Source organism: Crinia signifera, chromosome 5, assembly GCF_055691185.1.
Source record: "Crinia signifera chromosome 5, ASM5569118v1, whole genome shotgun sequence".
Taxonomy (NCBI): domain Eukaryota; kingdom Metazoa; phylum Chordata; class Amphibia; order Anura; family Myobatrachidae; genus Crinia; species Crinia signifera.
Window position 1 is genome coordinate 310043049 of NC_139221.1, and position 72089 is coordinate 310115137.

Here is a 72089-nt window from a genome sequence, read left to right on the forward strand (position 1 = left end):
TTTTAAATGTACACTATACCCCTAGATGAATTCCCTGAGGGGTGTAGTTTGCAAAATGGGGTCACTTGTGGGGGGATTCCACTGTATTGGTGCTTCGGGGGTCTTGCTAATGCGACATAGCACCCACCATTCATTCCACCAGAATCTGTGCTGCAAAATCCAAATATCACTCCTTCCCTTCTGAGTCCTGCCATGCACCCAAATGGTATTTTTTGGTCACATATGAGGCATTGCCGTACTCTGGAGAAATTGCGGCACAGATTTTGGGGTGCTTTGTCTCCTTCATTCCTTGTGAAAATGAAAAATTTTGAGCCAGAACTGCATTTTTGTGTAAAAAATTTTAATTTTTCATTTTCACAGCCCAGTTGTACCAAAATTGGTGAAACCCCTGGGGGTTTGAAAAGTACACTATACCCCTAGATGAATTCCCTGAGGGGTGTAGTTTGCAAAATGGGGTCACTTGTGGGGGGGTTCCACTGTATTGGTGCTTCGGGGGTCTTGCTAATGCGACATAGCACCCACCATTCATTCCACCAGAATCTGTGCTGCAAAATCCAAATATCACTCCTTCCCTTCTGAGTCCTGCCATTTTTTGGTCACATATGAGGCATTGCCGTACTCGGGAGAAATTGCGGCACAGATTTTGGGGTGCTTTGTCTCCTTCATTCCTTGTGAAAATGAAAAATTTTGAGCCAGAACTGCATTTTTGTGTAAAAAAATGTAATTTTTTTATTTTCACAGCCCAGTTGTACCAAAATTGGTGAAACCCCTGGGGGTTTGAAATGTACACTATACCCCTAGATGAATTCCCTGAGGGGTGTAGTTTGCAAAATGGGGTCACTTGTGGGGGGGTTCCACTGTATTGGTGCTTCGGGGGTCTTGCTAATGCGACATAGCACCCATCAACATTCCACCAGAATCTGTGCTGCAAAATCCAAATATCACTCCTTCCCTTCTGAGTCCTGCCATGCACCCAAATGGTATTTTTTGGTCACATATGAGGCATTGCCGTACTCGGGAGAAATTGCGGCACAGATTTTGGGGTGCTTTGTCTCCTTCATTCCTTGTGAAAATGAAAAATTTTGAGCCAGAACTGCATTTTTGTGTAAAAAAATGTAATTTTTCATTTTCACAGCCCAGTTGTACCAAAATTGGTGAAACCCCTGGGGGTTTGAAATATACACTATACCCCTAAATGAATTCCCTGAGGGGTGTAGTTTGCAAAATGGGGTCACTTGTGGGGGGGTTCCTAACTTTTAGCATCTTATGGTGCCTAGAATCCTACATGATGCCTAAAAAATAATCTCATAAAAAGGAGGCTCCAAAATCAAGTAGGTGCTCCTTCTATTATGAAGCCTGTGGTTTGGTCAACGTGCACACTAGGGCCACATATAGGATATTTATTAAAACAAAAGAATTGGGGGAATCAATTTTTAGTCACATTTCTCTAGTAAAATCTACTGTGTTCCTTAGAAAAAATGTATTAAAATTGAAAAACTGCAAAAAAAATGAAATTTTGAAATTTCACCTACACTTTGTTTTAATTCCTGTGAAACACCTAAAGGGTTAACAAACTTCCAAAATGCTGTTTTGAATACTGTGAGGGGTGCAGTTTTTTAAATGGCATCATTTATGGGGGTGTCTCACATACAAGTCCCTCAAAGTCACATCAGAACTGAACTGGTCCCTAAAAAAATCAGTGTTTGAAATTTTCTTGAAAATTTGAGAATTTGCTATTCATATTTTAAGCCTCCTAGTGTCCAAAAAAATTAAAAGGAGGTTGAAATAATGATGGCAACATAAAGTAGACATATGGTCTTTGTTAGTTATTAACTATTTTGAGTGGTATGATTATTTGTCTCACAAGCAGAAAATTTAACATTTTGCAAATTGCAAAATTTTCAATTTTTTTACGACATTTTGGTATTTTTCACAAAAAAAAACAGACTGTATCGACCAAAATTTACCACTAACTTGAAGTACAATGTGTCACGAGAAAACAATCTCAAAATCACTGGGATAAGTAAAAGCAAAAAAAAGTTATCCCCACATAAAGTGATACATGTCAGATTTGAAAAAAAGGGCTCTGTCAGGAAGGCAAAAACAGGCTGCGTCGGTAAGGGGTTAAAGTGTATACAGCAAAATAGGACCAACGTTTCGGGGTCTTGGTCAACCCTTTGTCAAGGTGCAAGTGGAAATCAAAACCAGACAGTTTTGTCCAGCATTTTACCTTTGACTAGAAATAGAGCTGTTTATAGCTGATACACACACGTGCCATATCTACAACTTAACATTGGATACTGTGGATCAGACACTGTGGATCAGGCCAACAATACTGCACAGATTTTGCCGCCAGTTCTCTATTGATGGGATGGTCTCTTTAAATTAAAACACCATGCTTCTGCACCCTAAATAGGTGCACAAAGAAGGTTCACAAAGAAGGTTGTGGACACTCCGCACACTTGTATACCCAACATGGGGAAAATCTGATATCTGGAATCTGCCCTATTGAGGGGAAGGGTATTACAGCCTACAAACCTTGAAGGGGGTACACGCATATTTAAGCGTTTGAGATCCTAACTAGTGTAAAACTCCTGATGAAGTCTTTTTCAAGACGAAACGCGTCGAGTTACTGATATCGCATTTCCAAAATGGATACAATGTCCAGATGTGGTTCTTGAAACACAAATAAAGCACTCTGGTTTTAAGAATATACATTGTATTGTGTTACTGTACTGTTTATGAACTTAACAGATGGAAGTTCTATTAGGTGGTAAAAAGCGCTCTCTATACTTCTTGTTTCCATTTCCATTTTTGCCTCCCACTAACAGGGGGGGTTTTAGAGAAGCTGCTCACATCGAGAGGGAGCACGTGGGGTCACTTTTTGATATATATATATACGTCAGCACCTTATACTGCTGTGGTCTGCAGTCTCTTTTACTTAATTGAGAAGTCCCGTGAGTGCCGTCCCGGGTACCGCTGGTACTGAGGCTTATATATATATATATATATAGGAAAGCAGTTGCGGCCCGGCACTCCAACCAGCGGTACAATGGACCTCGTGCCTTCTGGATCAGGTTTGTAGAAATGATGAGACAGGCAGCGGCACTCGTAGGAAAATTTTCAAAGTGTATTCAAAAACGTAACCAAACCAACGTTTCGGGGACTAGCCCCTTTGTCAAGGTGTAGGTAGAACAGTGTGAAAACAATACAAACTGACTTAAATAGGTGAATAGGAACGGTCTTACCGAATCACGGAGCCCTGGGACGCCGGGAGCTGTCAGCCGGAAGTACGTCATACAGGAAATGACGTTATCAGTGACGCGTATGTGTTAGACGGCTGGAAGGAAGTTGAAGCGCAAGTTGGAACGCAAGCTTCCCCAGTTACTATGGTGAGCCTGCAGGCTGGCGCTTAACCCGGTTGGTCGCTGGGTCTCCGTTCATCGGGGACTGTAAAATGCATAGCAATACAACATTAGTGATCTGTACAAATTATACAGCGTGTCAATGGGTAAAGAAACATATTAAAAAAATAAAAATAAAAACAAAACATTATCTTTGATTTTTAAACAGAGCGTGATACTGTGGATGCTCCAGTATAAATGTGTGAATGGCCCTTTGTGTGTGATTATGAATTTATATAATTAAAATTACATGTATTAAAAAGACCATGCCACTACGTCGGCATCTATATAATCCCTATGTTTAGGGGAAGGTCACACCTGGTCTTGGTGTACATATGTGTGTCACCTTTCTGTTACCATACGGTATACTATTGGTGTGTCGGCATATGTGTCGGCATATTGGCAGCAATTAATTTTAAAACAGGCATGTAATGCTCTATGGAGTTGCGGGTGCATAAAACTCATCCATGCTGTGCATGTGTTATAATGTTGCATCTGAGTTCACTCTATGATCATCTCATATACATATTATTTACGCAAGAAGAAATCTAAAGGATAGAGAGAAAGATTAAGATGAAGAAAAAAGCAAACAACGATTGGCTTGGATTAGGTTCTTAAGCCTCCGTTTAGGCTGTTCTTCTTGAACAATCATATTATTTTTGTCAATGGTTTGTCTATTTTACCATTTAATGCTATCAATAAGCTGTGTCGACATTTAGGTGACACTAAAAATTGGACCTTTGTCTCAAATAGTATATCACCAGAAGAATAATAAAAAGGGATAGAAAGATGAGACGGAGAAGAAACTAAAGGGCCTCCTGGATGGTACCAGATACATATTATCAACAATAGAAGAATAATAACAGGATAGAGAGATAAGCTGGAGAAGAAACAAAAGCACACTCGCGATCGGCCTGAAAGGCTTCTTGGATAGTATCAGATACATATTATCAACATTAGAAGAATAATAAAAGGATAGAGAGATAAGCTGGAGAGGAAACAACAGCACACCACGATCGGCCTATTGGGCCTGGGAGTCATAGTTAGCATAACACTGGAAGAAAATCGTAAGGATAGAAAGAGAAGATGGAGAGGAAGCTAAAGCACACCAAAATGAGCCTGTATGGGCTGAAGTTTGTTGCATGTTAATCACAAGGGAAGAATACTGAAAGGATAGAAAGATAAGAAGGAGAGGAAAACTATAGCACACTAATAAGCCTACTGAGACTCATGTATAACGTTGAACTATTAATAATGATCAAAGTCCATCTTGATGCGGCACTGACTCCATGTGTGATAGTCCATCAGTGAATGTTCAATGGTTGACGGATGGCTTTTATCTTGGAGCTTGTTAGATCCTATCCTGTAGAGACAGTTGTTGGTCCAAAGGGTTCTATAGAAAGACACTGAGAGGTAGTTTGTCATTCAGGCCTGATGGTTTGGTGCTGTTCAACTGGTGTATCCACCTTGCCTCTCTCTTTAGAAGGTTTCCATCTCTGTCTCCTCTTCTAAGGGTCTCAGGGATGTGGTCTACTATTGTATGTTTCAGGTCTGATAGCTTGTGTGACTTGGCTGCAAAATGCTTGGCGACAGGCTGTTCGTTTTCTTTGCCTGCCAACGCCTTACCTATCGCTGACCTGTGTAGTGCCATTCTTGTCCTCAATGTTCTCACCGTCTTTCCTACATATAGGAGATTACACGGACACTGGATAACATATATCACGTGTGTTGAGGTGCAAGTCAGCACATGTCTGATCGGAAACGTTCTGCCATCTCTGGGATGTACAAATGTAGGGCCTGTTAACATGTGTTGGCATGTCGTACACCCTATACATTTGTAACACCCGTTGTTTTATTTTAGAAAGTGTCAAGTGGGGATATCAGGGTTTTTGGCAAACCCCGTGATGTCATTATGGACTATGATATCCTTGATGTTCCTCCCACGTGTGTGGCAAATCAAAGGTGTCTTTTCTTTCAGAGATGGTAGGTTAGAATCAGTTTTTATAATGGGCCACAGAGCCCTTGCCGCCCTTGGTAGGACAAAGCTGGATGTACTGTATCTGGAGACGAATGGTAGAGCAGTCTTAGACTTTAGCATCTCTGTGGGAGAACGTTTTTTAGGAGCCAATAAGGTGTTTCTTGATAATGCCAGAGTCACTTCCTTCTGTTTTTCTAGAAGTTTTTTGTCATAGCCCCTTTGGAGGAATCTGTCGACCATTCCATTGAGCACTGTGGGTAACTTTTCCCTGTCACTGACGATCCTAGCAGCCCTTATCATCTGTGATTTGGGCAATGCTTTTTTTAAAGTCACCGGATGGAAACTGCTCGCCCTCAGTACATTATTTTTATCGGTGGGCTTTGTATATAGATTGGTGACAATGTTTCCATCTATTAACTCGACACTTACATCTAAGTAGTTGATTAACTGTTCAGAGGCCTGGTAGTTGAATTTGATAGGTGAGTTTCTGTTGTTGATGTCCACCATAAGGCATTCGAATTCACTCATGGTGCCTCCCAAGACCATGAACAGGTCGTCAATGTAACGGGTAAATTTGATGATCTTACCCTGTGCAGACACATTGTCGAAGAACATGGACTTTTCTTCCCTAAACATGTATACGTTGGCGAAAGACGGCGAAACATTGCTGCCCATTGAGCATCCTGATAGTTGCTTGAAGAATTTTCCGTTAAATAGGAAGTAATTTTTAGTGAGGGTCATGCGTAATAAACTTACGAAGAGCTCCACATCTAGTGTCTGCAAATCATTCTGAATCAGAAACTCTCTCATTACTTGCAGGCCTTCTTCATGGGGGATGCTTGTGTACAGGCTGGTTACGTCCATGACACACAGCACTGTACCTGGGGGAACATTAGGCGTCTCTTTCAAGATGTTAAGAAAGTCCGTCGTGTTTTTGATGTAAGTTGGTTGAGTGCGGATGATTGGCTGTAGGATGCTGTCTAAAAACTGGGAAACAGGTTGAAAAATGGAGTTCTGAGCAGAGATGATTGGGCGTCCAGGGGGGTGGGTGATGTTTTTGTGGATTTTTGGCAATGTGAAGAAAATGGGGACGGATGGATTATCTTGTGTTAGAGCCTGTTGTAATTGCTCAGTGATGTGTCCATCTTTAGTTGCCTGCTTCAATAAAGTATCAAGCTCTCGTTTGAATTCCACCGTCGGGTCCCTATTGAGATGCTCATAAATCTTCACATCTGCCAACTGGCGGTTGCCAAGCCAATCGTTGTTTGCTTTTTTCTTCTTCTTAATCTTTCTCTCTATCCTTTAGATTTCTTCTTGCGTAAATAATATGTATATGAGATGATCATAGAGTGAACTCAGATGCAACATTATAACACATGCACAGCATGGATGAGTTTTATGCACCCGCAACTCCATAGAGCATTACATGCCTGTTTTAAAATTAATTGCTGCCAATATGCCGACACATATGCTGACACACCAATAGTATACCGTATGGTAACAGAAAGGTGACACACATATGTACACCAAGACCAGGTGTGACCTTCCCCTAAACATAGGGATGATATAGATGCCGACGTAGTGGCATGGTCTTTTTAATACATGTAATTTTATATAGCTGAATATACACTCATATTTTTCTAACTGGCACCAGTGAATTCATAATCACACACAAAGGGCCATTCACACATTTATACTGGAGCATCCACAGTATCACGCTCTGTTTAAAAATCAAAGATAATGTTTTGTTTTTATTTTTATTTTTTTAATATGTTTCTTTACCCATTGACACGCTGTATAATTTGTACAGATCACTAATGTTGTATTGCTATGCATTTTACAGTCCCCGATGAACGGAGACCCAGCGACCAACCGGGTTAAGCGCCAGCCTGCAGGCTCACCATAGTAACTGGGGAAGCTTGCGTTCCAACTTGCGCTTCAACTTCCTTCCAGCCGTCTAACACATACGCGTCACTGATAACGTCATTTCCTGTATGACGTACTTCCGGCTGACAGCTCCCGGCGTCCCAGGGCTCCGTGATTCGGTAAGACCGTTCCTATTCACCTATTTAAGTCAGTTTGTATTGTTTTCACACTGTTCTACCTACACCTTGACAAAGGGGCTAGTCCCCGAAACGTTGGTTTGGTCACGTTTTTGAATACACTTTGAAAATTTTCCTACGAGTGCCGCTGCCTGTCTCATCATTTCTACAAACCTGATCCAGAAGGCACCGAGGTCCATTGTACCGCTGGTTGGAGTGCCGGGCCGCAACTGCTTTCCTAAACTATTGGGTGTTGCTTGCACCCCCCGGAGTCAAGGCACCCCGAATCGTATTCCTGCATACTAACTTTTAAAGGTGGAATCTTTTAACGCACAGACCTTGCATCATTACAGAAGCCAATACCATTTATTGGACATTTGTTTCCGGCTCACCTGAGCTTGAGTGTCGACCTGCATTCAAGTGTCTACATGGCGAAATCAGCAGCAAAGAGTAACCCACTGAGGGGGGAGATCGAGGACCCCGCAAGGGAAACACCAGGCTTCCATGGCATGACGGTGGATAGGGGTGAGCACTATAGCTTTTCGGAGGATGATTCGGAAAGGCTACTGTTTAAACAAAGACTGCATCTGATGGACGAACAACCAAATCTAGATGTCCTGTACAAACAGTGGTACCGCCTGAGAAAAAGGGAGGTTGACTACCTACTCCATGGGGTGTCTCTCTCTGAGTACCACCGGGAGAAAATGATACCACGTGGCTTCAGAGTCAGGAATACTCCGACCATCGGTCGGCATAATCCCAACTTTTGCCGCCGATGGATCGGGATCCTAAATAAATGTAGCCACGATCTAATTCTCCTAGTAATAGAAAAAGCGGGACACGAACTAAGAGCTGCCAAGGAAGCGGTTGCAGATTTTGAGAAAAAGCACAAGACAGATTTTTCACAGGACCCTTCTCATGACTGGTTACAAAAAATGCAAGTTCAGGTTGACAACTATCAGAAGGATCTTCTGAAGTTTAAAAGAAATAAATATTATGCTGTGAAGGAGGACTATGATGGTAACAGGGTCTACAGGTGGTTGACAGGCGGAAATGGGGAAGGATATCCCCGCAGCCACCCCCAAAGGCAAAGACCCTTTAGACGGGCACCGAGCAACACCCCCAGAAGAACCCAAGCGTCATCTAACAGTGACAGCGAATTTAATGTGGACTCTGACACTCCTGACCAGCTGGCCCCTTTAGGGACACCCAGGGAGGACGACACTCCCACTACGACAAAGAAAAGAGGAGGCGGTCGACCACCCGCAGGGGGGGCCAGAGCGCGCGGATCAAAGAAAACCGCAGACCAGTAGAATCCCTTGTCTACAACCTGTCCAAGCGTACCTTTAACCCAGTCGAATTGAAGGTGTTGGAGAATGGTCTTTCATTTGTTCCCACTACCCCACACGACGAATTGACATGGAAGGTAGACCTATACAGGCACAATAGAAATTTACGACTAAAGGAATACTTTCAGCACCGTCCAATGCCCATCATCGAAGTCCCACATCAGGATTTCATTAAATCCAAAAAGAAATCCATGTTTGATCCACAGTCCCAGAACGCGGCAATACCCACCTATACCAGACTCTTGGATGAATCCATATCCAGATTCTCCAAGGCTCCTCATCCAACTCATACCAATCTGAGCAGATCTGAGCAAAAGGCCCTTACCCAGATGAGTAAATACCGGGATGTGGTCTTCAGGGCTGCTGACAAGGGCGGTGGCCTCGTTATCCAGGATCTATCCACCTATGTGGATGAGTGCAACCGCCAGTTGGCAGATGTGAAGATTTATGAGCATCTCAATAGGGACCCGACGGTGGAATTCAAACGAGAGCTTGATACTTTATTGAAGCAGGCAACTAAAGATGGACACATCACTGAGCAATTACAACAGGCTCTAACACAAGATAGTCCATCCGTCCCCATTTTCTTCACATTGCCAAAAATCCACAAAAACATCACCCACCCCCCTGGATGCCCAATCATCTCTGCTCAGAACTCCATTTTTCAACCTGTTTCCCAGTTTTTAGACAGCATCCTACAGCCAATCATCCGCACTCAACCAACTTACATCAAAAACACGACGGACTTTCTTAACATCTTGAAAGAGACGCCTAATGTTCCCCCAGGTACAGTGCTGTGTGTCATGGACGTAACCAGCCTGTACACAAGCATCCCCCATGAAGAAGGCCTGCAAGTAATGAGAGAGTTTCTGATTCAGAATGATTTGCAGACACTAGATGTGGAGCTCTTCGTAAGTTTATTACGCATGACCCTCACTAAAAATTACTTCCTATTTAACGGAAAATTCTTCAAGCAACTATCAGGATGCTCAATGGGCAGCAATGTTTCGCCGTCTTTCGCCAACGTATACATGTTTAGGGAAGAAAAGTCCATGTTCTTCAACAATGTGTTGGCACAGGGTAAGATCATCAAATTTACCCGTTACATTGACGACCTGTTCATGGTCTGGGGAGGCACCATGAGTGAATTCGAATGCCTTATGGTGGACATCAACAACAGAAACTCACCTATCAAATTCACCTACCAGGCCTCTGAACAGTTAATCAACTACTTAGATGTAAGTGTCGAGTTAATAGATGGAAACATTGTCACCAATCTATATACGAAGCCCACCGATAAAAATAATGTACTGAGGGCGAGCAGTTTCCATCCGGTGACTTTAAAAAAAGCATTGCCCAAATCACAGATGATAAGGGCTGCTAGGATCGTCAGTGACAGGGAAAAGTTACCCACAGTGCTCAATGGAATGGTCGACAGATTCCTCCAAAGGGGCTATGACAAAAAACTTCTAGAAAAACAGAAGGAAGAGACTCTGGCATTATCAAGAAACACCTTATTGGCTCCTAAAAAACGTTCTCCCACAGAGATGCTAAAGTCTAAGACTGCTCTACCATTCGTCTCCAGATACAGTACATCCAGCTTTGTCCTACCAAGGGCGGCAAGGGCTCTGTGGCCCATTATAAAAACTGATTCTAACCTACCATCTCTGAAAGAAAAGACACCTTTGATTTGCCACACACGTGGGAGGAACATCAAGGATATCATAGTCCATAATGACATCACGGGGTTTGCCAAAAACCCTGATATCCCCACTGGACACTTTCTAAAAAAAACCAACGGGTGTTACAAATGTATAGGGTGTACATCATGCCAACACATGTTAACAGGCCCTACATTTGTACATCCCAGAGATGGCAGAACGTTTCCGATCAGACATGTGCTGACTTGCACCTCAACACACGTGATATATGTTATCCAGTGTCCGTGTAATCTCCTATATGTAGGAAAGACGGTGAGAACATTGAGGACAAGAATGGCACTACACAGGTCAGCGATAGGTAAGGCATTGGCAGGCAAAGAAAACGAACAGCCTGTCGCCAAGCATTTTGCAGCCAAGTCACACAAGCTATCAGACCTGAAACATACAATAGTAGACCACATCCCTGAGACCCTTAGAAGAGGAGACAGAGATGGAAACCTTCTAAAGAGAGAGGCAAGGTGGATACACCAGTTGAACAGCACCAAACCATCAGGCCTGAATGACAAACTACCTCTCAGTGTCTTTCTATAGAACCCTTTGGACCAACAACTGTCTCTACAGGATAGGATCTAACAAGCTCCAAGATAAAAGCCATCCGTCAACCATTGAACATTCACTGATGGACTATCACACATGGAGTCGGTGCCGCATCAAGATGGACTTTGATCATTATTAATAGTTCAACGTTATACATGAGTCTCAGTAGGCTTATTAGTGTGCTATAGTTTTCCTCTCCTTCTTATCTTTCTATCCTTTCAGTATTCTTCCCTTGTGATTAACATGCAACAAACTTCAGCCCATACAGGCTCATTTTGGTGTGCTTTAGCTTCCTCTCCATCTTCTCTTTCTATCCTTACGATTTTCTTCCAGTGTAATGCTAACTATGACTCCCAGGCCCAATAGGCCGATCGCGGTGTGCTGTTGTTTCCTCTCCAGCTTATCTCTCTATCCTTTTATTATTCTTCTAATGTTGATAATATGTATCTGATACTATCCAAGAAGCCTTTCAGGCCGATCGCGAGTGTGCTTTTGTTTCTTCTCCAGCTTATCTCTCTATCCTGTTATTCTTCTTCTATTGTTGATAATATGTATCTGGTACCATCCAGGAGGCCTTTTAGGCCGATCGCGAGTGTGCTTTAGTTTCTTCTCCGTCTCATCTTTCTATCCCTTTTTATTATTCTTCTGGTGATATACTATTTGAGACAAAGGTCCAATTTTTAGTGTCACCTAAATGTCGACACAGCTTATTGATAGCATTAAATGGTAAAATAGACAAACCATTGACAAAAATAATATGATTGTTCAAGAAGAACAGCCTAAACGGAGGCTTAAGAACCTAATCCAAGCCAATCGTTGTTTGCTTTTTTCTTCATCTTAATCTTTCTCTCTATCCTTTAGATTTCTTCTTGCGTAAATAATATGTATATGAGATGATCATAGAGTGAACTCAGATGCAACATTATAACACATGCACAGCATAAATGAGTTTTATGCACCCGCAACTCCATAGAGCATTACATGCCTGTTTTAAAATTAATTGCTGCCAATATGCCGACACATATGCCGACACACCAATAGTATACCGTATGGTAACAGAAAGGTGACACACATATGTACACCAAGACCAGGTGTGACCTTCCCCTAAACATAGGGATTATATAGATGCCGACGTAGTGGCATGGTCTTTTTAATACATGTAATTTTATATAGCTGAATATACACTCATATTTTTCTAACTGGCACCAGTGAATTCATAATCACACACAAAGGGCCATTCACACATTTATACTGGAGCATCCACAGTATCACACTCTGTTTAAAAATCAAAGATAATGTTTTGTTTTTATTTTTATTTTTTTAATATGTTTCTTTACCCATTCACACGCTGTATAATTTGTACAGATCACTAATGTTGTATTGCTATGCATTTTACAGTCCCCGATGAACGGAGACCCAGCGACCAACCGGGTTAAGCGCCAGCCTGCAGGCTCACCATAGTAACTGGGGAAGCTTGCGTTCCAACTTGCGCTTCAACTTCCTTCCAGCCGTCTAACACATACGCGTCACTGATAACGTCATTTCCTGTATGACGTACTTCCGGCTGACAGCTCCCGGCGTCCCAGGGCTCCGTGATTCGGTAAGACCGTTCCTATTCACCTGTTTAAGTCAGTTTGTATTGTTTTCACACTGTTCTACCTACACCTTGACAAAGGGGCTAGTCCCCGAAACGTTGGTTTGGTCACGTTTTTGAATACACTTTGAAAATTTTCCTACGAGTGCCGCTGCCTGTCTCATCATTTCTATATATATATATATATATATATATATATATATATATATATATATATATATATATATATGAGTTCGTTTGGATGCCGGCACTCCGTTGCTGACAAACAGTGAACGTCCGGTGCCCTCCTCGGTAATTACCCACAGTGTAGTGGGCTTGATACAAGGTGACCAGGGTGGAGGCACTCACGGACGGATGAAGAAACGACACAGAGTCGAAATAGTGATCAACGTTTCAAAGCTTCAATGGCTTTTTCGTCAGGATAAATGTGCAATGCAAAAAAACATACCTTATATACTGTGCATCACCCTTGTGCTTGAATGGAGGACGTCGCTGCAGACGTGGAGACGTCTCAGGTAGTGACGTCATGTGAACGTACCCATCACCATAGTGACAATGTATAAACAACGGAATCTTGAAAAAGGATATCGCATATTATCCGAAACGCGTTGATCAAGCCGTTCACCCCCATCATCCCACGAGGCAGAAGCAGTGGAATCTATCTGCACGGCGTCTTCTACCATCCCTGGACCTCCGACTCGGTTTGTCTGCAGCTAACCGCATCAGACGGAGTAAGCCGCCGGCATTTCTTCCACTTGCACCGTCCGTGCTGGGACCTTTTCCTTTCCTGTATTTGTCAATGTACGCTGTGGATCCTTGAACCTGTGAATAAATCTACTCTGTTACCCGTTCCTGGTTGTCCGCAGTAACCTGATTAAAGCAAAGATACCCTGATGTGCACACGAGACTGAAATCACATGTAAGTCAACTCCGTGTCGTCTGTTCAGCGTGTCGACTGTTATGTCCATATGAAGGTTACATAAAGAAACTGTTACGGGCAGGCGTGAGTTGAATTAAATTGTAAGTTCATTACCCATTGGCACCAGGAAGATTTATTGTTGCGGAGAATAAAAACACACTCCAGGAAAGATAAACTTTATTGATTATCTGTAATCAGCGCTGGTCACTTGTCCTTTTCTCCTCTTGTTTATAAACAACGGAAGCCTGGAGGTAAAATATTAGGAATAATAAAGGTACTTATGTAGTATCTGGGCTGCCGATTTTTTGATTGTATGCCTTAAGTTAAGGCATACAATCAGATGCGATGCGATGCGATATCGCATCGCATCGCATCCGATATCGGATGCGATATCGGATGCGATGACCCGATTTTTCCATAGGAATCAATGTTAAAATGATTCCTATGGAAAAATGGGTCCTTTTCATACCCCTACTATCCAAGTGGGCATGGAGTTGGATATAAACCTGTGGCGAGCGTAGCGAGCCACCGAGCCCGAAGCGTGGCGAGCGAAGCGAGCCCCGCGAGGGGACGGTATTCGTCCCCTCGCGGGGCTCGCTTCGCTCGCCACGCTTCGGGCTCGGTGGCTCGCTACGCTCGCCACAGGTTTATATCCGACTCCATGCCCACTTGGATAGTAGGGGTATGAAAAGGACCCATTTTTCCCATTGAATTCCATGTTAAAATGGACTCAGTCCATTTTAACATTGATTCCTATGGAAAAATCGGGTCATCGCATCGCATCGCATCGAATCGCATGGTCGCATGCGATGCGATGCGATCTCCCGATCCGACCCGATTTAGAAATCGGCAGCCCAGTTACTACATAAGTACCATAATAAATATAAATATATGCAATTACAATTTCGTGCAAAATGTAAATAATGTGCAATCAAGTGTATTAAAAAGACAATTATAAAAAGACAATTATTAAAAAGGGGGAGCAATGGATAGAAGTACATCGGGGAGGTTTCTGTGTTTTGTACTGTAGACGTATCTCTCTTTAGAGGGGAACGTCTTTTGCTTGTGCATTATGCTACTATGTTAATTTTTGTTTTTACAGTGTAGCAAACATTAATGCAAGATGTTACAGAAAGCTATACAGTCCCGCGTGCTCATTAAGGCCGTTAGGAGACAGAGTGCCGAGTCTGTGAATCCAACGTGATTCAGCTTGTAGCAATCTACGGCCTCTGTTACCGCCCCTTCGTAGTGGTGGAATTTGATCTATGATGCGGTAAGACAGGGATGCTAGGTTATGTTTATGGGAAAGAAAATGTTTTGATACTGGCTGGTCAGCTTTACCATTAGCTAGGGCTGCTCTGATTGTGCTCCTATGTCCTGCGATACGTTCTTTAAACATGCATTCTGTTTTTCCCACATATCCTTTCCCACACGGACAAGTTATAAGGTATATAACATATTTAGAGGTACATGTTAAGCGATGTTTTATGGGGATTCTTATACCTGTTAATGGGTGGGGGAATGAGTCGCCCATAACCATGGATCGACACGTAGTGCAGTTGGCACATCGGAAGCAGCCCTTTTTGTTGTACACAATTCCTTTTGTTTTTTGAGATGAAACATCTGTTTTTACTAGGAGGTCTCTAAGATTAGGACCCCTCTTGTGGCAATGCATGATGTTACTAGTTTTAAACATAGGTAGATCTTTATCTGTGTTGACAATTGGCCACAGATTTTTAGAGTGTTTTTTTACAATGTCACTCTTGGAATTGTAACAAGTGACCCAAGGTATTTTATTGGGATTTTGTGTTTTGTCTTTGGAATTGTGCAATAGCTGTGTTCTCGTTAGTTTTAATGCTTTGGTGCGCTGTTGTCTGAGAGAATCTATTTTATATCCTCTGTTCAAGAATTTTTTTGTGAGCTCTTCTAACTGTAGGTCACGTTGTTCTTCGTTATTATTAATCCGACAGCAGCGCAAAAATTGAGAATAAGGGAGACTAAGGACCAACGGTTTTGGGTGAAAGCTAGATGCCAACAGCATATTATTGCGATCTGTAGGTTTTACATACATGGTGGTCATTAATTTGTTATTCGATTTAGTAATTAGAACATCGAGATAGTGTATTTCATTTTGACTACTTTCAAATGTAAATTTCACAGGATGTGTACTGCTGTTGTGTTTTTCTAGCAACTCGATGAGAATCTCCAAAGGACCTGACCAAAAAATTAGGAGGTCATCTATATATCTCTGAAATAAAAATAGATGCTTGGAGATCTCCGGGTCACTGTAAAAAAGTTCCCTTTCAACTGAAAACATGTAGCTATTTGCTAGCGATGGTGCGACAGCAGATCCCATCGCACACCAGCCAGTATTCATTGTTAAAGTAAAAGTAATTTTTGGTTAATGTCAACTCTAGTAATGTGATGAAGAGATTGATATCTGGACCTGTGTAAGCACTGTTATTGACTAATAACTGTCTTACCGCCTGCATACCTGCCCCATGTGGGATGCAGGTATATAGGCTTTTGACATCCACTGTGACGAGCCATAGATCAGGCGGTAAAGTGGGTAAAGTGTTGAGGAGTTGTAACAAAGTAGTGGTGTCCTTTAAAAAAGATTTTTCTTTTTGTACACAGGGCTGTAAAAAACTATCTAAATAGATAGCTACCGGTTGGTATAACGACCCGCGGGCGGATATGATTGGCCGCCCCGGGGGTTTACTAGTAGACTTGTGTACTTTAGGTACTGTGTACAATAAAGGAGTGATGGGAAAGTCAACAGTTAATGCATTTTTAATTTCAATGGTGATAAGTCCAGCATCATGGGCCATAGATAACACTTTGTCCAGTTCTTTTTTGAAAAAGTCTATCGGGTCTCCTCGAAGTTTGACATATGTCGACATGTCCGCCAATTGTGAATAAATCTCTTCTTTATAATCCGCCATGTTCTGGATGGTGATTGAGCCACCTTTATCTGATGGGCGAATAACTATGCTGTCATCTTCACTTAGTGCTCGCAGTGCTTGTTTCTCTGCCACCCTGGTCACCTTGTATCAAGCCCACTACACTGTGGGTAATTCCCGAGGAGGGCACCGGACGTTCACTGTTTGTCAGCAACGGAGTGCCGGCATCCAAACGAACTCTTGCATTGGAAGTTACTGTTTTTGCACAGAACCAACTTCATCCAGCAAGGCACCCAGCGTCATTTCTGCACGCCCCTGAGAGCGGGTTACCGCCTAGGATTAAACCCCTCCACCACACCAAGCCGCACGCAGCACGATCATTCAGATCCACCACACGGCTGGTCACGTTTACACGGAGCTTTTCCCTTGCTCAGAATTTGATCTGCCAACAAGAGAGTCCCTCCACCGCCTGCACGCAATGGAACAGACCCAAGTAACATTGGAGCAAGGCTCTATGTTTAGCTACACACCTACCGAAGTGGCTAATATTCTCTATTCACAATGTTTAATCGACAGTGAAACAGCTGACACGGATGACCTGTTTAAAGAACTGCTGCACCTCAAAAAGAGAGAAACAGACTATCTGTACCACGCTATTACACTGTCGGACTACTATAAATCTAAGATGATTCCCAGAGGATTTCGTATTAAAAATATCCCGACGATTGGTCGACATGATGTCAACTTCTGCAAAAAATGGGTATCCATTTTAAACAAATGCAGCTTCGACCTCATTCTATTGGTCATAGAAGAGGCAACAAAAGAACTTAATACAACCAAGGATAAGATCAAAGAATTCGAAGTGACATACAAACCCAAGTTTGAAGCGGAACCTGATAAAAAATGGCCAGACAAATTGAAAAGCCAAATCGACCAATACACAGCGGAATTGATTAAATTAAAAAAAAAACAAATTGTCTAGAGTCAAGACCGATTACGAGAAACAACAAGTGTATGGATGGCTGACAGGCCAACAGTCTTACACACAAAACTGGAACAAGTCTAAGAGATATCGCAGATTTATGTCCAGATCAGACACATCAGCGGATAATGCCAGCAGTGCCAGCGATCAAGAACAGGCCAGTTCATCTACCTCAAAAAACTTCCCTTTAGGGGTGAAGACAAGAGGCCAAAAATTAAATCCAAACGGAACAGGACGAGGAGGGGGGGCCAAAACATCCGAAAAAACAAAAGCCAAAAAACCTCCGAGACAACCGAAGGCTTAATATTCAATCTTTCGGACAGAGTCTTAACAACCATGGAAGAAAAGCTATTAAACAAGGGATTATCGTTTATACCCACCAAGAAATTCGATTCTTTCGACTGGGAAGTGGAGACCTTTAAATTAGGGCGCTCCCTACGATTAAAGGAACATTTTTACAAAAATCCCACCCTTCCTCAGACAGCTAAGACTCCATTACCTCCAAAATTAAAGGCGATCCAACCAAACTCTAAATATGATCCTCCATCACATAACCCTTCCCTCAAAACCTTTTCCAGGATGTTAAAAAATAATGTCCTCAAAGACACTAAAGACTCTCCTCCATGTCGCTCCAATTTATCTCTGGCAGAGAAACAAGCACTGCGAGCACTAAGTGAAGATGACAGCATAGTTATTCGCCCATCAGATAAAGGTGGCTCAATCACCATCCAGAACATGGCGGATTATAAAGAAGAGATTTATTCACAATTGGCGGACATGTCGACATATGTCAAACTTCGAGGAGACCCGATAGACTTTTTCAAAAAAGAACTGGACAAAGTGTTATCTATGGCCCATGATGCTGGACTTATCACCATTGAAATTAAAAATGCATTAACTGTTGACTTTCCCATCACTCCTTTATTGTACACAGTACCTAAAGTACACAAGTCTACTAGTAAACCCCCGGGGCGGCCAATCATATCCGCCCGCGGGTCGTTATACCAACCGGTAGCTATCTATTTAGATAGTTTTTTACAGCCCTGTGTACAAAAAGAAAAATCTTTTTTAAAGGACACCACTACTTTGTTACAACTCCTCAACACTTTACCCACTTTACCGCCTGATCTATGGCTCGTCACAGTGGATGTCAAAAGCCTATATACCTGCATCCTACATGGGGCAGGTATGCAGGCGGTAAGACAGTTATTAGTCAATAACAGTGCTTACACAGGTCCAGATATCAATCTCTTCATCACATTACTAGAGTTGACATTAACCAAAAATTACTTTTACTTTAACAATGAATACTGGCTACAAACAGCGGGGTGTGCGATGGGATCTGCTGTCGCACCATCGCTAGCAAATAGCTACATGTTTTCAGTTGAAAGGGAACTTTTTTACAGTGACCCGGAGATCTCCAAGCATCTATTTTTATTTCAGAGATATATAGATGACCTCCTAATTTTTTGGTCAGGTCCTTTGGAGATTCTCATCGAGTTGCTAGAAAAACACAACAGCAGTACACATCCTGTGAAATTTACATTTGAAAGTAGTCAAAATGAAATACACTATCTCGATGTTCTAATTACTAAATCGAATAACAAATTAATGACCATCATGTATGTAAAACCTACAGCAATAATACGCAATAATATGCTGTTGGCATCTAGCTTTCACCCAAAACCGTTGGTCCTTAGTCTCCCTTATTCTCAATTTTTGCGCTGCTGTCGGATTAATAATAACGAAGAACAACGTGACCTACAGTTAGAAGAGCTCACAAAAAATTTCTTGAACAGAGGATATAAAATAGATTCTCTCAGACAACAGCGCACCAAAGCATTAAAACTAACGAGAACACAGCTATTGCACAATTCCAAAGACAAAACACAAAATCCCAATAAAATACCTTGGGTCACTTGTTACAATTCCAAGAGTGACATTGTAAAAAAACACTCTAAAAATCTGTGGCCAATTGTCAACACAGATAAAGATCTACCTATGTTTAAAACTAGTAACATCATGCATTGCCACAAGAGGGGTCCTAATCTTAGAGACCTCCTAGTAAAAACAGATGTTTCATCTCAAAAAACAAAAGGAATTGTGTACAACAAAAAGGGCTGCTTCCGATGTGCCAACTGCACTACGTGTCGATCCATGGTTATGGGCGACTCATTCCCCCACCCATTAACAGGTATAAGAATCCCCATAAAACATCGCTTAACATGTACCTCTAAATATGTTATATACCTTTTAACTTGTCCGTGTGGGAAAGGATATGTGGGAAAAACAGAATGCATGTTTAAAGAACGTATCGCAGGACATAGGAGCACAATCAGAGCAGCCCTAGCTAATGGTAAAGCTGACCAGCCAGTATCAAAACATTTTCTTTCCCATAAACATAACCTAGCATCCCTGTCTTACCGCATCATAGATCAAATTCCACCACTACGAAGGGGCGGTAACAGAGGCCGTAGATTGCTACAAGCTGAATCACGTTGGATTCACAGACTCGGCACTCTGTCTCCTAACGGCCTTAATGAGCACGCGGGACTGTATAGCTTTCTGTAACATCTTGCATTAATGTTTGCTACACTGTAAAAACAAAAATTAACACAGTAGCATAATGCACAAGCAAAAGACGTTCCCCTCTAAAGAGAGATACGTCTACAGTACAAAACACAGAAACCTCCCCGATGTACTTCTATCCATTGCTCCCCCTTTTTAATAATTGTCTTTTTATAATTGTCTTTTTAATACACTTGATTGCACATTATTTACATTTTGCACGAAATTGTAATTGCATATATTTATATTTATTATTCCTAATATTTTACCTCCAGGCTTCCGTTGTTTATACATTGTCACTATGGTGATGGGTACGTTCACATGACGTCACTACCTGAGACGTCTGCAGCGACGTCCTCCATTCGAGCACAAGGGTGATGCACAGTATATAAGGTATGTTTTTTTGCATTGCACATTTATCCTGACGAAAAAGCCATTGAAGCTTTGAAACGTTGATCACTATTTCGACTCTGTGTCGTTTCTTCATCCGTCCGTGAGTGCCGCCACCCTGGTCACCTTATATATATATATATATATATATATATATATATATATATATATATATATATATATATATACATACATACATACATATATATATATATATATATATATATATATATATATATAGTAGGTTGGTGCGCTCGGCACTCCGGACGATAGGTCAATTTACCTTGGTGCCTTCCCAATAATTTAGATATGTCCTGCAGATTCCTTTGGCTCTTGAATTTGAGCTTGAGGAAATAAGGCGGCACTCCAAGGGTTTAGGTAAAATGTCAAAAAAGTTTTATATAGACATAGTGATAATAAAGGACATCTACGACGTTTCAAGGCCCACTGGCCTTTTCATCAGGCTGCTGTCCAAAGTGCAATGTGTGCTGTGCAAAAACGAGTCTTTGCACAGCACACATTGCACTTTGGACAGCAGCCTGATGAAAAGGCCAGTGGGCCTTGAAACGTCGTAGATGTCCTTTATTATCACTATGTCTATATAAAACTTTTTTGACATTTTACCTAAACCCTTGGAGTGCCGCCTTATTTCCTCAAGCTCAAATTCAAGAGCCAAAGGAATCTGCAGGACATATATATATATATATATATATATATATATATATATATACATATATATATATATATATATATATATATATATATATATATATATATATACAGGGGCATCAAAAGCAGTGTAGACCCCTGGACATAGCAATGTATTGTGGCCCCTACCAATCCTCCAGTGGTAGGGGTGGGGGAAGCTTTGATGTCACGTGGGTGGTAGGGGGTATTATATCAACCGCTCTGCATGTAGGGCCTGGATCAGTAATTTCCACTAATTACCCCTTTACTGCACAGATGGTGGGAGATGGGGTGGGAGAAGGGGGCACTGGGCTGATTGAAGAGGCCCTGATACATAACTTCCAGGGTGGTAGAGGATGTTTAATATGCAGAGGAGGGGTGCATAGTGGAGTGGGCTTATTATTCATAATTTTCTGGTGGGAGGACAGCTTGCTTGACTGCAGATATCTCCAGTTCCCATAAATAGATTTCTTAGATTTTAATGGAATTAAAAACTAGAGAATCCCACCTACTATATGGTATTGGGGACTAGGGGATCAGAGTTCAGGAGGCAGAGCAATCTGCCAACGATAATATAAAACTACATACCAGGTGCGTGGAGATCAGAATCAGAATCAGAATCAACTTTATTGGCCAGGTGTGCTTGCGCACACTCGGAATTTGTTGTTGATATACAGTGCAGCATCAAGCAGGGATGAAGGGGGGGGGGGGGAGGCATTACATAGGTTACATTGACACATTTCATGCTGGCAACACATGCTCACCGAGTAGCACAGCTGTATAGCAGGGACAGTACAGTATCACACAGAGAATATGTACCCGCCAAGCTGCACAGCGCCTAGGCAGCCATCAGCGGCGCCACTGGTCGCTGCAGCAGCCAGGTAGGTGACAATATAAGCAGGGACAGTACAGTGTCACACAGAGAACATATACCCACCAGGCTGCACAGCGCCTAGGCAGCCATCAGCGGCGCCACTGGTCGCTGCGGCGCCAGGTAGGTGACAATATAAGCAGGGACAGTACAGTATCACACAGAGAACATATACCCGCCAGGCTGCACAGTGCCTAGGCAGCCATCAGCGGCGCCACTGGTCGCTGCGGCAGCCAGGTAGGTGACAATATAAGCAGGGACAGTACAGTATCACACAGAGAACATATACCCGCCAAGCTGCACAGCGCCTAGGCACCGCACAGCCAGGTAGGTGACAATATAAGCAGGGACATTACAGTATCACCCAGAACATATACCCGCCAAGCTGCACAGCGCCTAGGCAGCCATCAGCGGCGCCACTGGTCGCTGCAGCAGCTGGGTGGTGACAGTATGAGCAAAGATACCACAGTTATAGCAGGGATCTGCTAGGGACAGTACAGTTTTCACACAGGGGAAACACAGGGTACACAGGGGGTTACATATGCTGAGTGCACAGATCCTAGGCAGCCATTTGCGGCGCCAGCTTCCTGAAGGGGAACCAGCGTGAAGAGCCAGCAGGGGGGGGGGGGGGAAAGAGTCACTGGGGCCTGATGGAGTCAGTGGGGCCTAGGGCTGGAGTTGGGCCCTCCCTGGCTTGAGTTCCAATGGACCAGACGTACCTCCTCCCTGGTGGGGTGGTCGACGCCAGAGGCATAAAAAGGTCTTCTGCAGCCTCTGGTGCTGGGGATCAGCAGCTGGGGCCTGCGGCCTGGTCGCTTCTCATGTGTGGGTCAGCCGGGCGCCGGGGGGGGGGGTCCGCAGCCGGCTTCGAGATCATGCCGCCAGGTCCTCCCTCCTGAGCCCTAAACCACCAGCGTCTTCCCGGGGGCCAGCTCCGTGCCGCGGGTGTCTTCGGCGGCGGCGGTGGTATTATGGTCCGTCTGTGTTCGATTAGCTCTCCCTGGCGCTGTCCTCGCAGTAGAAGTCACGCTGCTGTGTATCGCTCGTGCCGGGCCATGGCGGTGCGGCCGGGAGGGTGGACACCGTGACCGTGCCGTCGGAAGCCGGGTAGCTGCCGGTAGCTGCCGCCAGGTCACCTTCCATCACCCCCTCCGTCCTCCCTCGTCTGCGTCTCCCCGCTGCTCTGGGGGCCGGGGATGTAAGCTCCGGTGGATGGGAGCTCGCGTGTGTGCGACCATCCCCGGCCCCGACCGGAAGTACGAACAGTAACCAGCTGCTGGAAGGCTGATATCTCTGGTTCTGGGATTAGTAGAGACAAGCTGCTAGTGTCCATCAAAGGGAGAGAGTCCCAGCTTTTGGAATACACCCTCATAAAAACTATAAGTCAGACAGAACCTGAAATATCTGACTGGGAAGAGCTATTAACAGGCTTGGATGGGGACCATTGATTTGAAGTCAGATATCTCTGGTTACCAAGGGCCGATTTTTAAAATTCTTGTACCCATGGAAAGAGGGGACCCTCAGCTTTCAGACTAGGGCTAGACTCCTGAGGGGTTTCTGGGTACTCAGAAACCGCCCCTGCGTGCGCCACTGCTGATGAATCCAGAACATCTCCCGTCTTGACAGAAAATTTTCCCTTTCCCCTCCCCTAGGGCCCAGAGTCACATGTTCCAAGACTTTAAATTTTAACTCTTTCACATTACCATTATGATGTTGCTTAAAATGTATTGGTACCGTGTGACATTCAATTTTAATTTTAATTCCTCTCACATGTTCTTGGATTCTTAACTTCAAATGACGTTTTATCTTACCAATGTACTTGAGGCCACATGTACATTCTAGCATGTAGACCACCCAGCCGGTATTACAGTTGACTAGACTCTTCATTTTATATGTTTTTTGATCCATTAAAATAGCTAAAACTTCTAAAATCTGAGTTTGCAAATCTGCAGATATTGCACTTATTACATTTAAAAAAAAACTTTTGCTTGGTCCCAGGGGTTACTTACTTTTGTTTTCTTTTGTGGAAGCATGCTGAGTGCTAGGGTGCACTTAAAGTTTCTGGCCTTTTTAAAAACGAAATCCGGTCTTGTTGGAAGAAGTTTACTTAAGACCTGATCTGTGTGTAAAATGCCCCAGTGTTTCACCCAAATTTTCCTAATTTTTTGTTCTTGAGAATTAAAAGTGGTGATAAATTTAACTCGATCCTCTCTTGCACTTTTACTTTTATATTTAAGGAGATCCTTTCTATCCATCCTCTTAGTTTTTTCCACAGCTTCCTTAAGAACATCTTCCGGATAGTCCCTCTCCATAAACCATTTTCTATACAGTTCCATTTGGTCCTCACAATCTGATGTCTCTGTACAGTTCCTCTTTTTGCTTGAGAACTGTGAGAGTGGGGTGTTCATCTTGGGTGTTTCCAATATAGTAATTCAAAAAGGCGAGAACCCTGTGGAGGATAGTGGATCTTCTCTAATGGCTAACAACAGAGAATAATAGATACTGTAGACCCAATCTTTTCCATCCTTATCTGCCACATTTTTAAGCATATTCTTCAGAGTTATATTAAATTGATCCAGTTTGAAGATTATACACAGAGGTTTTAATCTACGTAATCTTAACCCATTGCAGTCCAAAAAAATTTTTGGCAATTCAAACAGTCTGGTTTAAACTTTAAAATTGTCATTTTTTTTAAATTCAAAAATGGTCTACATTGAATGTTGAACGATGTTAATGTTCTTAATTTTAAAGTGGCTCACCATTGGATCTGCTACTAGCGCTAGGGCTGGTGAGCCTGACTAGACGTTGGACCTGAAAGGGTTAAACTGTTATATTATAAAGGGTTCACAATGTCTATATAGACAGACAATACCAGATGATCGATAATGTCAACATAGACAAAAGACAAAAAACAAATTGTCAACATGAAACTGTCACATGAAAAGATCCACATGAGGTTTATCATGTTTTTATGGCGTCAGTTTGTAGATTTTATCCCATAGACCACATATGATTGTACATGTACCCGTGCATGGCTTGCTTCACCCACCATACTTTGAGCAAGTTGTCCTGATGAGCTCAGAATACACCTTTACCAATCCTAATTGAAATCCATGTGGATGGTAAAGTATGAAAAACCTAAAAAAAAAAAAAAAATAAAACTCTTTTTCATGTGTTAGCAGCAATGCACTGTGCTGGTACCAACAGTGTGCTACTCAGATTTCTGTTTTCATTTATAATAATCCAGCGCATGACTAAGGCTTAGGTCATTATAGGACTTTTGTGGATCTCCTGACAGAAAAAGTACCCAAATTCCAGCATATTGAGCTTCAGGCCAGTGCTACCAATTGGCCGCTCTTTTAAACATTGCCAAAAAGGATTCCACATTATCATTTTAGTTCATCTTCTGGAAGAAGTGACTAATCTGTACAGGTAGTAAAATCTGTGGATCCATTATCAGACCAGGCTGTTAGAAGCACCACTGCTCTTAAGGCCTCTCAGGTTTTTGATGGCCACTTGCTACTGCTTCTCTTCATTGTATACATTGGCACTGGCATTTTGTGGGTACTATTTAATGAAGCTGCTAGTTGAAGACCTGTGAGGCGTCATTTTCTTAAACAAGAGACTCTAATGTATGTGTCTTCTTGCTCAGTTGTGCATGTGTTTTCCCACTATTTCTACTCTGGTTACAGGCTGTTTGTGCAGTTCTCTGAAGGGAGTAGTACACACCATTGTAGAGAATGTTCAGTCTCTTGGCAATTTCACACATGGAATAGCGTTAATTTCTAAGAACAAGAATAGACTGTCAACTTTCACATGAAAGTTATCTTTTTCTGGCCATATTGAGTGTATAATCGAACCCACACATGTGATGCTCCAGATACTCAACTAGCTTAAAGGAAGTCCAGTTTTATATCTTCTTTAACCCATTTTCAGCAGTGCTTACATAATTGCACAAGGGTTTTCAATTGTTTGCTAATCATCTGTTAGTCTTCTAAAACAATTAGCAAACACAATGTACCATTAGAATACTGGAGCGATGGTTGCTGGAAATTGGCCTCTATACACCTATGTAGATAATATATATATATATATATATATATATATATATATATATATATATATATATATATATATATATATATATATATATATATATATATATATATATATATATATATATATATATATATATATATAGTGGGAAATTTACTAAGACTGGAGAATATGGCCGATGCCGGGTGCGACTCAATACGACCAGCATCGGTCATATTTATGGATTCGTATTTGCCCAATGGCATAGGTGGGCGCATGCCACCATATTAATTTTTGGTGGCTGTACCAGTCTCCCCATGGCCATAACCAGTCTCAGATTCAAAAAGCCGGTATTGGTTTTAGAAATTCACGGGTTCAACTGAGATGGGCATATCTGGAGTTTTTCAAACCAGCACCAGGCTGGATGGCCGGTCCTGGTTGCCAAAATATGGGGAAAAATTAGTAGGGGTCCCCCCTATTTTGAAAACCAGCACAAAGCCCAACCAGCCAGCAGGGTAATGCCACATGCAGGGGAAAATATTTACAGTATATTAGTTCCCCCGTCTGAACCATTCACCCCCTGACTGGTCAGTCCACGCAGGGACCCCCAAGAAAGGTGTCCCCCCACCAGGATTAACCCTGCCCGGGCTGAAGCCTGGGGATGTCCCCAGTGCTCCAGGGTGATGGGTACATGGCTGATCACAAATGCTGATCGTAATGTTTACATTCAGCGCTTCTCACCCCGAAGTGCACTTTTGGCCACCTAGCAGCCAATCAGGAGCAGAGTTTCTGTCAAAGTTTTTAAATGTTTATTTTGAACCATTTTTTTTACACTGAAGACTGCACAGATCTGATTGATCTGTGCAGACTTCACCCAAATACGCCTGAAATATAACATATTCATGTTGTAAGTAGTTAAAACTAATTCATTGTTAGTCTCATTTTAGCCGTAATATTTTAAATAATCACTGTGACATCTAGTAATCATTAGTGTATCACACAGTGATCTTGCTAATTATTTACATGAGCTACATCTGTAAGGATTGATAGAGTGGGGAGTGGTTCATTATGTCGACAATGTCGGTTGACTATATAGGTACTTATGTATTATCTGGGCTCCCATGTTAAATGCACCCCATTTTTTCATACCTCTACTATCCAACTACGCATGGAGTTGATTTTATATAGTGTGGCGAGCGCAGCGAGCCACCGTGCCCGAAGCGTGGCGAGCGCAGCGAGCCCCGCGAGGGGCCACGGTCTCATAAGAAAAACGGGAGCCCAGATATTACATAAGTACCACTATATATACTGTAGGTCAACACCAAATGTTTGACATGAACAAGATGGACACTGGAAAAAGATTGCTACAGAAAAGGTTGACAAATGAAATGGTCGACACCTGAAAAGGTCACCATGAGCTTTTAACCATGTTATGGTTAAATGCTGACACCTGAGCATGGACACTCCCATGTGGAGGGTAATATATGAAAAAGGAAAGAAAAAAGTAATGAAAACTAGTGTCGATCTTTTCATGTATTGACCATTGCCATGCCGACCATTTGTTGATGTCAAACATATGTATGTTGACCATAGAGTGTCGACATATTCACTGTCAATCTAGACCATCTAGTTACCGAAAGAATGGCAGAAGTGTGAAGATGGCAATCACACCTATGCCAATTGGCAGTGGCATTACTATCCGGGTACTGGGGGTGCAGCTTGCACCCAGGTGATATCCAGGTGCTGGCTGCAGTGACAGAAGCTGGTGTGATTCTCTTTGCAGCACTCGGCTACCACAGATATATAGCCGGCACTGCAGACAGCCCCATCTCTGGGGGTGGTGGACATGCCCAAGTAGTGTTGACAATAGCCTCCACCCCAGTGAGGCCACACCCCATTCAATTAGTCCACACCTTCCAGCACTGCGGAGAGTGGGGTGTAACCACACCCAATGAAGCCTCTAATTGGTACTTACTAATTGGTACTACTTGCTGACGTAGTTGGCATCATTCGCGTATTCAGGGGGGCACCTGGGCACATGCCCCCCTGTCATTTCATTTTGTAGCTGAGGACCAGAGCTTTCCAACGAGCCCAGCCCTGTGTCACTAGCGCCCCGGGAACCGGAGATTTCGTCTGGCAAATCTGTAACGTTTTTCTACATAGGATAATATGTGACCCGGTAATTCCAACCCCCACCCGGTTCCGACGGCTGCCAGTTCCCCCCCTGGCATCACAGAAGCTTGTGATTGATCTCATTCAATTTCAATCGCTGGGCCTTCAATTTAATACCAGGCTGGTCCATATTGGTCAATCAGTTCCAGAGATATTGCGGGTAAACCGATTTTTTTATTTTTGAAATGTAATTTCGGTACTCTTTACCTAGCACGGCGCCCGCGATTACAATCGCGGGCGTCGGGGGTAAAAAATCGCGGGCATCGCGGGCATCGCGGGTAAATCAAAAACGGGTGCGACGCGATGCCCGCGATGCCCGCGATGCCCGCGATTTTCCCATAGGGATCAATGTTAAAAGTCAGATTGGTCGCGATTTTAGCGTTAATTGGCTCAATGCCCGCGATTTTTACATAGGAATCAATGTTAAATGGGCCACAGAGCCCTAATAGTCCCCCTGAAGTGTGAAATGGCCCCCACAATTTTTAACGCCACCCCACGATCAACGTGAACCCGAAGCGTGGCGAGCGCAGCGAGCCCGCGAGGGGCGGCGGTACGCGTCCTCCGACCTTTTCATACCCCCACTATCCACGTCGGCGTGGAGTTGAGAATAGAATAGTGTGGCGAGCGCAGCGAGCCACCGAGCCCGAAGCGTGGCGAGCGGACGCGGATACCTTCACAGTTATACGCGTCCCCTCACGGGCTTCACAGGTGTCCGTGGCGACGCGTTTACCTGTGAAGCCCGCGAGGGGACGCGTTTACCTGTGAAGGTATCCGCGTCCCCTCGCGGGGCGCGCTGCGCTCGCCACGCTTCGGGCTCGGTGGCTCGCTGCGCTCGCCACACTATTCTATTCTCAACTCCACGCCGACGTGGATAGTGGGGGTATGAAAAGGTCGGAGGACGCGTACCGCCGCCCCTCGCGGGCTCGCTGCGCTCGCCACGCTTCGGGTTCACGTTGATCGTGGGCTGGCGTTAAAAATTGTGGGGGCCATTTCACACTTCAGGGGGACTATTAGGGCTCTGTGGCCCATTTAACATTGATTCCTATGTAAAAATCGCGACCAATCTGACTTTTAACACTAAAATCGCGACCAATCTGATTTTTAACATTGGTCCCTATGGGAAATCGCGGCCATCGCGGGCATCGCATCGCACCCGTTTTTTAGTGCATGCGATGGTCGCGATGGTCGCGATGGGCGCCGTGCTAGGTAAAGAGTACCGTAATTTCCTAGCTGTTCATGTTCTTTGAGGGCAAATTACCCTGGAACCAAATGTTCCAGTTTCATTGGAACAAAATCATTCAAAGCCCACTCAAAAGTTCTTCAATATGATACTTGCCTCATGTAAATGGGTCAGTTGGTTCCTAAGATATAGCCGGACTAGGCTGGTGTAAAGGGGGCCAACCTGGGAATGCATTTTCTGGTGTGAAAGGGGTATTATTTCAAATAGCCGGGACCTGCAGTGCTCTGAATACAGACAGGCTATGCCACTGTCAGTGGCTATCACTTCTGCCTGGCGGCGGCTGTCCCCATTTACCGCGAGCATGTATTCCCCCTTGGCAATGAGCATGTAATCCCACATGGCAACGAGCATGGAACCTCTGGCAATGAGCATGGAACCCTTGGCAATGAGCATGTAGATAAGCAGCACTTATGTAGCATTATTTTTAATAGGCATTATGTTGTTTGACATAATGGACATAATGGCGTGTAACTTAACTTGTAAGAAAAGTTTTATTGTTCCTCAGTGAGAAAAACAAAAAAACAATCTAGCAAATATGATACCTTTTAATGGCTAACAAAAATAACCTTTTAGTTCCATGTGTGTGCGGTACATTCTGGTATCCTCCATTTAGTCAAAAGAAAAAAGTTTGGTACCGTGTTAGCCAGTTGATAAGAAAAGTTTTATTGTTCCTCAGTGAGAAAAACAAAATAGCAATCTAGAAAGGTATCATATTTGCTAGATTGCTATTTTGTTTTTCTCACTGAGGAACAATAAAACTTTTCTTATCAACTGGCTAACACGGTACCAAACTTTTTTCTTTTGACTTAACTTGTAACGGACATTATGGTGTAAATGTTTAATGCGCGCCCTCGGTGGACAATGTCCCTGTTCATGAAGCGTATTGTGAATTTTTGCTTAATCTGTGGGGCATTATGTGAATTCTGACTCAATCCGTTTGGCATTATGTGAATTTTGGCTCAATCGATGTGGCATTATGTGAATTTTGGCTCAATCCGTGTGGTATTATGTGAATTTTGGCTCAATCCGTGTGGCGTTATGTAAATTTTTGGCTCAATCCGTGAGGCATTATGTGAATTTTGGCTCAATCCGTGTCGCATTATGTGAATTTTGGCTCAATCTGTGTGGCATTATGTGAATTTTGGCTCAATCCATATGGCATTTTATGAATTTTGGCTTAATCCGTGTGGCATTATGTGAATTTTGACACAATCCATGTGGCATTATGGGAATTTTGGCTCATTCCATTTGGCATCATGTGTAATGGGCAAGTACAATGGGGTCTAGTATTTTGTTGCATAATGTGTAGAAGTTGTATATGGTGTGGTCACACACCCTTTTCCGGAGCGCGCCTTCGGTGCGCGCACAACTACATCCTTCACTTTTGTCGCCATGGTGGGCCTGCATACTTTAAATGCCAGGGCCTGTTTTTAATCCCATTGCCACCCTCTCTCTGTCGCTCTTTTAGCATGTACACTGGCACCACTAACACCCACCCCCCCACCCAAACCTCTTTTATCATGGTGCCCCCCCTGTCATTTTATCCTGGATCCGCCCCTGGTTGGCATCATGTTCACACCGACTTTTTGTTTTCTGGGAGAATGGCCTGCTTAATCCTGAAAGAGTCTCACTCCCCGTTCTGGAGTCTCCTAGAAATTCTATGAGAGTAGCTATGAGTAACTAGGAATTTAGGGGATTTCATTTATTTGGTATGTAGGTTGGGAAAAAAGAATCTAAGACTGTATTTATGTCCTTTTTTAATTGATTTCCATTTATGTCTAGATTGGGTATGATGATGAATCAGACTCTCTCAGGGTAACACTGTTGTCACAATTAAGCTTCCAACTTAGGTCTTGGACAATGCATTAATAGGCATACTTGGGCACAGTGTCTGATAATGGGGTTACCATGGGTAAATTGTAAGTAGTCACAATGCATTCATGGGTCAGGTGTTGGAGCGCTGTTATTTTATCTCTGAAGTATATAGGGGAAGTGGTTATCATCCCATAAGACATAACGCCAGAAGTCAGAATAATGATGCCAGCATCCCAACTAGCAAGACCTGAGCTGGAATTCTGGCATCAATGAGGACACCAATGCCAGAATCCTGACTGCTACATCAAGATTGTCAGTATGCTGGGCGGTCTAGCATTAGATCAGGGGAAGGGGGAAGTTAGGGTTATGCTTCGGGGGAGGAGAGAGGCTGCAGGGAGGATTAGGGGAGGGGAGGGAAAAGCTGACCCCCTTCATGATTCCCTGCAACCCTAGTGGGGTTGCCGGCATCGGTTTTCTGACTGCATGAACCCCACCACAGGTCACCCGGATGTATGTTCCGCAAAAAGAAGAGATGAGGGAGGGTTGAAAAAAATTAGACCTGAGAAAGCCTCCAAGTATAATTCAATATTGATAAGGTACACTTCTGTAGGGGTGTCACACAGTTCCAATATTGATACGGTATACTGCTGTAGGGGTGTCACACGGGCCCCATATGGTAAATAGAGTTGGTTATTTGGATTTAGCAAACAGGAATATTCTCTGGTGCAGCCCATCTCCTCTTATATAAACTGCAGAACTCCTGGGAGTGAGGTATACCACGCTTGGAGAGACCGCGCCTGCAGAATCTTCTATTACAGTAAGTAATCATCCTGCTCTGCAGCCTTCAGCAATGTCTTACTGTAGTTACATTTAGGGAGTGCACCGGCCACTTTTCGCTTTTTGGGTTCTAATTACCTTCAGGTTTTGGGTTCTAATGGGTTGGCAAAACACTCCCTCAAGGTTTTGGGTTCTGAATTTTTTTTAAAAAAGCATAAAAAACGTTAAAATCATAGAATTTAGTTTTTTTTTCTCCAACGCTATTATTAACCTCAATAGCATCCATATCCACTCATTTCCAGTCTATTCCAAACACCTCACAATATAGGACATGCACACTTTAACAAACCAATCATTTCAGTAACAGGGCCTACCAAACTACTGTGGCCGAAATGATTGGTTTGTTTGGACCCCCACACAAAAAAGCAATTCCTCTCTCCCTGTACAAATTGGCCAGGTTCCAAACTCTTTTGGAGTACACACTGGAGGGCATGGGCAGGCTGGGCCGGGGGACAGGGTGCCATGTGCCCCCCGGGCCGCTTACCTAGTTACTGGCTGCAGGCCGCGCTGCCCTGTCCACCACCTCCAGCGCTGGCCGTGGCTTCCAGATTCCAGAACACGGCCATGGCTACAGGAAAATGGCGAGGGGACCGGCGGCCATTTTCCTGTAGCCGCGGCCGTGTTCTGGAAGCCGCGGCCAGCGCAGGAGGGCTGTCTGTAGCAGGGATGTGTTGGGTGACTGGTTCCAGTGCAGGAGCCCTACACTGACATGACGCCAACTCCATCCACCCCTCTCTGACGCATGGGGATCAGTCAGGCGGGCAGAGATAAGCGGGAGCCGCAGCAAAGACCCGGAGGAGACAGGTGACACTCAGGGGGAAATTTACTAAAGGAAATTTGTAAAAAAAAATAGGTGTATTTGTATCCAGAAATACACTTATTTTTGACATTTACTATCCTGAAAATACGGCAATTCATATTTGAATTGATGTGCTATCAATACGAATACGAATTGCCGTATTTTTGGGATAGTAAATGTTAAAAATAAGTGTATTTCTGGATACAAATACACCTATTTTTTACAAATTTCCTTTAGTAAATTTCCCCCTCATTATCTAAATGAACAAATATATAAGATTTCTTCCATTTACATCCTGTGGTGTCCTGTTATTATGCAGGATGAGCAGCCTGTGTTGTCCTGTTATTATGCAGGGGGAGCAGCCTATGGTGTCCTATTATCATTATTATTTTTATACAGGGGGAGCGGGGAGTTTTCCCAGCCCTTAGCAGCGCCGCCTCCCTCACCTCTGATGGAGCAAATGTTTGAATTTAATTTTTTTTATCTGATCATGCATTTCGATCGTAGCTCCACCATCGCCCTCTTACTGAATTTTTCTCTGCCCACTTGTGGCAGTATTTTATTTTCCCCGGGGGAGGAGGGGGGGTGTTATTTTATGGGCCAGTGCTCTGCACTTGCCCCCTAGGCTAAAAGTTGCCTCCTGCGCTGGAGAAACTGCCTTTCTTGTACAGTACAGGTAAGGACTGTCTAAAATGTCTACTTGGATGCTGTCACCAAAGTAATCCTCCACCATTTTTTCAACAGTGACAGCATCCAATGCAGTGACAGTGGACATTAATATTATTATTATTATATTTATAGGGCGCCACAAGTGTTTCGCAGCGCAGTACACAGGAACAGTACAGGGAGACCAAACTTAACCTTACATTAAATAAATAACAAAATTAGAGTACAGGTAAAGAGCGCCACAGTTCAATACACATTACAGCTTAAATATAAGTAGTGAGGACTTGATCAACGAACTACTAGAGGCTTGTGGCCAATGATGGAGATGAGTATGCGGACAAAGATGGTTACTGAGTGTTTGAGTATGGGAGAGCTGTGAAAAGAAGAGGGGGTACTTGTGTATTTTAGCGGCGATCCGATGTTGGTCGCGCGATGTTTTAATCGCATTGCATCGCATGCCATGTACCACATTGCATGCGATGCGATGCGACGCGATTTTGGCCCCCTATACGATAAAAAATTGTATACGCACCCTAAAGGGTTCTTTTAAGCACCCAAATGGGTGCTTACGATGTTAAATGCAGCCCACGCCAACCCCCCCACTATAAACATGAACCCGAAGCGTGGCGAGCCCGCGAGGGGCGGCGGTACGCGTCCTACGACCTTTTCATACCCCCACTATCCATGTCGGCGTGGAGTTAAGAATAGAAAGTGTGGCGAGCGCAGCGAGCCACTGAGCCCGAAGTGTGGCGAGCGTAGCGAGCCCCGCGAGGGGACGCGGATACCTTCACAGGTATCCGCGTCCCCTCGCGGGCTTCACAGGTATCCGCGTCCCCTCGGTGGCTTGCTGCACTCGCCACACTTTCTATTCTCAACTCCACGCCGACGTGGATAGTGGGGGTATGAAAAGGTAGTAGGACGCGTACCGCCGCCCCTCGCAGCCTCGCTGCGCTCGCCACGCTTCGGGTTCACGTTTATAGTGGGGGGTGGCGTGGGGGTGCATTTAACATTGTAAGCACCTATTAGGGTGCTTATACAATTTTTAATCGCATCGCATTTTATGGCATTGTATGCCATATACAATGTCATACAATTTTAAAATTGTATGACTTTCTACAACATCGCACGATATCTCATTGCATCATATACCATCGCATGCCTTTTGGTATGCGATGCGATGGGCGCCGCTAAAATACACAAGTACCGAAGAGGGTTTTGACAACAGGAGGGAAGAGGCCCTGTGAAGAGAAGAGGACTATGACAACAAGTGGGAAGAGGGCCCTTTTCTGATGAGCTTACAATCTCGTAGGATGGGGAGACAGATTACATGAGGTGCACACAAGTGGGAGGTGGCTTGATTGCATGATGTAAGCAGGCAGGGGGTCGAAGAACCAGCCTCAGGACTAGTTTATGCAGGGTAGGGTACGCTTTGATGAATAGGTGATTTTTCAGTGCCCGTTTGAAGCTTTGCAAGGTCAGGGAGAGTCTAAAGGAGCGAGGGAGAGTGTTCCACTAAAGAGGTGCAGCAGGGGCAAAGTCCTGAACTCTAGCGTGGGAAGCATTGATCAGGGTGGAGGAGAGACGACAGTCATCAGCTGACCGTAGAGGGTGTATGAATGGTGAGGATGTTAGAGATATATGGAGCAATGGAATTAGAGATGGCCCTGTATGTGAGTGTGAGGTGTTTGAAGAGGATTATGTATGAGAATGGGAGCCAGTGCAGATTACAGTATGTTGAAGGGGAGTGGCAGAAGTAGAGCATCGGGAGAGGAAGATAAGCCTGGCTGCAGAGTTGAGGACACATTGGAGAGGAGCCAGTTAGGATCGAGTGAGGCCAGTGAAGAGAACATTGCAATAGTTGAGCCGTGAGATGACCAGTGAGTGGATGATGAGTTTAGTTACACTCTGTGAGAGAAAAGGCCTGTTGCGAGCAATGTTATGTAACTGGAACTGACAAGAATGGGCCAGAGCTTGGATGTGGGGTGCAAAGGAAAAGAAGGAGTCAAGAGTGACACCCAGGCAGCGGAGGTGGGTAACGGGGAGATGATGGTGTTGTTAACAGTGATAGAGTTGTTAGTAGGGGGTGTGGCTCTGGGTGGGGAAAATATAATGAGTTCAGTTTTGTACATATTGAGCTTCAGAGAGCACTCAGATATCCAATAGGAGATAGTGGAGAGGCAGTTGGAAACCTGAGAGAGAACAGTGGGGGACAGATCAGGAGAGGAGAGTTAGATTTGTGTGTCCTCCGCATAGAGGTGGTATTGGAGGCCAAAGGAGTTAATGAGTGCACCCAGAGAAAAGGTGTACAGGGAGAACAGAAGGGGGCCAAGGACAGAACCCTGAGGGACACTGACAGGAAGGATGGAAGGTGGTGAGGTGTTGCCAGAGACAGAGACTGAGAAGGAAAGGTTGGTGAGGTAAGAGAAAAACCAGTCAAAGAACATGCCAGAGAGGCCAATGTTTTGGAGTGTATGGAGGAGGAGAGGGTGACCCACAGTGTCAAAGGCAGCAAAGAGGTCCAAAAGGATAAGCAGAGAGAAATGGCCCCTGGATTTGGCTGAGAGCAGGTCATTGGTGACTTTCACCAGATCAGTCTCAGTGGAGTGTAGTGGGAGAAAGCCAGATTGAGGATCAAGGATGGATTGGTCAGAGAGGTAGCTGGTGAGACGCCTGTAAACCAACTGTTCAAGTAGTTTAGAGGCGAATGGGAGAAGAGAAATAGGGCGGTACAGATGGGTCAGATCCCATCTTGGCAGGGGATGGCGCTGGCGTCGCCAGCCGCCATCCCCCGCCAGGGCCATGGCGATGGTGAGAAGGGGACGCGCTTCCATCCGTTCCCCCGGGTCCACGCCGGCTTGCCGGCGGTAACCCGGGGTCCCCGCCGCATGCCCGCATCCCCCCCTAACCCTGTCCGTCTCCCTGAGGCGGAGACGGACAGGGTTTCCGTCGCGCTGGCGACGGAGACTGAGACGCGCGTGCGCGTGAGACGCACGCGCGTCTCAGTGTATTCGCTGGCGCGGCTGCTGGCGGGTCGCCAGCGCGGACGTTCTGGCGACCCGCCAGCCAGGATGGGACCTGACCCATCTGTAGCTTGTGGGTGATAAAGGGTCCAGGTTGGGTTTTTTAAAAATAGGTGAGACCAGAGCATGTTTGAAGGGTGTGGGGAAGATGCCAGTAGAAAGTGATAGGTTAAAGAGGTGAGTAAGGTGGGAGCACTCAGTGGGGGAGAGGGAACGGAGGAGACAGGAGGGGAGGTGGTCCAAGGGACAGGGAGAGGATGAGCTGAGGGAGTGGACTTCCTCATCTGTAGTGGGACTGAAGGAAAACAGAGTTGGCAAGCTGCAGGGGGAGGATGACTGGGGTGGGTGGGCAGCTGAGCGGGAATGGGAGGAGATATCATGTTGGATTATCTCAATCTTAGAGAGGAAGAAGGCGGCAAAGTCAGTGGCAGTGAGGGATGATGGGAAGAGGGCAAAGGAGAGTGTTGAAAATTCAAAGACACGGCAGGACTGGAGAACTGAGAAGAGATGAGCGATTTGAAGAAAGATTGTTGGCAAGGGAGAGAGCAGTGCTGTAGGAGAAGAGAAGAAACTTGAAACGGAGGAAGACTGCCAGAGTGAGAATTCCTCCAGAGGCGTTCAGCAGAGCGTGCACTTTTTTGTAAAAGTCATGTTAGTTTGTTGTGCCAGGGTTGGGGTTAAGAGCATCGGAGGGGGACAGTATAGATGGGGCCACAGATTCGAGAGGTAAGAGAAGAGTAATAGAAAGAGGCAGCCTGGTTGGGGCAGGTCATTGTGGAAAGAGGAGAGAGGAAAGTCTCCAGGAAGGACAGGATAATAGGGTCAAGAGACCCGAGGTTCAATCTGGTGACTGTGGGTCTGGGCAGTGAGGGGGGAGGGGAGGATGATAGGGTGAAAGATTAGATTGTGGTCGGAGAGTGGGAAGGAAGAATTAGAGAAAATCAGATAGATTACAATGGTGGGTGAAGATGAGGTGAAGGGAGTGTCCGAGATTATGAGTGGGGGTGGATGTCCATTGTGAAAGTCCAAAGGAGGCGGAAAGGTCAAGAAGGTTAGAGGAGGCAACATTATTGATGTCAATAGGAATGTTAAAGTCACCGAGGATGATAGAGGGGAGGTTGGAGGCAAGAAAGTGTGGAAGCCATGCAGCAAATTTATCAAGGAAATGGGAGCAGGGACCAGGGGGGCAGTAGATCACAGCCACAAGGAGGTGAATGGGGTAGAAGAGGCGGATAGTGTGTATCTCAAAATGTGGAGAATGTGAGGAAAGGTTCAGGTGGAATGATGTGGAAGCTACAGTTGAAGAAGAGGAGGATGCCCACTCCTCCACCCTGGTGTCCATTAGGTCTGACCGAGTGTGTGAAGGAGAGGACTCCATAGGAGAGGGCAGCAGGGGAGGTAGTGTCAGAGGAGGAGAGCGAGGTTTCAGTGATGGCAAGAAGGTTAAAAAAAATGGGAGACAAAGAGGTCGTGGATATTTTGAAATTTGTTGCAGATTGATCTAGCATTCCAGAGAGCACAGGAGAAAGGAAGGGACAGGTGAGATAGGAATTAGGTTTTTTGGGTTGTGGGTGCATGTGAGAGGTGTGGAAGTTGAGAGGGGGTGAGACCTGACAGTGAGGACTGTTATGGGACAGGAATGAGGAGCCATATTTTAGTAAAAAAATTGATCAGAGTAGCAATATAGAATGGAGTTGGTGTGGCCTAGAATAAGCAGTGAGAAGGTGATGTACTGGAAGCGAGGAGTGCCTAAAGAAAATATAGTTAGTGTATAAGGGAGCCAGAAGCAGTGTGGGACAGAGATTAGTTCAGTGTCCAGGCTGTGCGGACTGTAGGTGATGCTGGATTTTCAGTGGAGGATGATAAGTTTTATGTCCTTCTGTTTCTCTTCTGTTTCTGTACAGAGAATATAAACTAGTCTGATTGGGCAACCAAGAGGTGTGCTGCACATAATGTTTGTACTGTCTTTTTATCGCATTGCATCATATTGCATGCACATGTCAGAAGGTAGGCACCGACAGACAGGATTTATATGTCAGTAGGCTAGGTAGGGACCAGCAGACTGGAATTACAGTTTACGCCACTGCTAGGTAGGCACTAGCAGACTGGTATTATATACACATTAGTAGGTAGGCATCAGCAGACAGGAAGTATACATCAGTAGCAGTAACGTGCCGGGAGGTCAGTCACGGGTGAGGCTCTAACTGATACCAAGCACCCTGATATTATTGACAGAAGACTTCATAGGAGACTAGAAGACATTTTCTCAGTCTTTGAAGGAATACTGATGTGTATATATATATATATATATATATATATATATATATATATATATATGTATGTATAAATATATATATATATAGTATTAGGTTCAGTGGTGCCAAGTCTGTCTGATTGGTCTCCCACTGGTGCATCGTTCCTTGACCTCCTGCAATCACCTTTAAACAGCAGCAGCAGCCAGTTACCGCAGAACAGCTGAGTGCACCCGGCAACCGCATGCTGTGCTCCCCCGAGCTGCTAGCACACAGGATAAGGATAGCTACCGTCCCGGCCCCTGCTTTTTATGGAGACAGGGATGTGTGCTGTGCCGTGAAGCAGAATTCCGCTCCCACCGCCGCCACTGCCCGCTACTATTGCCGCCGCTGCCCGCTACTATCGCTGCCAGTGACTGAAATGCAGGTCATACCTCCTGGGGAGGGAGGGGGTGTCTGGTGATGAGTGCCCCCCGGCTGGTCCAGCTGCTACAGGCTGTGATCACGGATGATAGGGCCGGCTCTGAGATCGGATACAGGCTGTCAGTGTATGACAGCCTGTATCCGCTGTCCTATCACATCTGTCTCAGTGACAGCCCTGTCAATGAGGCAGATGTGTAGATGCCGCTTCCACGTTGTTTTCTAATGGGCTTTTCAGCCTCTTTTTGTGCTCATCCTAAGCTCTGCCCCCCGCTGCTGTCAATTTTTAATTGTGAACAGGAGGCACAGCTCCCGATGCCTCCCAGCCTGCCCACAGTGTTCCACCACATTAATTATTTAAAAAAAAAATGACAAATAAGATATTTATTGCACACTCTATGTGTTTTAAATATCTTTGTATTTTTTTAAATCATTTATGACAGGTGAGGCACAGCCTCCCCTGCCTCCCCTGACTGCACGTCGCCGATCAGTAGGCTAAGTAGGCACTAGCAGACTGGTATTATATACCCGTCAGTAGGCTAGGTAGGTACTAGCACACTGGAATTATTTATACGTCAGTAGGTAGGCACCAGCAGACTGGAATTATATAGAATAAATATACTGCACTAGGATGTCACCTGCATACTCTATATACCGCAGTAGGTAGTAAGTGGCACCAGCGACTGGAATTATATACTGTATATAATAAATATACTGCACTAGGTAGTCACCAGCAGACAGTATATACAGCAGTAGGTAGTAGGCACCAGGATATGGTTGGTTGGTCGAACTTAAGATGGCCGACAGTCATTAGGCATGGCGAGCGCACTGAAAACTGTGTCCATATCGACTGTGTTGACATTCGGGGCAAACAACAGTGACAAACCCCATGTCGACCTTTTGACTGAGGCAGTGACGCGGGCGCGGAGGGCTGGCAGCGGATGTCAGCTGCCCGCCCATATCCGTCCCAGCGTGCACGCATACGGAAGTGACTTGAAAGTCACTTTTATATGCGTGTACCTTCCACATCTTCCGATGGTTGGCGACCATCGAGAGTTGTGGGAGGTTACCTGCAGCATACGAATGGATGTTTATGCTAAACATCCATTTGCAGCCTGTGCGGGTGAACCTGCGCTGTGAGGGGGGGGGGGGGGCGGGTGGGCGGACATTCGTTGGGTGGGGTCTGGTGGATTTGCAAGGCTGCGGATTATCCCTTAGTACACTCAGTAACACAGAGAACTGTCAGCCACTGACAGTGCAGGCACCAGCAGACAGTGGCACTAGGCAGTGGCACCAGCGGAAGTAACAATTTCCCTTCTAGGCCCCAGCATAGGAGAGGCAGCACAACACACCCTAACCCTTCTCTTCCCAAGACTGGAATGAAGATGACGGAGCGGGAGGAGCTATTTAAGCATATCCGGATCTCGCGAGAATCCAACGCTCAGGTCCCAGACGTTCGGACGGGCTCGGTTCTTCGCAATCTGAGCCCGCACGTCTCTAGTTACATTGGAAAACTTGCATTGATTGTGTCAGATTCTTTCTGAGCGGCTACACTGAGATACTGTGCTGGATTTATTACTAGCATTGTACTAGATTGTAGCATTACTAGATTGTAAGCTCCTCCGAGTAGGGCCCTCTTCCCTCCTGTTGTCAAAGCCCACTTCTCTTCACATTTCACTCACAGCTCTCCTTTACCCAACACTCAGTGACCATCTTCATACTCATCTCCATCATTGGCCTCAAGCCTCTAGTTGTATGTTGATTGGGTCCTCACTACTTACATTTAAGCTGTAATGTGTATTGAACTGTGGCGCTCTTTATTTGTACTGTATTTTTGTTATTTATTCAATGTTATGCCAAGTTTTGTCTCCCTGTATTGTTCCTTTGTACGGCGCTGCGAAACACTTGTGGCGCCTTATAAATAAAATTATAATAATAATTATAATAGCATTGTGCGTGCAGGGCTAACAAAATAAATCCTACGCCCCAGTATATACACACACACACACACACACACACACACAGTGGTCAAAGTAGAAGTTTTGAAGTGGGAGTATGGAAAAGTGAAGGCTGTAGTTATGTGTGTGCTTTGGAAAAAAGGATGTGGCCTCTCAAAAGGGGGTGTGTCCTCAGCTATTGTGTACCACACCACATACCCCTTATACACATTATGCAACATGATAGTAGACCCTGGAATGAGTAAAAAATTCACATTATACCTCACAGTGGCCCTTATTCTGATCGGTGCGGATATATCCGCGTGCGTTCGGGCCGCCGATGTTTTGTGTCTGCGCATGTGCAGAGGCGTCTCTGCGCATGTGCGAGCGAGGCGTACGGCCAAATCCCGCATGAAATGTGAACACTCCGAACAGGGGGTGGAGAGGGGCGTGAAGGGCTATTTGGGCTCATTACCATATGCATACGCCCCGCGTTTCATGGGAGTTCCCATGAAAACGCTGGGCGTTCGTATGGTAATGCGGCCGTGACGCACGTGTAGGGGGCGGACATATGACATCGCCGGATGTCTGCTGCCCGCCCAGATCCCTGCTTTTGCACGGAAAAATGTCCGTGTGGTCTGAGGTTGCGGGAGCTGGTGGAGCACACGGTCCTGCATTCGATGGTCTGCGACCATCGAATGATGGGGGAGGTTCCCTTAGATGGAGGAGGCGTATTCCGTGAAAAATACACGTGCGGTCCGTTCGGACAGCTTCTTACCGCATACGGACGGAGTTGGCGATCCGTATGGAAGGCGGGGTTTCGCACGCACGGTCCTGGCCGCATAATCGGCTCCGGCCGCACCGATCAGAATAAGGGCCAGTGTGAGCCAAAATTCACATGGCACCCGCCACCAAATAAAAAAATGTGTGTGTCCGGACCTAGTCCCCCATGACAGGCCTAGGCCTGGGTAAAATGTACCCGCTCCCCCCCTCTCGGCAGCCGTGTACATGTGTGTGTTTATTTGTGGATGCTCTGTTTATGTGTTACTGATCCTGCTGACTGACACTTCTTATCTTCTCAGAGACAGTGTGAGCCCATCTTGTGAGGTTCTTCTCAGAAAAAAGGAGTCATGAAAATCATTGTAGTTCTCGCTGTCCTAATGCTGGTGTCTGCTGAGGTGTGTCTGGTGTCTGCCGCAGAAATGGGACATAACAGTGACAACGAGCTTTCTTCTAGTGACCTTGCCAAGGTAAGAACCTCAGATTCACAATACTGTAATAATCATCAAGTTTACAGTTAAACATGATTTCACTCCAAACTGGTGCCGCTGCTATTGTTGCTGCATAAGGCGATACATCTACCCAGTGGGCTGCCACAGTAATATAGTCCTTAGTTTGCCCTTTACCACTTGTCCATATGTCCTTGGTAAAGTGGACAGTGGGTACAACCGCATTTTTTTTATATTCCAACATTTTTATTGAGTGAAGATTCAGTAATTAAAAAAAATTGACAAAAACAGAAAAGTCACAATTAGATTGAAGTAATGTACAAACAATTTGAACTGAGTGCAGGTAAAGCGCACACATCCCAGGAACAGATTCATTTCACTACATTTCAAAATGATTATATCAATTATTTTTTCCTGTTTTCAGCAACACTGCAATCCTGTGGGCCTATTTTAATGGGAGGCCTGGAGCTGCAGCTCCATCTAGCCCATTGTTAATCCGGCCCTGCTTTTAGTTGGAGCAAACACACAGTACTGCATCACCCAATTAACACAGGTTGAACCCCTTTATTTGGAAAATACACTGTGCAGCGCACTGCTACAGAACACGAGAGAATAACTTAATTTTTTGGGAATGAGCACACAGCACAGCTTCCAATAAACATGGCTGGAACCCCTTTATATGGAGCGATCCCACATAGGGCAACACCCAATTTACAGGGGAGGAACTCCTTAATTTGTTTGGCGTGAGCACACTGGGTAATGCCCAATTAACGCGGATGAACCCTTTTATTTGGAGCAAACACACAGGGCAGCAGCACCCAAATAACAATGGTGGAACCCTTTTTATTTAGAGCAAATATAGGGCAGGGCACCCCGACAGCACACGGGAGAACACCTTAATTTTTCTGGAGCAAGCACACAGGGCAGTAGCGCCCAATTAACATGGGTGGAACCCCTTTACTTGGAGTGAACAAACAGGGCAGTGCACGCCTACAGCACATAGGTGGAACCCCTTTATTTGTATGGACCGAGCACACAGGGCAGCGCACCCCTACAGCACATGGGAGAACTCGTTAATTTGTATGGAGAGAGCACACAGGGAAGCGCACCCCTACAGCACATGGCAGAACACCTTAGATTGTATGGAGCAGAGCACACAGGGCAGCGCTCCCCTACAGCACATGGGAGAACTCGTTAATTTGTATGGAGAGAGCACACAGGGAAGCGCACCCCTACAGCACATGGCAGAACACCTTAGATTGTATGGAGCAGAGCACACAGGGAAGCGCACCCCTACAGCACATGGCAGAACACCTTAGATTGTATGGAGCAGAGCACACAGGGCAGCGCTCCCCTACAGCACATGGGAGAACCCCTTAGATTGTATGGAGCAGAGCACACAGGACATCGCATTCCTACAGCACACGGGAGAACCCCTTAATTTGTATGGAGCAGAGCACACAGGGAAGCGCACCCCTACAGCACATGGCAGAACACCTTAGATTGTATGGAGCAGAGCACACAGGGCAGCGCTCCCCTACAGCACATGGGAGAACCCCTTAGATTGTATGGAGCAGAGCACACAGGACATCGCATTCCTACAGCACACGGGAGAACCCCTTAATTTGTATGGAGCAGAGCACACAGGGAAGCGCACCCCTACAGCACATGGGTGAACCCCTTAATTTGTATGGAGCAGAGCACACAGGGAAGCGCACCCCTACAGCACCTTGGAGAATCCCTTAGATTGTATGGAGCAGAGCACACAGGGCAGCGCACCCCTACAGCACATGGGTGAACCCCTTAATTTGTATGGAGCAGAGCACACAGGGAAGCGCACCCCTACAGCACCTTGGAGAATCCCTTAGATTGTATGGAGCAGAGCACACAGGGCAGCGCACCCCTACAGCACATGGGTGAACCCCTTAATTTGTATGGAGCAGAGCATACAGGGAAGCGCACCCCTACAGCACATGGGAGAACCCCTTAATTTGTATGGAGCAAGCACACAGGGCAGCGCTCCCCTACAGCACATGGGAGAACCCCTTAATTTGTATGGAGCGCCCCCCCTAATCCCAAATCCGCACAATGCTCTTCTGCATGAGCCTCATTTAACCTTTCGCAGCTCCAGATCCTGCTTCCAGCTAGTACAGGCAGTGGCCGTGCTGGGGCATGGAAGCTCTGGGGCCCTTTAGTTCTCTGGGGCCCGTCACACTTGTCCCCCTTGACCCCCCCTGTCGCCTGCCCTGCCTACAGCACATGGGAGAACCCCTTAGATTGTATGGAGCAGAGCACACAGGGCAGCGCACCCCTACAGCACATGGGAGAACCCCTTAGATTGTATGGAGCAGAGCACACAGGGCAGCGCTCCCCTACAGCACATGGGAGAACCCCTTAGATTGTATGGAGCAGAGCACACAGGACATCGCATTCCTACAGCACACGGGAGAACCCCTTAGATTGTATGGAGCAAAGCACACAGGGCAGCGCTCCCCTACAGCACATGGGAGAACCCCTTAGATTGTATGGAGCAGAGCACACAGGGCAGCGCACCCCTACAGCACATGGGAGAACCCCTTAGATTGTATGGAGCAGAGCACACAGGGCAGCGCTCCCCTACAGCACATGGGAGAACCCCTTAGATTGTATGGAGCAGAGCACACAGGGCAGCGCACCCCTACAGCACATGGGAGAACCCCTTAGATTGTATGGAGCAGAGCACACAGGGCAGCGCTCCCCTACAGCACATGGGAGAACCCCTTAGATTGTATGGAGCAGAGCACACAGGGCAGTGCACCCCTACAGCACATGGGAGAACCCCTTAGATTGTATGGAGCAGAGCACACAGGGCAGTGCACCCCTACAGCACACGGGAGAACCCCTTAGATTGTATGGAGCAGAGCACACAGGGCAGTGCACCCCTACAGCACACCTGTTCTGCTTTCACTTTTTACCATTTGTAACTGAACAGAGAACAAATTCTGCTGGCGATACGCGTGACATTGTCAGCTGAATGGGGAAAGGTGCAAGTTTTCATTTAATTTGAAAAATGTCACTTAGCTGTACTCATTGGCATATTAGGACTTGTCAGTTATTGTAAATTAAAATCTCAAGGAAATGATCTTTAATTGTATACATTGTTACTCTATAACATATATATTGATTTATATATACACATCAGAGCTCTCAGTAGGAAACACTAAGAAGCCCATTTAGCTAGAGCAAACCGAGAGACTATTTATCAATCAGTATATTAACTATTTATGTTGCTACTGCTACCAGTGACACTATATTGGTGCCTTACAGTGGCGGATCCCCTCCCCTCCAGTAAAATCTGCATCCTATGCTCATGTCCATGACTGCACTGGCTTCTCTGTGACTTCCTGTTAGTTGTCCTACCTTTCATGCACCTGCAGGACAGGATGTACCATTGGGAAGCAACTCCCTGCCTTTTGGGTAGCCCTAGCTGGCTTCTATGGTCTGAAGCCAATGCACATGTGTAGTAGCGTAGTAGCCACCACTGCTTCCATATGTGTTTAATTTTCAGTTACGTCACTACTGTATCTCCAAAAAATAATAATTATTGCCAAATTCATCTGTTCAGTAGAAGATATTTCAACCAAGCCAAATACATGGCTACTGTATACTGTATCTGTCTGATGTAATGATCATATGTGTCTCTTCTGTACAGAGAGAAATGCTTCCCTTCTGTTTTGGGAAATGTGGAAAACGGAGCATTGGTAAGTCTTGGCAGTGGTGGGATTTATTGTCTCATTTTTTAACAAGAATAATAATAATGTACATGTACACCACCGAAAATCCGGCACCCCCGGTTCCGACACTATGCTGGATAGTCCAGTTTAACAGATTATTGGTGGCATCTGCTTTGCTGCACAACTCCCCCCCCCCCTCCACTCCCCACACACACACACACACACACACAGAGACACACACACACCTTCAGTGTCCCCATTGCAGCGTTGCTCTTTCACCCACTGACCTTTGCCCACCGCTGATCTCTACCTGTTTAACTAGGTTTCATTTACTATCTCTCCTGTACCAGGCAGCAATGAATGTGTTTGCCAATGGCACAAGATGGGATTATTTACGGTTACAAAATAACTATAAATTCAGTGTTTTTTTTTACAAATAAAATAATTTAAAATTAAAAAGTCGTACCTGTAATTAATAAACGAAATTCTTATACAGTATGTTAAATATTTAATTTGGATTTTGTACCTAATTAAACCATTAAACAATCATATGAATGCAGCGCAATCACTTCATGGCTTAATGATGTCACTGATACTGAGCCGTGGTGCATCACACGCAGAGGGTATGGATAGGTAGAGATCAGTTGGCTTCTCTCCGCAGCGCTGTGTGAGGGATCTGTCATGGATACCTCCCAGCATGCCCTGCAGCTGGTGCCATCACTCGGCACATGTGTAGAGGGAATCCCAGGTCTCAGTACCAGATTTCCAGGGACGGTGACACATCCCACCCTCCTTGTGATACTGAAATGCAGATTGTGATAAATATGTCCCCAAGGCTTAGTACATTGGTCCATAAGTACCAACCAATCAGCCAATCAGTACCGAGCTGTGGTTTTTCAAACCCAGTCTGTGACATGACAGTTAGGAGCTGACTGGTTGGTACTTTGTATAAGATCGACTAAGCCTTGGAGAGAGATAAAGTGGAATGAGGTACAATACCAGCCAATCAGCTTGTAACTGCCATACTACAGGCTGTGTTTGAAATCGAACAGGGGCTGATTGTTTTGGTATTTTATCTTACTCTCGAAGGCTTAGTAAATCTCCACCTTTACTTCTCTCCACTTTATCTCTCCCTGAGCTTTGATACATCTTACCAAAATGTGGTACATGGTTCTGATGCTCTCTGTTTGTGGCTTTTTCACATTTGGTTGATCAAAAGACTGAAGTGTTGATATCTGCTCATAGTGCTTGTGTCTAACTACAAATCTATTCTCTTTTCTTCATAGAATCTTCTGAAGAGGATGGGGCGGAATAGATGAGTAAAGACGATGCAAAGAGAACCCCCGACTGTTACCTTGGACAAACCTTACTCACTACAACAGAAGATGAAGTATAATATATTATATCCAGTATACAACTAATAGTTTGAATTAATTTCTTTAAATTGATTGTATTAGCCACCATGACCTATCTGGTTCAATTATAACTGAATAAAAAGCTTTAAGCAAAGCTGTCTGTGTATCAATGACATTATTTCATTTAGATAAGTTATGGTTAATTTTGGTTTAAGTTATTGGATGATTTTAAGAGGTAAATTAGGAATAAGGAAGCAAGACAAGTGAAAGCAGCGCTAACAAATACCATGAAGTATATGCATCAATGAAAATATAACAATTTTAATAACACATTAAGAATACACATGTATAATAAATAAAAATACTATAAAAGAATAATGGACCTATTGGAGTATTATAATAACCACTGGTGAGTTGATGTAACCTGCACTGATCGGGGGCTTACGTCCAAGATGGTTCAGATGAAGTCCTCAAGAATAATTGTGGAAACTGACGCGTTTCGCTGTGTTTAATCACAGCTTTATCAAGGCATGCTCATCCTTGCTGTCGTTTCACCATACATGCATCTTAGTCATAAATATTGCCCAGGTTTGCATGGTAAGCCCAGTGCTTGATTAAGGGTTCCAGCCACCCTCGGCAACCACCTTTTATTAATTATACTTTTTCTTACCAATGTGATCATTGCCAGGGGTTATGTTCTTGTTGCCAGGGGTTACATGCTCATTGTCAGGGGTTACATTTGCTCATTACAGGGTTTACTTGCTCACTGCCTGGGTTACATATGCTCATTTCTTGAGGTTACATAGAATTTGACGGCAGATAAGAACCATTTGGCCCATCTAGTCTGCCCCTTTTTTACCCTTCAGGTAAACTCAACCCTTTTTAATCCTTATTTCTTTGTAAGGATATTCATATGCCTATCCCATGTTTAAATTGTTCTACTGTCTTAGCCTCTACCACCTCTGATGGGAGGCTATTCCAATTATCCACTACCCTTTCTGTGAAGTAATTCTTTCTAACATTTTCCCTGAACCTACCTCCCTCCAGTTTCAGTGCATGTCCTCGTGTTTTATTACTTCTTTTCCTTTGAAGAAAATCTCCCTCCTGTACTATGTTAAAACCCTTGATATATTTGAAGATTTCTATCATGTCCCCCCCTTTCCCTTCTCTGCTCCAAACTATACATGTTAAGATCTTTTAGTCTATCCAGGTAAGTTTTTTGATGTAGGCCATGCACCATTTTAGTTGCCCTTCTTTGTACACTCTCCAATGTATTTATATCCTTCTGAAGATATGGTCTCCAGAACTGGACACAGTATTCCAGATGAGGTCGTACCAATGACCTATAAAGTGGCATTATTACGTCTTTTTTTCTGCTACTGATTCCTCTCCCTATGCAGGTTCAATACTTATTGCCAGGTGGTTTCTTACTCATGGTCAGGGGCTTACATGCTCCTTTGTCAGGAGGGTTACTGCTCAGCTCTGTCGGAATCCACACTTTTGGGTAGCACTGGAAGTGCTGCCTTTTCCTGACAGATGCTTGTAGGACCTATTGCATCTGTCTCCTTGAAGAAGGAGGTCAATTTTGGGAGGCTGTTTCTGAAGATTCCATGGCATCTGCATAGAACCTGCAGACTCCCGCCTCCCCCGCCATGGCTTCCAGTAGTAGGTAGAGCCACAGTGTCTATTGTGCCAATGCTGCCCCCCAGGAACAATCGCTCCAGTCTGCAGCCTGATCAGCCTATTGGTTGATCAGGCCCTGGGTAAGGCATGCTACGGTGTACCAAGGTGCAGCATGCAATACACAGCTTCCCCACTTGGTGTCTCTTACTCCACTAATGAAAACTAATGTGCTGAATACAACAGCATCTGGTGATATGGTATTACAGAATATTGGTCCTCATTCTAGTTGCTTCGCTCCACTAGGCATTCGTTCAGGGGAGCGATGTTTAGCGACTGCAAACTTTTATGCGCATGTGCAGCCTTTTTGTGCAAGCGTCGCCTACAGGGAGCCCGCAGATCTAACCCACCAGAAAGTCTTAGATCCGCGAGCTCTAGAGAAATCATTCAATGGTCGACTTCCCGCCCAGGCTCGGAGCACTCGTTTCCGGTGCTCGCGATCTCCAGCTGTCGGATCTCACGAGATCTGAACCCTATAAAGGGGCGGGCGGGTGCCATCTTCACTCCAGTCTTAGAGAGTGAAGTGATAGGACATCCTGGCCGCCTGCCCGTCCGCGTGCTTACTCGCCTGCCCGCTGCCTGTGTGCCTGTGCCTCATAGATAGCTTAGCTGTAGCAGTTTTAACTACTACAGTTACTTCCTTCTGTAGTCCGGTCCGGTGGCACTGACAGCTTGTGCCTGTGCCTCATAGATTAGATACATGTAGGAGTTTTGACTACTACAGTTCTGTAGTCCAGTCCAGTGTTACTTACAGTCCATTTGGGAAGTACTGCACTGCTGCTGGATAAGTGCATACTGCCGTTAAGTATACTGATATATTGCGGATTGATTCCAGTCCAGTGGCACCGACCGTAAAGTCCATTTGGGTAGTACTGCACTGCTGCTGCATAAGTGCATACTGTCGTTAAGTACACTGATATTGATATATATTGCTGATTAAGTCCAGTGGCACTGACGTTAAAGTCCAGTGGTACAGCCGACAGCTGTATATCTCATGACAGTACAGTGTACACTGTATAAAAAAAATAAAGATTTATTTTTCTGATTTTTTTCTGTCTCTGCCATGTGTGTGTAAGGGTACACTACTCTCCTGTGCAGCCCACATAATATTTTACAAAAAAAAGGGGTTAAATAAACCCTTTAATTTTTTTCTGTCTCTGCCATGTATGTATGTGGTTTAGGGGTACAATACACTCCTGTACCACCAGCATAATATTTTTCAAATAAAGGGGTTATTTTTATTATTAATCCTTTAATTTATTTTCTATCACTGCAGTGTGTGTGTGTGTAAGGGTACACTACTCTCCTGTGCAGGCTGCATAATATTTTTCAAATTAAGGGGTTATTAATAATCCCTTTAATTTTTTTCTGTCTCTGGTGTGTGTGTGTCGTTTAGGGGTACACTACACTCCTGTGCCACCAGCATAATATATTTCAAATAAAAAGCTTGATTCAGGTGATTCCCCTGATCAGGCCGTTGCAGCAGCAGCTGGAGAAAGTGAAGGAGGAGCTAAAGCATTGCAATTCCGCAAAGCATGTAGCTCTTGTGGATGAAGCCCTACATATGCTTTGCCAGTATACGAGGGTGGTCAGTCTGTTAAAGTCAGAGGAATACATTCTGGCCTCCGTGCTCGATCCTCGGTTTAAAAGCGTATGTTGTGTCTTTGTTTGCACATGGTGCAAAGACCTGCTGGTCAGGAGATTGTCATCTGAAGCGGACTGTGACACGGCAGCAGCTCCTCCCTCATTTTCTCCCACACCTGTGGCTGCGAGGAAACAGCCATCCTGTGTGCCACTGCAGTGCCACTCCTAGATGAGCCACTTGTTTGTGCTGCACACTTGTGTGGCTTAGCATAGTTATCCAGCTACTGTACCTCAGTGCAAATATTGTCCTAAAAACAGTATTGTGAAATGAGTGGAAATGAATGATATTGAAGTTAATAATAGCGTAGAAGCAAAAACAAAACAAAAAACTTCTGCAATTTTAGTGATTTTTTATGTTTTTTGGCAAAAAAATATAGATCCAAAACACGAAACATGAAACACGAAAATAGTGGTATTTTGGAACAGATCCAGATCCAAAACACTGCCCGAGATACAGACCCAAAACACGAAAAGTGCCCAGTGCACATCCCTAGTTTCAAGTTTCAAACTCTGCTTGTATGAAGAGCTCATTGTGTGCATTTCTATGCAAACAAACTAGAGATGAGCGGGTCCGGATCCCCGAGATCCGACAGATCCGAATATCGGGGATCCGGGCCAGATCCGAGCCGGCTCGGGTGTTCCCGCCTGAATTCCGGACCAATAACGAGGCCGAACGTCATCATCGCGCTGTCGGATTCTCGCGGGAGCGGGATCTTATAAAAGACGCACGCGCGCCCGCCATCTTCACTCCAATCTTGGAGAGGGAAGAGGGTGGTTGGGAAGCTCCGTGTGCTCCGTGCTGTGCTCTGTGCCATGTGCTCTGTGACCTGACCTGTGCCCTCACTGCCCTGTGCTGTGCTCCGTGCCATGTGCTCCATGCTGTGCTCCGTGACCTGCCCTCACTGCCCTGTGCTGTGCTCCGTGCCATGTGCTCCGTGCTGTGCTGTGCTCCGTGACCTGCCCTCACTGCCCTGTGTTGTAGACTTGTAGCCTGAGCCCTGTAGTGTGATTTAACTAACTAGGTGCTGCAGTGCTCACACGCAGGGGCTGCAGTGTCCACTGTCCAGGGGCTGTCCTGTGGCCCGTGCCCTGATGTGATTTATTTAGCCCTAAGCCCTGTGTTGTGATTTATTTTATTTAGCCCTGAACCCTGTGTTTTTTTTGTGATTTAACTAACTAACTCAGTGCTGCAGTGCTCACACACAGGGGCTGCAGTGCTGCTGAGTAGTACACTGTGTACAGGGGCAGCATTAATACAAGGGGCTGTGTCCAGTGTGACGGCCTATATCTTATCCATTGTCCAGTGTCACAAGTCACTCACGACATTTATCCTGTGTCATGTCCTGTGTGACGACTGACGACATATCCTGTGTCCAGTGTGACGACATATATCCTGTGTCGTGCTGCGGTGCTCACACGCAGGGGCTGCAGTGTCCACTGTCCAGGGGCTGTCCTGTGGCCCGTGCCCTGATGTGATTTATTTAGCCCTAAGCCCAGTGTTGTGATTTATTTTATTTAGCCCTGAACCCTGTGTTTTTTTTGTGATTTAACTAACTAACTCAGTGCTGCAGTGCTCACACACAGGGGCTGCAGTGCTGCTGAGTAGTACACTGTGTACAGGGGCAGCATTAATACAAGGGGCTGTGTCCAGTGTGACGGCCTATATCTTATCCATTGTCCAGTGTCACAAGTCACTCACGACATATATCCTGTGTCCTGTCCTGTGTGACGACTGACGACATATCCTGTGTCCAGTGTGACGACATATATCCTGTGTCCAGTGTGACGACATGTGATATAACCGAATCACATGTAGGTGTATGTGGCCGGTACCTGAGACTCCGGACTCCTCTTCTGGCGCTGCTCTGCTGTGTCTTGCCGGCTTCACTCGCCTGCAGTTCGGAGGGTGGAGGGACAAGGTTCCCCGGAGAAAACAATACCTCAAAACAACCCCACAAATCGGTCAGCACTCGTTAGGGCGGTGATCAGAATATTTATTTAAACTGCTATGAAGTGCAAGATCACCGCTACAACAGAAGAATTTATCAGTGTAATGACAATAAAACCGAAGATCAATAACAGGTACACAATCTGTACACTAAAGTTGCCAAGTATTACTAGAGTAATAGGAAATGTTCTACAATAGAAATATTGTGCGCAATGGGGCCAGCTATAATACCCGTAGGCCACAACTCACACAATATTCTGTTTCAACAATACCGCCAGCAATCTGTGCACAGCAGAAAGTGAGGATTACACATTGAAAAGGGTTTGCAAATGAATTTCTATAAAACTGTAACACTGTACACTTAGCACCAACAATAACGGAGGTCCATAGATCAAAAGATACTGAGTCCCTGAACTGCGCAGTTCATTAAAGTAGTAGGGTACCCTTTGGCCTAGGTGCACCGTGGATAAGTCAAAAGCTGATAGGGGTCCTGTGATCCACAACAAACAGTCCCTTGGGTATTGGAGGCTTAACTTTCCATTAAAACAAGATCCCAGAAAAGTACTCTGTCTCTCACACTGTAGGGTGGCCAGGCTCTTAATCAAATGTCCCGCTTGTGTATGTGAGTATACTCACGCGAGTAAAGGGGCAATGTGACAACTCACGGCAGTGCAGGCCTAGGTAGAAGAGGGGCTCCTGATAGTGCGGCCCTGGGCAGGCAGTTTTTCTGGGTTCGGGCTAGTCGGTGTAGTTGTTTCTGGGAGGCCTTGGAGGCAATGATACACAGTTCCTGGGGCAGGATAGGGCAGCTGGCAGGGCCTGTGGGTACAGTGGCTGTAAGTTTAGCAGGGGTGCTGTCCAGGGGTTAGGGATCGCTGTGGGACACCAGGTACCTGATTTCTCTTACAGGGTGACAGCGCCTGCTGGTCGCGATGCTGCAGCTCCTGGGCGTCTTCTGTGCTGACGGTGAACCCTGCGGCTGCACTCTGTGTTGGACGGCGTGCTGCTGCGGTTCCCCACGCTGTCGGGTCCTGTCAATCACCGCCGGCGTCTTCTTCCAGTCAGACACGCGTCGCTCTCTCTCTCCTCCCTGCGTTGCTGGCTGTCGTGACGATGCCGCGTCTCCGTCCTGCTTCTCCTGCCCTGCGCTCCGGGTAGGAACGTCTCTGCCTTCCGCTCTGCTGTCGCGCTCAGCACGTGGAGAATCCCCCTGCCTCGATCTCTCCTCTCTGAACCCTCCTTCCTCGCACTCCGCTCCTCCTCTCTTCCAGCCCCGCGCCACTTGCTACATTATCTTCTGCCTGGCAACAGGCTAGGACGACCCCCGCCATCTCGCGCCCCGCTGAACCACCAATCAAAGCGGTCCCTCGCTGATGTGGGCTACAGCTGAGCCCCGAGTCCCTGGCCACCATCTTGACAAAGGGCAGGCTGCCCATCCATGTCGTTCCGGGGCATCAGATACCCTAATTTTAGAGTGCCACAGACATATATCCTGTGTCGTGCTGCAGTGCTCACACGCAGGGGCTGCAGTGTCCACTGTCCAGGGGCTGTCCTGTGGCCCGTGCCCTGATGTGATTTATTTAGCCCTAAGCCCTGTGTTGTGATTTATTTTTTTAGCCCTGAACCCTGTGTTTTTTTTTGTGATTTAACTAACTAACTCAGTGCTGCAGTGCTCACACACAGGGGCTGCAGTGCTGCTGAGTAGTACACTGTGTACAGGGGCAGCATTAATACAAGGGGCTGTGTCCAGTGTGACGGCCTATATCTTATCCATTGTCCAGTGTCACAAGTCACTCACGACATATATCCTGTGTCCTGTCCTGTGTGACGACTGACGACATATCCTGTGTCCAGTGTGACGACATATATCCTGTGTCCAGTGTGACGACATATATCCTGTGTCCAGCGTGACATATATCAATTGTCCAGTGTGACGACATATATCCTGTGTCCAGTGTGACGACATATATCCAGTGTCCAGTGTGACGACATATATCCTGTGTCCAGTGTGACGACATATATCCTGTGTCCAGTGTGACGACATATATCCTGTGTCGAGTGTGACGACATATATCCAGTGGCCAGTGTGACGACAATATATCCTGTGTCCAGTGTCACAAGTTACAACATATATCCTGTGTGCAGTGTGACATGTAATGTGTGCCGGCATATATCCTGTGTCCAGCGTGACCTATATCCATTGTCCAGTGTGACGACATATATCCTGTGTCCACTGTGACGACATATATCCTGTGTCCAGTGTGACGACATATATCCTGTGTCCAGTGTGACGACATATATCCTGTGTCCAGCGTGACGACATATATCCATTGTCCAGTGTGACGACATATATCCTGTGTGCAGTGTGACGACATATATCCAGTGGCCAGTGTGACGACAATATATCCTGTGTCCAGTGTCACAAGTCACAACATATATCCTGTGTCCAGTGTGACATGTAATGTGTGCTGGCATATATCCTGTGTCCAGCGTGACATATATCCATTGTCCAGTGTGACGACATATATCCTGTGTCCACTGTGACGACATATATCCTGTGTCCAGTGTGACGACATATATCCTGTGTCCAGTGTGACGACAATATATCCTGTGTCCAGTGTCACAAGTCACAACATATATCCATTGTCCAGTGTGACGACATATATCCTGTGTCCAGTGTGACGACATATATCCTGTGTCCAGTGTGACGACATATATCCTGTGTCCAGTGTGACGACATATATCCTTTGTCCAGTGTGACGACATATATCCAGTGTAACGGGCTGTGTCCAGGGGCAGTGTCCAGTGACCAGGGGCAGTGTCCAGTGTCACAGGCTGTGTCCAGTGTAAAAAATCAGAAAAATAAATAAAAGTATTAAAAAATTTTTTTGGGGGGGAGGATGATGGAGGAGGAAATAGTGGGAGATCAGCAACCTGATAGAACTTCTGAAGCTGCTACCACCAGTCAGATTCATGATGGCAAGGCCGATGGTCAAAGGCCTAGAGGCCATGTAAAAGCAAAGCAGAAATCAAATTTTACAATGGTCCATAAAAAAAAAATTAAGTCACGTGCGGAGAAAAATAAAATTGGCAATATGCCGTTCACCACACGCAGTGGGAAGGAAAGGCTACGGCCTTGGCCTTTGTTTCTGACTGATGGTACAGCGTCTCAGAAGAATGATGGTAGCCCTTCTGCTACTACAAAAAAAAGAATGAAAGTTTTTAAGACAAAGGCGAGTTCACAAATGTCACAAATCCCAGAGGAGAGTCTAAGTGTGTCCGTGGATGCCATATGTGAGCCGGACCTTTCAAATACTGTTTGTGAAGAGGAGGTTCATTCCACCATTTGCATGCCCTCTGCAAGTGTGTGCAAGAGCATCCCCAGTCAATATTTTGACCTGGTTATTGAGGATGCTTCTGAGGAATTGGATGTGGATTCTGTTGGTGAAGCTGGCACACAGAGGGATGCGGATGATGACGATGTTGGGGATGATGTTGTTTGTTTTAAGGCACCGACGGAGACAGTTGTTGTCCGGGGTGTGGAAAAGCCCATTGTCATGCCAGGGCAAAAGACCAAAAAATCCACCTTGTATGTATGGAATTATTTCTACCCAAATCCGGACAACAACTGTCAAGCCGTGTGTAGCGTTTGTAAAGCTATTGTAAGTAGAGGTAAGGACGTGCAGCACCTTGGGACCTCCTCACTGTTACGTCATTTGCAGCGCATCCATCAGAAGTTTTTGTCAAAAGAAACTGTGAACAAACATGTAGCAGCCCGCCCAGCGTCACCGTCCTGCTCCCCTTTCTCTGTTAAATCCAAGGTCCTGCAATCTCCTCAAACATCTGCATCATCCCCATCCTCAGAGATTATGGGATTGGGAAGTAGTCCTGCACCCAATGTCATGATCCTGACTGAATCCTCTCCTATCCTGGATTCCTCAGAAGCATCCTTATCAGGTACACCTGTTGCTTCTGCTGCTGCTGGTGCTGCTGCTGCTGCTTCAAGGAAAGGGACCAGGAATGCTAGTCCTGATCACTTAGCCAAGCAACTGACTGTAAGTCAATCCTTTGAAAGGGGGATGAAGTATGCCAGCAGTTACCCCGTTGCACAGCGTATTACTGACGCCATAACAACTATGTTGGTAATAGACGTGCGTCCAGTATCCGCAATTAATTCTGTGGGTTTTACCCAGTTGCTAGAGATCCTGTGTCCCCGTTACCAAATTCCATCTAGGTTCCACTTCTCCAGGAAGGCAATACCCAGGCTGTACACGGACATTAAAAAAAGCGTTGTTACTGTCCTTAAAAATGCCTCTGTACCCACTGTCCACTTAACCACGGATATGTGGACAAGCGGAACAGGGCAAACAAAAGACTACATGTCTGTGACTGCTCACTGGGTGGATGTATTGCCTTCAGCAGCAGCACCAACAGCAGCAGCAGCAACAGCAACATCATCTCCCATTGCTATTCAGAGGCAGGCTACACTGTGTATCACCGGTTTCAGTAAAAGGCACACAGCGGAAAACCTCCTAGAAAAACTACGGGAAGTCATTGCGCAATGGCTTACCCCACTTGGACTCTCCTCGGGATTTGTGGTATCCGACAATGCCACCAATATTGTGAGTGCATTACATGTGGGCGAATTCCAACATGTCCCATGTTTTGCTCACACAGTAAATTTGGTGGTGCACCATTTCTTAAAAAAGGACAGGGGTGTTCAAGAGATGTTGTCCGTTGTTCGGAAAATTTGTGGACATTTTCGCCATTCTGCAAGTGCGTGCAGGAGATTGCAAGACTTGCAAGAAAAGCTAAATTTGCCCTGCCATCAGCTGAAGCAAGAGGTGGTCACGAGGTGGAATTCCACCCTCTATATGCTTCAGCGGATGGAGGAGCAGCAAAAGGCCATCCAAACCTACACCTCGACCTATGACATAGGGAGAGGAACGGGAATGCACCTGAGTCAAGCTCAGTGGAGAATAATTTCCGTGGTGTGCAAGATCCTGCAGCCCTTTGAGGCTGCTACACGCGAAGTTAGTTCTGACACTGCCAGCTTGAGCCAGGTCATTCCCTTGATAGGCCTTTTGCAAAAGCAGTTGGTGAAATTGAAGGAGGAGTTGAAGCACAGTGAATCTGCAAAATATGTAGGACTAGTGGATCACGCTATTAGTTCACTTAGCAAGGATCCAAGGGTCGTCGATCTCTTACAATTAGATCATTATATTTTGGCGACAATACTACAATTTCTACCACTGGGGTTGCGAGGAAAAAGCTAAATTTTCCTAGGAGACCCACTGCTATTCAGTCCGGAAATATATTTGACACCTGGTCCGGACTGAAGGAGCTTCCTAGCATAATGGACATGTCGACTGCTACTGACTATGATGCTATCACAATTGAAAGAATGGTGGATGACTACTTTGCCAATAGCATCGATATAGGTATGTCAGATTGTCCATTCCATTATTGGCAAGAAAAGAAGGCAATGTGGCGTCCTTTGCACAAACTGGCTTTGCTTTACTTAAGTTGTCCACCCTCCAGTGTATATTCTGAGAAAGTCTTCAGCGCAGCTGGGAACCTTGTAATCGACCGGCGTAGGAGGTTACTTCCCCAAAACGTGGAGAAGATGATGTTCATAAAAATGAATTTCAAATTCCACGAACTTGACCTCCTTCACCAGCACTTATGTCCTCCTAATACACACAGTCCTCCTGTATTGGTTGATTCCAGCGACGACGAATTAATTGTGTGTGAAGAAGAGGATGAGGCTGAGGAATCTGATGCTGAGCATGACATCTTGTAAAGCCAGTTTGTGCAATGGCCATTGCCATTTATTTTTCGTGGGGGCCCAAACAAACCAATCATTTCAGCCACAGTTGACAGTCCCTGCCGCTGAAGTCCCTGTCGCTGAAATGATTGGTTTGTTAAACTGTGCATGTCCTGTATACTACATAAGGGTGGGTGGAAGGGCCCAAGGACAATGTCATCTTGCACCTCTTTCTGCGTCGTTTTGTTGGCTGTTGTAGCGTCCTAATTTTTTTACCTCTTTGGTGGATGAATGTTGGGGAGATGGGTGATTTCTCTCTCCACATCATCTATTATGGATGAAAATATGTCCTCATGGACATCCATGGTCTCATCCATTCCTATCGTACTTCTTTTTTGGATGGGATGTCCCGGATGGATGGCTGGGTGGCAGGGCCCCAGCAAATCTTTTTCTTGCACCTCTTTCTGCGTCATTTGTTGGCTCTTTGTAGCGTCCTAAATTTTTAAATCTTTGATGGATGAATGGTGGGGAGATGGGTGGTGTCTTTCTCCACATCATCTATTATGGATGAAAATATGTCCTCATGGACATCCATGGTCTTATCCCTTCCTATCGTACTTCTTTTTGGATAGGATGTCCCGGATGGATGGATGGCTGGGTGGGTGGCAGGGCCCCAGCAAATCTTTTTCTTGCACCTCTTTCTGCGTCATTTGTTGGCTCTTTGTAGCGTCCTAAATTTTTTAATCTTTGATGGATGAATGGTGGGGAGATGGGTGGTGTCTTTCTCCACATCATCTATTATGGATGAAAATATGTCCTCATGGACATCCATGGTCTTATCCCTTCCTATCGTACTTTTTGGATAGGATGTCCCGGATGGATGGATGGCTGGGTGGCAGGGCCCCAGCAAATCTTTTTCCTGCACCTCTTTCTGCGTCATTTGTTAGCTCTTTGTAGCGTCATAAATTTTTAAATCTTTGATGGATGAATGGTGGGGAGATGGGTTGTGTCTTTCTCCACATCATCTATTATGGATGAAAATATGTCCTCATGGACATCCATGGTCTTATCCCTTCCTATCGTACTTTTTGGATAGGATGTCCCGGATGGATGGATGGCTGGGTGGCAGGGCCCCAGCAAATCTTTTTCTTGCACCTCTTTCTGCGTCATTTGTTGGCTCTTTGTAGCATCATACATTTTTAAATCTTTGATGGATGAATGGTGGGGAGATGGGTGATTCGCTCTCCACCCCATCCATAATGGATGAAAACATGTCCTCAGGGACATCCATGGTCTTATTCATTCCTAGACCGAGTGCGTGGCTTCGGGAGGAACACATGTGATTTGGTGAAGTGGTGAGGGAGGTAAGGGAAAACACACCTAGCCAGCCAGCTCAAACAAATTAACCTTAGCGCTGAATTGGGTGACAGATGTAGCAGACTAATTGACCCTACTACATAGATAGCGGTCTATAAGGGTAGACCTATATAGGGATCTCCTAACCTGGGGTCCTAGAGAGGTGGAGGCCACCAATTACCCCACCCCTGCCACCAATTACCCCACCCCCCTCCACCCATTAGGTGATGGATGAGGAGGCAACTGGTAATGCTCCCAGCGTTCAGAAACCACGTGACCTCACGCCAGATAGGGGTCTTGTTAGATATTAAACTGATATAATCAGATACTACCTTGCAGACTAAATAAGTGCTGCACGAAACGCCCACTGCTCCTTGGCTGAACATGAGGAAGAGTGCTCAATCAAGCCAAACAGGGGTTTTGGTACTTGATTGGATCTTCTACCAGAGGAGCGCAGCTACTAGTATAGCTTTGAACGAAGATCGGTCCTTCTCTATTGGGGAAGAATAGATGTCATCAGTGACATCCAGAGTATATCCTCCTTTTGGGATAGTATGGATGGATTGATAAATGTTTGGGAAGAAGTAGTCCCAACAGCTGCTGATGGTCAGTGTACTAGACCAAGTGTGTGCCTTCGGGAGGAACACATGTAATGTGGTGAAGTGGTGAGGGAGGAAATGGAAAACGTACGCCTAGCCTGTCTGATCAAGTTTGATAAGGAGGTATCTTCACAAACCACGTGACCTCACGCCAGATAGGGGTCTTGTTAGATATTAAACTAATCAAATGTTCTCTTCTCTTGCTAATGGTGTGGAGGTTCTAAAAGAGGAGTGCAGCTACAAGGGGGGGGGGGGGGGTTATTAAACTGCCACAATGTCTGCCCCTGTAGTGCTGCTCTGCTTCCGACATGTGCCAGGTTGGAAGTGTAAGGTCCACATGTATGTGATGCCCACTGCTGTCGCCTAGCTTAGTCATCCAGCTACATCGGGATAACCTTATGGCCCTACTACAGTAAATGAAAACGATTTTGTGAGCTGTGAAGTGATCAAAATTGTCTAGAAATGAGTGGAAACTAATGTTATTGAGCTTAATAACACTTTAGGGGCAAAAACAGGCCTGAAAACTATTATTTTAGCAATTTTTAGCATTTTTCCAAATAAATCCAGATCCAAAACCAAAGCCCGCAAGGGTGGTTTTGCCAAAACCAATCCAGATCCAAAACACGAAGGGAGATCCAGATCCAAAACCAAAACCAAAACCCCAAAAAGTGGCCGCCGCACATCTCTAAAACAAACAGGTACTGTTTATACTGTATATGGTTGGTGCTTTCATGCTGGCTTAAAGTAACTACACAAAAAGGTATTTTTGCATTAAGCTGACTGTGCATCTTTTGCCCATGTGAAAAAGACAAGTGAAGAATACCATAGAGACTCAGAGAAAGGTAAATCAGTGGTGTCACTGCACGAAATCTCAGCTGTATAGGCAGAGCCGGCCCTAGCCTAAATGACGCCCTAGGCAAGATTTTGGCTGGTGCCCCCTAGCACCGCCACTAGTTCCACCTCTGACCCTGCTCCCCTTTCCCAGCACCATCAACCCTCATCATAGCAGTCATCATTTTGGTGCTCCTACCCGCAATATTTTAAATAGAAACAGTGCACACATTTGGTGCGCAGCCCAAACAGGGGTGTGTTCTTCAACGATAGTTTGGGGTGAGACAGCGCTATCCTGTTTGCAATGTCACTATGAAAATATGTATGTGAGCAAGGCAAAAAAAGGGTAGGAAAGATAGATGTATAAAATAAGGTTTATTGAAAGGTCAATAATAAGGATATATTTCTAAGCAAGCAACTAAAAGTGTGGTATCTTTGATATGTGCTTATACCAGACTCTGGGGTGGTATTTTCCCTAAGGGTAAAAAAGGGGGGGGGGGGGGTTTGTACCTCTATGGGTATTTACTTGGTGTTTTAATTACACCTCTGAGGGGTCCCCCAAGTGGGGTTTCCTGTGGCAAGTGTCACCAGGAGAGTGTTCCCAAACGGGTGTTCCAGATAGTCTTTACTAGACTTCTTTAGCTACCGTAGGCCCTGCACCAGAGCCTACGGTCTCTCCTAGTGATTTGTCCCAGGAATGGAGTCTGGGTGATATGGTGGGGATGTTTGTGTTTCTCGCAGGGAGGTGCCTTATGGGCTTCGGGCGATTCCAAAAAGAACCCCCTTACAATCTCATAGGTTGGTGACCTATGCCCTCTCTGCTGAACACTGTCCAGAACAACTTTCCTATGTCTCAAAAAAATGTTTCAATATCTCAGTTATGTCTGCTGCTATAACTGAGATATTGAAACATTTTTTTGAGACATAGGAAAGTTGTTCTGGACAGTGTTCAGTAGAGAGGGCATAGGTTCAAATTATGCCACACATGAATGAAACTTTATTCACATTATATCATGCAATGGTGTTCCTTATTCATGTTACATCACACTGTAGTACCACTTTACCTTATATACATTACTCCTTACATTCTTCACATTATACCCTTAGAAAAAAATCCTGAGAAAGTATTGTATTTTAGCCACCTCCATGGCCACACTGCAAGCCAGCACAAAGCTGTGTGTGCTGGGCAGAGGAGAAGAGCTGCAGCTGCTGCTGTCACTTAAGGAGAGGGAGCCCAGGGCCCCCACTGGGCCCTCCCATCAGACTTTGGCCTGGGTAATTTGTACCCCCTGCCCCTTTCTCTCGGCACCCCTGATAATACCACACAGTAATGTCTCTTACACATGACACACATTGTTAATGTCCTTATAACCATAATGCCCCTTATACATTATGCCAACCTTTATTAATGCCCTTCATACACATAATGACACACATAATGCACCTTACACATGTGTTGCACACTATTAATGCCCTTATACATATGACACACATAATGCCCATTACACATATGTTGCACATTATTAATTCCCTTATACACATGACACACATAATGCCTGTTACACATATGTCGCACATTATTAATGCATTTATACATGACACACATAATGCCCCTTACACATATGCCGAACGCTATTGCACAACCAACGCACCCGCGGACAGCACTCGCACAGCCGCTAACACTGTGACCTCTGCCTCTGCTTGGATACAGATGTTTCCTCATACATCTTGCCTCAATAGGCCATGCAGCTCCTGGCCAGTTCTGCTAACATTGGGTGCCTTTTTTGCTGAAAATTCGTCTTATTTGCATTGTTATGACCAGCACACACAAGGAGCTTCCGATGATTAAAATGATATGTGGCATGCCTATATTCTGTGTGCGACTGTGGCTGTACCTGCATACGGAATGCTATGTTACAGTGATTTCCATGAATACACTATTTCATATGCAGATACAGCCTCACTCACACACAGAATATAGGCATGCTGCATATCATTTTAATCAGCAGAAGCTGCTGATGCCCCTAGGCATTCCAAATGCCCTAGGCAATTGCCTAGTTTGCCTATGCCTAAGGCCGGCCCTGTGTATAGGCCTTTTGATTCATTCTAAATTTTTATTTATTGGAGAAATAACCAATAAAAAATGTTTATCTTTGCAAAATAGATACTAACTATACTGATTTGCAGCCAGTCAGGAGGAATACAATGGTAATTAAAATACTAGAAGGATTAATTACATTAGTTATGTATTGCATCAATAACCAATAAAAATTGTGCAAACAAGACCATCCCCAACGTCCCCCCAAAATATAACCCCTCATAAAATAAAAGTGGTGCAAGATGGAACTGTCTTTGGGTCCTTTGGGTACTTTGGTTGGTTGGTTTTTGTCCCCACAAAACAAATTTTGGAAGAAATAGCTCTGATGAGTAGGTTGATGATTAGAAGATGAATTTCATTAAAATTTATTCAAATATATAACTCTCCTATATAACTCTCCTGACTGTAAAAATATTCTTAAACCCAAAAGGTGGCTTTTTTGGTCATATAACCAAGCATCACAATGGCTTTCTTTTTAGCATGGTCAGCCCCAGGTGTAAGCGGACACAAGTATTGTCAGGTGACCTGCTCCACTTGGAGAAGCACTGTATACACTACAGAAGTCGAGGCTCAGTTTCCAGAAAGCAGCCCATCCAACCTCCAGGGATCTGAGTGAATCTGAGCTCTGATTCTGGTTTTCCCACTTTACTTGGATTCCACAACAACATCATGGGTGATACTGGTGCCAGTTTACAGCAGACTCCTAAGAGCTGCATGGTGCTGATGTCTGTGCTGACTCCATGCTCACTCCAATTGAAATATCTGACCATCCACTCCAGTGTTCAACCGCTCCAGTTCTGATGAACTGACCTATTGTCAGAAAATGCGGTGCGCGTTCGCATCTGTACACACGTCCGCGTTCCTTACCCACTCACTGGTGTGTCTTGTGGTGCAGGTCCCTGTCCTGTGCCGTCACCAGGTACTCTCCATGGCAGGATCTGAGTGGCATTGCCCTGAAATCTTGCCAGCATCCCATGCTGGTTCCGGGCCAGGTCCACGCCACATGGGTGCTGCCATGACACCTGCAATCATATGACTCTGTTAACATAGAAACATAGAAACATAGAATTTGACGGCAGATAAGAACCACTTGGCCCATCTAGTCTGCCCCTTTTTTAAACCTGTTACCTCAAACCATATTTGATCCTTATTTTTTTGTAAGGATATCAATATGCCTATCCCAAGCATGTTTAAATTGTACTACTGTATTTGCCTCTACCACCTCTGATGGGAGGCTATTCCACTTATCTACTACTCTTTCTGTGAAGTAATTCTTCCTCAAATTTCCCCTGAATCTTCCTCCCTCTAGTTTCAGTGCATGTCCTCGTGTTCTGTTGCTCCTCTTCCTGTGAAGAATGTCTCCCACCTGTACCTTGTTAAAACCCTTGATATATTTGAAAGTTTCTATCATGTCCCCCCTTTCCCTTCTCTGCTCTGCTCTGCTCTGTTATCCAATGCTTTCCCTGTGACCTTGATGCTTTGACATGTGCACTAACCCATGTGACCAAAGGTGTGCCCAGGTACTTCCTAGACTTAATTGCTGCTGCGGCTTGCAGCCAATCACAGGCCAGCAGGGGGGATATAGCTGAGGCCTCTGGCCGATTACCCATGCCTTGAACAAATTGTCTGATTTCTGTGTATATCCAGTCCTCAGCATTCCAAGGCGCCAGGATCCTGTTCAGAGTCTCTGTGGATACCCTGTGCAATCTGCTGCTGATATCAAAGCTCCCTGGCTCTCCTCACCTGCAAGGTTACCTTCCTCGCTGTCTACCATCTCCAGTTCCCAAGGGAAGAGGATAGAGCACTACAGCATTCCTCAGCAGAGTTTGCTACTGCCCTTAGATTGCCATACCATCTGCTACTCCCAAGTCGACACAGGTGTCAACACTGTAGTTCCTGCAAGCAAGCAGCTGCACTCCGCAGGATCTATCAAAAACAGTCAAACTTTAATGTCAAAACCGACGTTTCGGGGCCATGAAAAAAAAACCTTCAAGGTGTACAGACAATACAGTGTTATAAGATCCTACCTTAAATACCAGAGGAATGTAATTGCCTCTTCGTCCATGCAGGGAGTCAGCTGCGGTGTCAACAAGGTGGAGCGCGAAGAAAACTGGATCAACTGGTTAATTGTAAAAAACAATATGTATTATTTATTAATAAAATATATTATATTATCAATTGGTATGGTATAAAAACATATATAATCAACAATTGTATACTTGTGTGCTCAATTAAAATAATTATGGGTTTTTACACTTAGTGTATCACAAAAAGAAAGGAAAATCTAGTACCCCCCTGGTTGGAGAGGGGGAAACTATGGGAAGCGCTTGATATGGGTGGCTGTCTCAGCAGCTGCTAAAAAACAGGTTAGTGAGACCTGTATACTGACAAGCAAAAAGGTGGGGGAGGGGTAGCAGCGCTTAAGGGATAGATCCCAGAATTGAATAAAATAGTAAATTGGATGATCTTTACAAAATTTAATAAACCACATATATTTCCGATTACACAATTAAAAACATCAATGATGCAATTTAATAACAAACAATGCCCAGACCCCTGATAGAAAGTAGATAGGGAGAGTCCGTTCCTATTATGCCCAAACTTGTAAAGTTAAAGTTGGATAGTTACCACTCCTGATTGGATGAAAAGGTAGTTCTGTAGACACCGTCCATAAGTCCAAGTGGCCGGCCCAGAATGGCACAAATAACCGGAATCCACTGGTAGTTTCAAGAATGGTGGGTCTTTTTTTGCAGCAGGAGGGAAATGTGCTGGTGTACAGCCAATATGGTGGCCTCCAAATGGAGGTAGATGAAGAAGCAGGTACAATCCTGTAGGGCTGGTCCGGACTGCAATCCCAAGTGGGTAGGTGGGTGTTGGGCAGGCACTACCTTGTCTGGGCATTGTTTGTTTTTAAATTGCATCATTGATGTTTTTAATTGTGTAATCGGAAATATATGTGGTTTATTAAATTTTGTAAAGATCATCCAATTTACTATTTTTTACATTTAGTGGTATGGAGTCCCGTATATAGTCCTGATTGGAGGTCCCTGGGGATGTTAGTTTCCCTTGGGTGGATCCATCTTAAAACTGGATGAATTGAGGGTCCATAAACCTTGCTGGATTTCAGTAACTTTGGAGGACGTGGATCTGGGTTTTCATACCAGTAGACAGGAAGTGTATTGTCTAATAAGCATATCAATTAACCAGATTAATCCAATAAAAACAAGCTAATAAATCATATAACAAGTAACAATAAAAGTAATCATACATTTATATGTAGACATAAAGGAGGCAGACCTACAATATATATCTAACACTATGTAATTTAAATAGATAATAGTTTAGAGGGAGATTGCCGGTTCCCACGTTCCATTTCTGGGTGTTGGCACGCACGCCGCACTATAACTTCCTTTATTTGGAACGCATATGACACGCGTACTACGCGTCACTTCCGTCTCAATGTTGGGAGATTGAGGCCGGATGCGCTGTTTGGCCGATGAAATGCAAGTAAGTTCCTGCTTGCGTGTCAGCGTAGTTAGACGCTCTGTTATCTAACAAATGGCCTGCAAGGCACTGCCAGATCTATGGTGTCTATAAAATAGTTTGTAAGTATCGGCGGCCGGGGGTGTTCATATCACAATGTTTATATGGGATGGATGGCTGACATAGCAGATTTAATTATACAGTTAAAGGTGGTAAGACTGAATAATAAATAATGGTAATACGCAATAATAATGCATAATAAACAATGTACTGAGAAAGAAAGACGTAAATTTAATAAAACAGTTTGAAGTGGTAGACCATAAAAAATAATAATAATCTACAATAGTAATACACAGTAATAACAATAAGAATAGAAAGTAAGGCATATACCACCACTGCCGCTGAAGTCCACTCTATCCTTCAATCTGCTTCTCCCTCCACCTGCCCGCTCGATCCTATCCCCTCCAATATTATCCGTCGTCTCAGTCCGTCAGTCTGCTCTCACCTGGCTCACCTCTTTAATCGTTCCCTATCCTCTGGGATCTTCCCTTCCTCCTTCAAACAAGCTCTTGTCTCCCCAATTCTCAAAAAAAGAAATCTACACCCCAACTCTCCATCCAACTACAGGCCCATCTCCCTCCTCCCTTTTGCGTCCAAGCTCCTAGAAGGTCTGACCTATAATCGTCTCCTAAGCCACCTAACTGCTAACTCCATTCTAGACCCCCTCTGGGTTCCCCACTTTACATTCCACTGAAACTGCCCTGACCAAAGTCACTAACGATCTACTATCAGCTAAATCCAAAGGCCTCTTCTCTATCCTCATCCAGCTTGATCTGTCGGCTGCCTTTGACACTGTTGACCACCCTCTCCTGCTCAATACCCTCTGCTCCTTTGGCATCACTGGCACGGTCTTCTCCTGGTTCACCTCATACCTCTTCAATCGCTCCTTCTCCATCTCCACTCCGAGCTCCTCCTCTCCTACTACCCCACAGCCAGTCGGTGTTCCCCAAGGGTCAGTCCTTGGCCCTCTCCTCTTCTCCCTCTACACCCCCTCTCTGGGCACCCTCATCAGCTCCTATGGTTTCCATAACCACCTTTATGCTGATGATACCCTAATCTATCTCTCCTGAGTGATGATCCCCATCACTCCTGTCCAAGGACTCTGAATGCCTCACGGCCATCTCAGCCTGGATGACCCAACGCTTCCTGAAACTAAACATGGCTAAAACTGAACTTCTAATCTTTCATCCCCCGAACATCCCCTCTTCTTCCACTATCTCCATCAGCATTGGTGAAACCGAGATCACCTCCATTGACCAAACGCGCTGCCTCTGTGTCATCATTGACTCCTCTCTCTCTTTCACCCCCCACATTCGTGCTCTCTTATAGTCTTGGCGCTTTCACCTATGCAACATCTCACGCATCAGAACATTCCTCTCCACTGACGCGACCAAAATTCTCATTTTCTCTCTTGTCATCTCCCGCCTCGACTACTGCAACATCCTTCTCTCTGGGCTACCTCTAACCTGCCTCGCACCTCTCCAATCCATTCTTAATGCAGCTGCTGGCTCATCTTCCTCTCCCGCCGCTCTATCTCCGCCTCCTCCCTCTGTCTATCTCTTCACTGGCTCCCCATTCCATTCCGAGGTCTCTTTAAACTCCTATCCACCACCTACAAGGCTCTCTCCTCCTCCACCGCTCCTTACCTCTCTTCACTGATCTCTATCCACACTCCCTCCTGTCCTCTTTGCTCCATCGCTGACCGCCGACTGACCTCTCACCTAATCACCTCCTCCCACTCCCGTGTCCAAGACTTCTCTCGCGCTGCCCCCCTGCACTGGAACAACCTCCCGCCACCCATCAGGCTTTCTGATTCCCTTACCTCCTTCAAGTGCTCCCTCAAAACCCACTTTTTTCGACTAGCCTATCCCTCCTCTTTTGATCCTCCTATCCTTCCTCCATTCCCATCCGTTCCTACTTATCCTATTGTTTTTCGTTCGTCCACCCACCTCCTTTTAGTATGTTAACTCTTATGAGTAGGGCCCTCCTTCCTCACGTACTCACCCTACCTCTTTACCTCACCTGTGCTCCTGTCCTGTTCTTCCCTTCCTCTACTTAATCTTCAGTCTCCTCGACAATTTCGACACCTACTTCTGAACTGATGCTGATTTTAGTTCTACCAGCTATACCCCTATTTATGCTGTATTTTATCAACACACCCTGTACATTACCTTGAAATTTGTTTTTGTTTTTTGCTATGTACAGCGCTGCGGACACTTTGTGGCGCCTGATAAATAAACGTACTACTACTACTATATTAAGTAATTTGTAATAAATTATATTTTTATTTTGTATATATACAATTTTTTATATTATTTAATTTTGTTTTTATTTATATTTTTATATCTGAACAGTGATGAATACATGACTAAATGTGTCACATGTATAAAGTTGTTTATAAGGATATCGGCAGTACGGATGGTGTAATGGTTTGCATTACTGCCTCACATCACTGAGGTCATGGGTTAATTTCCCACCATGGTCCTAACTGTGCGTAATTTGTATATTCTCCATGCACTTGCGTGGGTTTCCTCCGGGTACTCCGGTTTCCTCCCACAATCCAAAAATATACAGGTAGGTTAATTGGCTCCCAACAAATTAACCCTAGAAAGTCTGTGTGCGCGTGTACATGTGGTATGGAATATAGACTGTAAGCTCCACTGGGGCAGGGACTGATGTGAATGTTCAAATATTCTCTGTAAAGCGCTGCGGAATATGTATGCGCTATATAAGAAACTGTTAATAAATAAATAATAAATAAATATCGGCAATCGGAAATACTTATTTAATTATTATTGTGTTCCTTGCTAATATAAACTATAAAGCTGACATATATAGTTCTTAACACCAGGGAATATCAATACTACACAATGGGACATATAGTGATCGTGGACGGTAACAAAAATGTTTATATACAAAACAATGGAAATAGAAAGGTTATTAAATCACGTACATCGGTCAAAAGAGAGATATGAGGTTACTGAAAAAATATCAAAATTGGACATGAATAAAAATAATTTATGGTGAACAGGTGCATTTGATGTTATCTGTTTTGCTCATAAGCAAACATTCATTTCAACTTGGTCATTTAGTCCCTCTGGATGTATTGAATTAATTTTATGCAGATTCCAGTAGATCTCTTGCCGGCATGACATTACGGAGGAATCCCACCGGGCGGGTGTAGCTTGAGCCGCAGAAGACTTTTTCCGTGCGTGCTACTGCAGGAGTCTCCGGGCAGCGTGAGCATTCCTGGACGCTCTCTACCCTGTGCGGGTACAGGATTCTCTGTGTGCACGTTACCAACGGTCAAGGTACAGTACTATTGTGTATTGATGATCGCTGGAACTGTTTATATTCCCAATATCAGCTATAATTAAATTACCTTCCAGAGCGGTTAAACATCCCATCATCTTACCCGTCCTTTCCCAACATGTATCACCTTAATACTTAAAACATCCACTTATGATAAACCTGAAATAATGACTCGGAGACTTAGGTTTGGCAGAAGTTGTTAACTGATTTATTTTTGTAGAATTTTTTAACTAATTATTTGTTGATTTATTAATTGATTAATTAATGGTGGCCAAGAAAGAACGGCTATTAACTAAACTCCACCCCAACTACCTACGTAACTGGCCTAACTCGTAACAAGCGGTATCCAACTCAACCTTGCGCCTTGACTACCCACCCCTCCAGGTGAGGTCGCTGACCCCGACACGGGTGTTACAGCAACATGCCTAAGTCAATGAGAGGTGAGTGCACCGAAAACAAACCATGTACGTAAACTCAATAACTAATATCTAACTAATTTATTAAAAAACTGCCGTTCTTTCCCGCCAAAGCGGGGTTCTAACAGACTACCCCGCACCGCCACCATCTAAACTACAGACTCAATGACTATCAACAGATCCTCCAAGAACATAAAGAGGCCCTTATCAACCAGATGAACCCCATCAGGCCGGAATAGGTGTTTATGACCGAACCTGATCCTCTCGTGAGCGACCACCGCCCCTCCTGAAGCTACTACCCACCGGCTATTGCCCCATTAAGTATCTGTGCCGTAGCTGGCACTAGCTGCCCGACCTGTCCTCTGTTCCCAGCGTGTGTAATCCAGCCAATGGTGAAAGCATCACTGCTGACAGCTTGCATATGTGATGAAGGCTCCAGCTATCGCAGTTGCTGGTGTGTGGATGAATGCATTGAACAGGTTCTGTTCAGTCACAAGCTTGAAGCGGGGCTCATGGATAGCTCCCAGCATGCCCTATGACCAGCACCATCACTCTACACATGCACAGAGGGACTCCCAAGTCTCAGACTCGGAAGTCCACGGACAGCGTTGGATCCCACCCCCCCCCCTTGTGATACTGAGATACAGATTGTGAAAAATATGTCCCCAAGTCTTAGTGCATTAGTCCCTAAGTACCAACCAATCAGCCAATCAGTATCTAGCTGTGATATTTTAAACCCACTCTGTGACATTAACAGTTAGAAGCTGACTGGTTGGTACTATGTATAAGATCTACTAAGCCTTGGAGAGAGATAAATTGGAATAAGACAGAGAGTTGAAGTCTATCTTGAGGGGGTCACTGTAATAGCAGATCATATTAATAATTATTTTTGCTCAGTATTCACTGCTGAAAGAGAGGGGAAGGGGCCACAGTTAATTTGCAAGTATCATCAGAAAAAATGAGGGAGAAACAAGTATATTTAAAGAGGAGAAAGTCCTAACAGAACTCTCAAAACTGAAAGTGGATAAATCAATGGGACCAGATGGGATACATCCAAGGATACTAAAGTAGCTTAAAGGGGAGCTGGTAAAACCATTAACAGAATTATTCAACCAGTCACTAGCTATTGGAGTAATCCCAGAGGACTGGAAACAGCAGATGTAGTCCCACTGCACAAAAGTGGAAGCAAGGAAGAGGTAAGCAACTATCGACCAGTGAGCCTTACATCAGTAGTAGGGAAATTGATGGAAACACTATTAAAACAAAGAGTTGGAGAATATCTAAAAACCAGCAATTTCCAGGATCCGAATCAGCATGGGTTTACTGGGGGAAGATCATGTCAACCAAATCTTATTGACTTTTTTGACTGGGTGACTAAAGTAATAGATCAAGGTAGTGCTGTAGATGTAGTTTATCTAGACTTTAGGCTTTTGACACTTTCCCACATTGCAGACTGTTAA

The 72089-nt window shown here is 45.0% G+C and overlaps 1 long non-coding RNA gene across 1 annotated transcript; it reads left to right on the top strand.

The window, feature by feature from the left end:
• Nucleotides 1–42263: 42263 nt before the first annotated feature.
• On the top strand, nucleotides 42264–47565 carry LOC146079754 (uncharacterized). The gene is made up of 3 exons (XR_014474729.1): nucleotides 42264–42388; nucleotides 46059–46107; nucleotides 47367–47565. It is a non-coding gene; the product is annotated as an uncharacterized LOC146079754 (long non-coding RNA).
• The last annotated feature ends 24524 nt before the right edge of the window (nucleotides 47566–72089 follow it).